Source organism: Ascaphus truei, chromosome 1 (genome assembly GCF_040206685.1).
Source record: "Ascaphus truei isolate aAscTru1 chromosome 1, aAscTru1.hap1, whole genome shotgun sequence".
Lineage (NCBI taxonomy): Eukaryota > Metazoa > Chordata > Amphibia > Anura > Ascaphidae > Ascaphus > Ascaphus truei.
Window position 1 is genome coordinate 535,316,569 of NC_134483.1, and position 72,089 is coordinate 535,388,657.

Genomic DNA, 72,089 nt, shown 5'->3' on the forward strand with positions numbered 1-72,089 from the left:
GCCAGATTTTTTGTAATTTATCGCCAGCGTTATTAACCAGGCTTGTCAATTTTTCCATCTGGCTCACAAACCAAATTCTGTTCCGAATTTTGGCCAGTAAAGGAATCTCCTTTTGTTTCCATAAGGCTGCAAGCACGCACCTCGTTGCTGTTGCAAAGTGGGAAACTGCCGGTAGTTTGTTTTCAACTCTGGCTAATACTTGTGTTGGCCTAATTAACAGAAATAGGAAGGGATCCAATGGAATATCAAGTCCCAAATCCTCTGTAGCCAATCTTTAATTTGTTCCCATAAAGGTACCAACCGAAGGCAGGACCACAGCATACAGTATGTAACAAGTCCACTGGCTCTCCACATCATTTGGGGCCCAATGGGGAGAAACCTGGAACAAACTTTGCTAACATTAGCGGAGTGAGATACCACCTCACACGGACCTTATATGTGTTCTCCTTTAACGTCTTGCTAATTGAACTCTTTGCCAGTGCCATGAAGATCACTTCCCACTCTTCCTCTTCTAGCACCTCTCCTAAATCTGCTTCTCATTGAGCCATATATTGCATTTTACGAGAGTAGTCTACGCCAGAACAGATCACTTATTTGTACATGTGAGAGGTTAGTCCCCTGTGTATGTTTCTAAAATACAGAGCTATTCAAAATTAGTCACTGGGGTACGGGGTTTGAATTTATTATTAAATGCTCGTATCTGGAGGTATCTAAAAAATTCAGAGTTGGGGATGTCTTTGTCTGACTTAATTTGTTGAAAGGTTTTAATATTATTCCTACCCTCCAGATCCCTAAGTCTACTGAGCCCTTTCTGGTTCCAAACTACAAAATCCTTGCTATTCAGGCCCGGAGCAAAGTCAGGATTATCAAATAGTGGGGTCATTAATGAGTTCACTTCACTTTCAGCCTCGGGGATCCCCTAAATCCTGAGATACAGGCCTTGTTATGGAGTCACGTGATGCGGAGGAATTAAAAATGGCGGGGATACCAGCACCACATAATGGGGCCTATATCTCAGGAAGCAGGGTGTCCCCGAGGCTAAAATCAATGCGGTTCAGCTCAGGAGACCAAAAAGGGAGAACACAATCAATTTCAAACAAGTAAAATGTATATACAAATTAAACAAGTAGGACATTTACATATAAAATTGGGTCATACTGATCCCTCCATCCCACACACCCGAGTAAGGAACAACCAAAAAGGATTGGGTCCTAGGATAACCAGGTCCTGCAGTCCCAAACAAAGACTTTGGTGGAAAAAGGATGTCTGACCGGCAAATTGTTAGAGCAGACTGTTTTTATATATGTCGTAGTTTCCCCGCTGATCACGGGAGGATATCGAGCAGCAGAAGGAAGACCACCCACATTTAGCCAGGGTTAGCCGCTAAGGTAATGAAGTTGCCTGTAAATGAAGTTTGATTGCATGGGATTCATGTCGGGGGCCTCCGGTGCTGATATTAATGGGTATCAGCTCAGGATATTCACGGCATCAATTCGATACAGGAAAAAATTTTTTTTGTTTTTCTAAGCCTCCTACTCAGCAGCTTCTCACCACCTTCCTGTCAACTTTTCCTGGTGGGAGGATTTTAAGAGGAAATCTCAATTCTAGAGTTGCGATTAGCCTCGATAAGCTAATCAGGGCAACTAGAATTGCACGAGTTTGGAAACATGCCGATAAGTGGCTTCTCGACGCTCGTTGGGCGATTTTTTTTTTTTTTTTCTCAGAAAAAAATTGCTGAAAAAAGGCTTTTATCAGCGACTTATCGAGCTCACTGAAAAGCAGTATGCCTTTTTGGTAAAAATGCCTCGATAAGTGACTTATCGGCGCCTAGTGCATAGTCCCCTGGATTGTTATTCTTAAATTATAATTTGGGCTGGTGTTGTTTTGGTATGCTAAGGGTTAAAGTAAGGCCATCAATTACACTGTCTGGAATATGCGATCCTCCTGGTGGCAAAAGTTTTTAAACTTTTCACATCAATTTCATTGAAAAAAAAACTATTTGTGACACGTTTGTACAACTGTTTTTAGCTATACTAACTTTATGCTTCTTAGTTCTTACACTCCGTTTAACAGTTCTCTAATGTGCCAATTTATTTAGTGGTTTATACATTTTTTTTCCCATTTCAGATGGACTTTCTGCAGCACAATGTGATGAATGCAGTAAGGCATTTGCAGATAAATGTTTGCCCGAGGTATTAAAAAGCCTAATGGAATGTGGCATCTTCAGAACACCACAGGAGCAGGGTCTGCTTAGTGTCAGAGCGTGTGCCAAAAAGGGCTTCATCCAAGAGCCATGAACCACAGACTTGTATGCTTGAAATTTAAAATGTCAAAGAGATTTTATGCACAAGTTCTCCACTCCATTTGACCCTTCCGGTGATGGGCAGAACAAATTTCAGTCAGTAGTTATAACACTTTGCCTCTTTAGATTTTAAATTATGGAGACATTCAAATGACACTGTCTAGTAACTGTTCCTGCTTGTGGTTTGATGGTGCCTCAAAAATGATCCTAATTGTCTTTATTAGAGATTTTATTTCCTATGTGAATTTTTTTTTTCTATGTGCATTTTTCTGAGCGATCTCGGGCATTTTATGAATGTCCCAAGCCTCTATCCGACCCCCTTTCCTGATGCACAGAAAACACACTAAAATGATTGCTGGGTGCATAAACCTTCACAGCTTTATTTAACAACACATATCGAAACACATCACATTACTGAGCCCAAGGGACTCAGCCAGTCTGCTCCGCCACTATTACAGTATAAGAGCCAGTGAGATACTTTCGACTTGTACCTACATTTCTACTAGCCAAATGGCCCCAAAAACACATCAAACTGGAAGGTTACTCCCATAGCGGCTGCCGCAGCCAAACTTGACGCCACTTTCCCCAATAACATATAACAAGAGGCTGAACAGTGCACACACTTCAAACCAAGGAGCCAAGGCTGATTGAATCTCCACCCCGGGCAACATTTCTCCCACCAGCTAAGACAATTAAGCAGACGCCGTAAATTAGTTAAGCCAAACAAACTCAATTCCACAATATATTGCAAATTTAGAATGTCAGCCCCTTTCTGACATATTTTTTCGTCTTTCTGTGATTTTCTCTTCTCTTTTTTGAATTTTCTTTATATACTGCTGCGGCCAAGTTTATTCGAGCATTTGCCCGTTCTTGGCCGCAGCAGTAGCCTGGCGCGTGCCCGAGAGTGACGGGCGCGCGCCGAAGCAGCGGAAGAGCGCCCTCCGATCGGGGCGCTCTCCCTACCGCTGCCGGGTCCGCCGGGTCCCCCGGAACCCCCTGCCGCTGTCCCGCGATCGCGGGACACCAGGGCTCCCTCGGGGAGCCCCTGGACGCGCGTGCAGGGGGCGCACGCTCCCGAAGACGCGAGACCGCGCGTCTATGACGCGCGGCACGCCGAGGGGCGGCCACTAGCAAGCCGGGAAATCTCCCGGCTTGCGGATCTGGCCGCAGTGTGATTAAGTGTGTCGGTAGTGTATAAACTCCACCGTCGACCCATATAGGTGAAAGAGGGTGGGAACGTCTACTAGAGGCTGGCTTATCCCTCTTAAATAACCTTCAGACCCCCATTCCATTCTGTCATACTGTACATGCACATTCCCTGTGGAGGGGCCCCTTAGTTCAAAGTCATGCAGCACCTCCTCTAAGAGTCTGGTAATCTGTGCAATCTGATATAGTAAGTAAGGTGACAAAACAAAATCCACCATACGAAGGTCAAAGACATGTCCTCACACTTGCTAAACTTGCCCCACTTGACATTCATCACCCAGTAATTAAAACTGCAGATAAGGATTTTGAGTTGTGACTAGAGTTGGGTGAATTATTTTGGCGGATTTGGATCCGGATCGGCCAGTTTCTTTAGTCCTCGGATTTTTGCGGATCAATCTCAAAAAGGGCGCTTCGCGTTTTGTGGATTTTTTTAATTATTATTACCAATACACTCTGCAGATTCCGCCATCCGTGGACAGATTTGCAGAATCCAATCCACGGATTCAGCGATCCGTTGGCAGATTTTTAAGAATAGGCCAACGGATTGCTGAATCCACGGATTCGATTCTACAAATCCGTCCACGGGTTGTATCCAATGGCGGGTTTTGATGAATCCACGCGGATTGAAACCGACCAAATTGGTCTGCTGATTTTACACCATGAAACAGATTTTGGGGGGAAAATTAGAGAAAATCTGGGAAAAGGATTTGAGGGTGAATTTGCCTATCTCTACTTATGACATGAAAATTAACCCACTGATGTACTGCTGCGACACACTTTATTCGAGCAAATACCCAGTATGTACCTGGCAGATACCTGGAATGCGCCGCTCCTCACCTCTGACAAGCCCCGTTGCATTTGCCTTCCCAGCCATGGTTCATGCCTGGCTGACGGGCGGCTGATCTGTTAAATGATAATGATTAGGATTTAATAGGCTGCAATGCTTCGCGTGTCTACCAGATGGCATAAATTCATGAATTGTAATGCAGTATATATATATATACTGTGCAGTATTGCAGCCAGTGGGAATAAAATGCTTCAATCCCTGCCTGGAAAATAACCCAATGCACTCGGGCAGAAAACAGTCACAAACCTCAATACACCCGGGTATACCCGAATTCGTGGGACTAGCCGAGCTCGAATAAAGTGTGTCGCCAGTGTATCACGCTTTTATTCTTAGCCATTTTGAACATAGGTTATTGCTGCATTGTAGATCTTAAGCATTGTAAAGCACAATAAGATAATGGTAGGCAAAAAAAGTAACAAAAACCCTTCTATTGGGGTATTTCTATATACACAAAAGCGGCCAAAATATCCCCATTGACTTAATTTGGAATATTCATCTGAAAACGCACTGAATGGCCGCTACAACATATACAGTATATACAATAAGGCCATACGGGTATGGTTTGTGATTTTGGAGTAATGCAGATTTGAGATATGTGACCAGACATGCAAAAACACTAGTTTCCATGTTGCCTTTTTTTTTTTTAGAGCGCATACGAGATAAAGAGCTGATTAATGATTTTATCTTGTATTTTTTTATCTAACAATTTAATTCAAGAATTGAACTCAGACAACATGATCATAATATACGTCAAGGACACACACACACACACACACACACACAAAAACAACAACAAAGAGTGCCGCAACATCCAAATATATCCTCAAGACCAAACATATTGTCAGATACCTGTTAACGTTTTCAATATTGAAATAAAAAACAAACATGACAAAATAAAACAGAAGTCCAATCAAGTGGGGTACAACAGCTTGACGGGGTTTGAATCATTCTAGATCATAACCCATCGTACCAAAGATCCAGGGGCTAAAAGTGGCTCTCCAGTTAACATTGTTTAGTTTTGTTTAATACAGTAGATGCAGCATTTGCTTATCGTTAAGGAAATTTAATTACCTAAGCTGCTGATTAGTCCGTTCTCCCATGATCGATCGGCAAAGATCCTTCTTCCCTGGGTTCACACCATGGCTTCCATTTTAAAAAGAGGAAGTCCTGTGCCTTTATAAATGGTTGCTATAGCAACCCAAGGAAGTGTAATATATTAAAATTCAATAACAAGGGCATGAATTTTGTAATACTACACAGCTGATTTTAAACAAACCACATAAAGGCTTTTGAATGTATTGCTGCTTTAATTACCATGACATTTTTATTTATTTTTTGGAAGCAGCTTTTACTTAAATGTTCTCTTGCACTATTTGAAGACTGAAAAAAACATTCTATAAATTGTAATCTGTTTATTTTAATATTTTTATTAAGTTACATCTAAGGTTTGCAGGTTCGGGGCGGGGGGGGGGGACGGCGGAGAGGCAAGGAGGTACAAGCCTGCGATATGGGGTTTGGAAATGGACTTGTGGGAATGAGAGGATAGGTATAGGTCCAGGGAAAGGTACAGTATGGGCCACGGCGTAAGGGGGAAAACAGTATTGGGAGAGGGGGAAAAGGGGTATAGGAGGGGAGTTAATTTTAGCCCCTAGATGGAGATTACCTTGAGGGCTAGAGGGGGCTTGGGATGGCCACCGCATGGGGCCCTTTGAAAACTGGAAGGGGCCTGAGAAGGCCTGTGGGGGATGCTCCCCAAAGCAGGAAAGGGGCAACAGGTGGTGGTTGTTATGGGCTGGGGGGGGGGTGGTTTTATAGGCCAGAGTTATGCCCACCGAGTCAGAGGTGATTGAAGCTTCGAGAGCTGAAACTCGGGGGTAGGGGAGCCCGCAAAACAGGCCTCCTGCTGTCCTTTCCCTGTCCGCTCGGTCTGCGGATCGCTGGGACATTTTTTAGGCTAAAATCAACTTCAATCTGGCTCTTCTCTGTGGAGCTGAACAGAGCTGCATCTGCCCAGCTCAGAGTCCTGGCCACGCCGCATTACACCTGTGTTTAATGTTGTGGTAGTTATAGAACACCTGTGTATAATGTTGTGGTAGTTATAGAACACCTGTGTATAATGTTGTGGTAGTTATAGAACACCTGTGTATAATGTTGTGGTAGTTATAGAACACCTGTGTATAATGTTGTGGTAGTTATAGAACACCTGTGTATAATGTTGTGGTAGTTATAGAAAACCTGTGTTTAATGTTGTGGTAGTTATAGAACACCTGTGTATAATGTTGTGGTAGTTATAGAACACCTGTGTTTAATGTTGTGGTAGTTATAGAACACCTGTGTATAATGTTGTGGTAGTTATAGAACACCTGTGTATAATGTTGTGGTAGTTATAGAACACCTGTGTATAATGTTGTGGTAGTTATAGAACACCTGTGTATAATGTTGTGGTAGTTATAGAACACCTGTGTATAATGTTGTGGTAGTTATAGAACACCTGTGTATAATGTTGTGGTAGTTATAGAACACCTGTGTTTAATGTTGTGGTATTTATAGAACACCTGTGTTTAATGTTGTGGTATTTATAGAACACCTGTGTATAATGTTGTGGTAGTTATAGAACACCTGTGTATAATGTTGTGGTAGTTATATTACACCTGTGTTTAATGTTGTGGTAGTTATAGAACACCTGTGTATAATGTTGTGGTAGTTATAGAACACCTGTGTATAATGTTGTGGTAGTTATAGAACACCTGTGTATAATGTTGTGGTAGTTATAGAACACCTGTGTATAATGTTGTGGTAGTTATAGAACACCTGTGTTTAATGTTGTGGTAGTTATAGAACACCTGTGTATAATGTTGTGGTAGTTACAGAACACCTGTGTTTAATGTTGTGGTATTTATAGAACACCTGTGTTTAATGTTGTGGTATTTATAGAACACCTGTGTATAATGTTGTGGTAGTTATAGAACACCTGTGTATAATGTTGTGGTAGTTATATTACACCTGTGTATAATGTTGTGGTAGTTATAGAACACCTGTGTATAATGTTGTGGTAGTTATAGAACACCTGTGTATAATGTTGTGGTAGTTATAGAACACCTGTGTATAATGTTGTGGTAGTTATATTACACCTGTGTATAATGTTGTGGTAGTTATAGAACACCTGTGTATAATGTTGTGGTAGTTATAGAACACCTGTGTATAATGTTGCGGTAGTTATAGAACACCTGTGTATAATGTTGTGGTAGTTATAGAACACCTGTGTTTAATGTTGTGGTAGTTATAGAACACCTGTGTTTAATTTTGCGGTAGTTATAGAACACCTGTGTATAATGTTGCGGTAGTTATAGAACACCTGTGTATAATGTTGTGGTAGTTATAGAACACCTGTGTATAATGTTGTGGTAGTTATAGAACACCTGTGTTTAATGTTGTGGTATTTATAGAACACCTGTGTATAATGTTGTGGTAGTTATAGAACACCTGTGTATAATGTTGTGGTAGTTATAGAACACCTGTGTTTAATGTTGCGGTAGTTATAGAACACCTGTGTATAATGTTGTGGTAGTTATAGAACACCTGTGTTTAATGTTGTGGTAGTTATAGAACACCTGTGTTTAATGTTGCGGTAGTTATAGAACACCTGTGTATAATGTTGTGGTAGTTATAGAACACCTGTGTATAATGTTGTGGTAGTTATATTACACCTGTGTTTAATGTTGTGGTAGTTATAGAACACCTGTGTATAATGTTGTGGTAGTTATAGAACACCTGTGTATAATGTTGTGGTAGTTATATTACACCTGTGTTTAATGTTGTGGTAGTTATAGAACACCTGTGTATAATGTTGTGGTAGTTATAGAACACCTGTGTATAATGTTGTGGTGGTTATAGAACACCTGTGTATAATGTTGTGGTAGTTATAGAACACCTGTGTATAATGTTGTGGTATTTATAGAACACCTGTGTTTAATGTTGTGGTATTTATAGAACACCTGTGTATAATGTTGTGGTAGTTATAGAACACCTGTGTATAATGTTGTGGTAGTTATATTACACCTGTGTATAATGTTGTGGTAGTTATAGAACACCTGTGTATAATGTTGTGGTAGTTATATTACACCGGGTTTGGTTCCGTGCTATGAGCTATGATAGGTTGCTTGGAATCTTTTAAGTCACCAACCACTGATGAGGTTTAAAATGCCATTAGTTTTACTACATTAATTATCCCTGATGAAGTAGATGTGAGCCTACGAAACGAGTGGGATTAGTGTATACTGTTTACTGTGAGACTTTGCTCCCGTTATCACTGTATTTAAGCTTTATTTGCTGTCTGCTTTTGATTTACTGATCTAGTACTTGTCGTCGCTTAATCGTGAAGTGTCCCAGTGACATAAGTGACTCTGCATTGAGGCACCAAAGCTATAGGCTTGCAGCTTAGGCTGAGAGAGCCTTAGGCCGAGTCCATAGAAGGACAGGCCGTGCTGAGGCGTGCGGACGCTCCGCGCTGAGCCCCTGCATCCTCAATGAGGATGCCTTGAGAGGGGGCTCATGCGAGCGTCCGCAGGCGTGCTGAGGCGTTGGAGGTCTCAGCCGAGCGCCAAGTTGTTTTTCAGTGCGCTGTCGGCTGAAAACCTCCAATCACAGCACAGCAGCGTCAACGTCATGGTGCCGTGACGTCGGCGCCGTGACATTGACATCAGTGCGTCGCGGGCGATTGGCCCAGCGACGTCACTGCCCCGCCTTCAACCACATCGCCCCCGGCTCCCTTCGCGCACGCTGGCTCGCCTGCAAGTTTGTGCAATCGCGCTGACTGAAGCAGGCGAGCCTCAGCGTTAGCGCGCCTCCGCTCTCCTCACCCCTCTGTGGCCCGGGCCTTAGAGCCATCAGTAAGGGAAATAATTTTCCCAGCCGTGTGCCACTAATTGGGTACTGACCCGTGGACTTTATACCGAGTGAAGGATCCTCTGGATTATAGAAGTTACTGGGTATAAAGATGTTTCTATCTGGACCGGAGGTTGATGATCGCAGCAGGTGTCCCCGAAGCAAATCATCTGTTTCTACGAGCGGTAACATGTACCCTAAACCTGCCCTGCCTGTTTAACTGATATTCCTGTACGTGCATATATATTACCAACATTTCTGTTGTATTATAATTATTTACTTATTTACACTCAGAGTCATGCGCCGTCTTTTTTCCTTTTCTATGTTCATGTGTTTGATGCTGAGCCATCCACTTTGACAAGCAGCAGACACATATTTCTTTGTTGAAGGTTATTCTATGTATTTGACACAATTTATCTTCACTATCACATTAGTAACACATTTGTGTTCTAATTGCTTTCAACACGGGTGTACTTATTTAGAGATAGATCTTGATGTGTAAGAATCTTTTCTCATTTATATTCTACAGTATGTTAAGTAACATTTCACATTTAAGAAATTAATTATTATTATCACTTTTAAACACAGTTGATGCACAGATTTTTTTCTTTTCTCAGGTAGTAGAGTGCTTTACTAAGCGTGCTACACTATTGCAATTGGCCATAAAAGAGGAAAATACTGCTTAAATGAAATATTAACAGTAGTGGTGAAAGTGTAACATTGTACTTAAAAAAGAGATACTTTAGTATACAGTAGTGGTGACTTGATACTGCAGGTAGTCGTTGACAAGGCTGAAGTAATGGAGGAATGAACGCTTTGGTTCCTTAATACTTGGTTTGGTTTTTCTTATGGTTAACTAAGAAAGCTGCGGCCACCTGAACATGGTGGGATGGTGTAAGGGAGTTTGTCTGGGTAATATTGGGGTAAGCTGAAGAGAGGGGCAAAATAGGGATAGGAAAGGTGTCAGTGAGATTCTTGGGATAAAAGAGGCTAAGATGAAGAGGTCCAGTGAATGTAAAATGATTCAAGCCACTTGAGAAGTAGCATGTCTAAAAAAAATATTGCTTGTGCTCTAGTCTTGGAAGCTGTACAGTATGACAGAAGCATCAATTAGCACAAGAATTTATTATTATTATTATTATTATTATTATTATTTTAATTATTGGTTATTTGTAAAGTGCCAACATATTCAACAGTGCGGTTCAGTGGGGGGTACAGAGTGACATCAATTACAAACAGAATGACATGCAAATATGAACAAACAAGTGCAAACAGATACAGATGGTAACGAGAGCTTACAATCTACAGCTATAGAGTCTGACCTAAAGATCTCACCATGGGCCAGTACATTTTTACCAGGACTGGATCATGCTGGGGCAGAACCTTAAAAAACACTACTCTCCCATTACTGTTCTGGACTGCTGCCAGGCATTGAAACTAAAACTGAAAATATTGTGACTCTTGCTTTAGTCTCCCAGGTTTACTTTTACGGAAAGACAATATTCTGCATTATGTAGTCATTCTGAAAATGTGTGTCAGTAAGACGTTATTATACAGTATAGATGTTCAGACAGCACTGCAACTTCTAATTGAAAAATTATCCATCTTTAAATTTAAAGGAAACAGAAGGACCCTTTATAAAGTCCTGAAGGGAATAATAAAATACATGTAGTATGGTTCTGTGATAGGGTGAATTCACTATCCCACCACTATGCTTAGGCCTGTTCTATATAGGATGCGGCCGTGCGGCCGCGCGTTCCTATGCGAACGCTCGTGCACGTGCCGCATGCTTTTCCTGCATATAGTGCCAGGAGCCGCAGGTAATGTATATATGTGTGTATGTGTGTGTATGTATGTGTGAGTATATGTGTGTGCATGGGTTGTGTGAGTGAATGTAAGTCCTAGATAGATTTTTTTTAAAGAAAAAAAAACTTTAATAAATATTTTTTTTTTACTTCTGCAGTTATTTACGCATGCACAAACACACACACACACACACACACATCCATACAAACACACATCCACGCATACATTCATACATACATACACATATACACACATATACATACATTTGAGCACAGGCAGCGGCGTGAAAAGATGAATTTCTTCATCTTTGCCGCTGTCTGTCGGCTCCCCTCTCACTGCCGTGCGCGCGCGGCCCTTCTATAGAAAGGCTGACTAACGTCAGCCAACTAAAAATCCGTGCGCACGTGCCCAGCACTATATAACGTGCCTTAGAAGATCTATGTATAGGTCTGGAGTCCAGCAGGGACATGCGAGCTTTAAGCTAAGCGCGCTCATGCTTGAGAGCGGTGACGTCACCTACTCTCTAAGCATGAGCGCTCGGCTGTCCTGCAATAATTTGAGAGCAGGAGTGGGGGGTGGGGGGTTGTGGCTATTAAGGGAGGGTGTGTGTAATTGGCTGGATCGGGTGTGTATGTGTACCTTACCAGCCTTTCCCTCCAATCCCTCCCCTCCATCCCTCTCCGACAAATCTCCATGCTGATTGGTTTCAGAACAGTCATGTGACCATTCTCAGCGCTTGTAAATCAAATTTCCAAGTCTCTCCAAGCGCTGAGCTTTGGAGAGCATACAGGCATGTGCAAAAGTGTATGAGCATGGCCGTATTGATTGGATGTAATTGAACTGAGTGCGCCAAGCGCGCTCAGCGTCAGCATGGACGAAGCCTTAGAAAAAGGCTGGGTTAATTAACCAGGTTCCAGCTGCCTCGTTAAGGGACTTGAAGAACCCAGAGCTCCCACTTGTTCCTGTCTGAACTGGAGAAACACAGTCTGAAACATTGGAGAACGACAAGCCTGCAACATGCTCTGTTACAGTGGGACACTTGTTATTTGTACTATACTTTTCTTGGATTTCAACTGCCCTTTCTGGGAAAAGGGCAAAACCCTGTTATGGACTATGTAGCTGGACTGTTCTTAGCTGGGTTTTGCTTTTGTTCCTTTACACCTATGCTGAATGAAGGGCTTTTTAGTGTTTTATGTTTTTGTGTCCGAATAAACAAGCCTGTTCAGATAACCCACATGTTGTTGCGTGTTGTCCCTGCAACATATGGTGTTTGAAGTGGGATGCTGCGCGGCCCCTGCATCTGGCCACACGAGGTACCATCTACATTTCATCAGAATCAGTCAAGGTGTCTGGCCTGTGGAGAGAGAACACACAAACAAAACAAAAAACCCATCCAAAGAGGTCACAAAGTCAAGTAGAAGTCTTCACTTCACTTGCTGTGCTCGCTCACTCATCCAATAAAAAAAATCTAAACAAAAAAGTATAATGTAAAATGTGGTAAGTAAAAAATAAGAAAAACAAATAAATACTGATAAAAAGGTGGTCAACAAATAAATACTGAAAAAAAGGTGGTCAACAAATAAATACTGATAAAAAGGTGGTCAACAAATAAATACTGATAAAAAGGTGGTCAACAAATAAATACTGATAAAAAGGTGGTCAACATTTCATTCCTTCTTTTGACCCATTCCAAAACTGTCAAGAATTGAGTGTGGTATTTCCCTTTAATCCTTATTTTCCATGAAAAACGATGTTTTAATATACAGTAACCACCAAACAAGAAAAAAGGAATGGAGTATTTGTATTAAAGACCTTATTATAATGTCTGTTGCTACAATTATTCTACCTTTTGAAGATATTCAGAACTCCTGGGTTGTTTTTCTTTGATGTCCCTGAATTCATGTGTAAAGTAGCCAGCTGAATCAATGACTGATGAATGATTCAAAACAGCATACTCTATTCCTCTGATTTCCCAATAAACGGCAAAGGATTCACACGTCTTTGCATTGCAAGACCCAGTAGTACCATTCTTAACGCTGGTTTGGTCAGGGTCACTTTGTGGAAGTTATACAGCTAAAAAATGTGGTGATTTATACCCAATGTGTACAGAAGATGAACTACTCGACCACTAATAAATTAAAGCTTTTTATCAGCATACTCAATGATGGACTACTAAAACAATTTACTGCACCACAGCTCAATGACAGAGAAAAGGCCTTTTAAAATGTAGATGCCCTTATTTTTTATTTACATTATAAAATGTTTTAGCAGGAAATATTATATTGAGAGTTACCTCTCGCTTTCAAGTATGTCCTGGGCACAGAGTTATAATGGCAAATACATGGTTACGAATACATAGTTACATTAAGTGAAAAGGGTTATACAGTACATTATATACAAGACAGTGCATGCACAGTTAAAGATTATATATTATAGGCGTATATAACTGTTACAGACCAGATTAAAATGTGAGACAGCTTTAGTTTTGAAAGAACTTACACTTGTGGCGGCTGTGAGAGTCTCCGGTAGACAGTTCCAGTGGGGTGCACGGTAAGAGAAGGAGGAGCGGCCGGATACTTTGCTGAACCTTGGGACCATGAACAGACTTTTGGAGTCAGATCTTAGATAATTATTGCTGCATGTGGTAGGGGTGAGGGGCTTGTTTTGAGGAAATACGTCACAACCTGTATGCCAAAGGTGTGTATAATTCTGGTGTATAGGGCCTCAACGTCCAGGCTGATGAGAATAGTGTCTGCGTCAATGGCGACATCATCAAGTTTACCTATGACAACCCTCGGATCCCTCAGTTATGAGGCAGTGGGAGACCACAAAGGGTCTTAACAAATTATCAATGTGGACACTAGCCTGTCTAAGGTTATCTATCCCAGATAGTATTGGGCTTCCTGGGGGAGGCTGTTTGTTTTTGTGGACTTTCGGTAGACTATCGAATGTTGCTATTTCAGGTGTTTTAATTAAGATACAATTGTACTCATTTTTTCTAAATGACTTAATGAGACAGACCAAAGTTAAGAATCTGAGAGAGTTCCTTGCTGTACTGGACCATGGGATCTTTTGTTAGTATTTAATTACATGTTGTGTCGGAAAACAGTCTCAGATTTTCTTCAATATAATCTTTAGTATTGAGGATGACTGTATTGCCCCCCTCTTCCGAGGGTTTAATTACAATGTTATTATTGTCCCTTAGGTCCATAATGATATCTATTTCTTTGGAGCTCAGATTCCCAGTCTCTCTATAGTACTGGAGTTTCTGTAGATCATTAACACCAAGTTTTGTAAAGACTAGGACATTGGCACTCTAGTGATGGCATACATTTAGATGGTGTTTTAGGTCTGTAAATGGACCTTCACCTGGAATCTTAAAGGATTCATCTAGAAGTGAGGTCAGGTCATTCAAGGCCTCAATGTCCAGTTGGTTAAATTCAACCAGGCCCTGATTTTTGAGACTAGCTAATTCACTAGCGCAAACGTAATTTCCGTCCAAAGAGGTGAGTATCAGTGATCCATTCGAATTTGCTAAAGTTTGCTGTGGGGGAGAAGGATAAGTCTCTACTAAGTACATGTAGATGGTACTCACTGAGAGTGGTATTAGAGAGATTAATAATTTGACTGATGTTACAGGCTTGGGACCCTAATAGTGTAGTTTAGTTTGAGTTCATATTCATTGAACTCTGGACATGTTTTCCAGGTCAGTACTTCCAGGAGGCATTTGTCTATATCCTCATTGATGGTTTTAAGTTTATTTCTTTCCTATTTGATTATTAGCAACAAACTAGTAGAGCAAAGGAGCACTGCTGAAAGGAATATCCTGAAGAAAAAATCCTAGGGGAAAAATAATGGGCAAAACTCCAGAATAAAACTGAGGGTATTTATTCCATAGACTCAGAGGAACATAAACACAGCCCTCGCACCAATGCGTTTCGTCCCGTGGGACTTTATCACACCTTGATAAAGTCCCACGGGATGAAACGCGTTGGTGCGTGGGCTGTGTTTATGTCCCTGTGAGTCTATGGAATAAATACCCTCAGTTTTATTCTGGAGTTTTGCCCATTATTTTTCCTCTAGGATTTTTTCTTCAGGATATTCCTTTCAGCAGTGCTCCTTTGCTCTACTCGTTTGTTGCTGTTTCTACACATCAGGATTGCACGCAGTGGAACTACCTCTTCAGATGATCTCTGGACTTCTATGTACCCCCAGGGGCAGGAAATGGGCAATAGCCCTTATATTCTTACCTTTGACCCTGCATTGGGGAAGTTTATATGTTAAGTGGGGTGTGACCATATCTGCGGAAGTCTGGCTGACTGACTGCTAGGTCTTTTATTTTGCCCCCCCTTAACCTATATCATATATATGATCTTATGGATTTATGACAAGTTCCTATTTCATTCATTTCTACAATTCTACTCTGGGTTTACACTGATATGGAGCGTCAATCTTCACATCACTCTATTTGATTATTAGTTATATTAATTCTCTAGAGAATTTCATTAGGATAGTCTCCCATGTACTAGTAAAATCTTCATCACTACTGTACCTTGAATAGAGAGTGCGAGATTGTTTCGTAAGTCCTTGGTATTAGGTCAAGTTTAATGTAGTTTTCCAGGCTGGTGACCTCCTATCATAATTTTGATTGATCTTTATGTAATGTGTCTAATGTAGAGAACTAGCCCCTATTCAACATTAGTCAAGATAGTGGATTGCCGTCAGCTGAGAAAACGTTCTGAGCCTCATTTTGCCAGGAGGCAAAGTCAAGTTTGTTAGATAGAAACCCTGCCATTGTGTAGTGACGGGACGTGCGAAGAGCCCAAAGGAAAGTGAGTGAAAACTGGCAAACTCGTACATGCGTATAAATACTGTAGGGAAGAGAGGGGAGGGGGCATGGGGAAAGGTAAGGAGTAAAGACTCCAGATATTTTTTTCGTGTCCCACCACTGTTTTATCCAGGTTATCAGTAATTTCCCGAGATTTTATTTAAATGCCTTGTGGAAGAGCGCGAGGCCTCTGCAACAACGTTGCCCCCCCCCAGAAAAATCTTGAACCTCAGTTTGCGCACCCCTGTTCAAAGTCATTAATCCCTTACCCTAAAACCCTTAACCTTAACTCCTTATCCTAACACTCCTAATCATAATATCTTACCCAAACTCATTAATTCCTTATCCTTAACCCCTAACCTTAACCCCTAATGCTAACGTTAATCTTCACCCAAAAAACCTTAACCCCTTACCCTGAAACCCCAAATCGGATCCCTTACTCTAAAATCGTGAACCTTACCCTAAAAAGCCTAACCCATTACCCTAAAACTCCTAAGGTTAACCCCTGAATAACTTACCTTAGCGGCGAGTTGCCCTCGACGGATGATCAGCGGCGGAGAGTTGTCCCATTCCAGAGGGCAATCCTATATACTTCTACCATATAATTATGTAAACATAATTATTATAAACCCTATGGCACAAAATACATGGACCTCTTTCCTGCGTGGTGGCTACCAATGCATGACCCCAAACCCCTGTGCCTACCTATGAGGCGAATAAGGCATTGCTAGTTACTAGTTAGTTTGCTTGCGTTTACTAATGCATTCACTTAGCTGAACATTTTACACATCTCTATTTGCCAGTCTCTTTTTTGTGCCTTTTTTAGATGTTGAGAAGCACCGTTAAAAATAAACCAAAGCAAAAAGGCAATACTGTATCTCATAAAACATGTCTAGCCAAAAGGCCAAGACAGACATGTCTGCCCCTGTCTTGTGTATGGGACTTGTATATTAGTGAAGAAATAAGAACCATACACACAGATGTAGCCAGACTTACTATCCCCATGTTCATGGTGGGGTGCGAGATTACACATCGTGAGCACTTTGTTGTCCGCAGTTCGGCTTTGTTCCTGCATGAAATAGACTAGTCGGCATTATTTTTTGCCATGTATTTCTTTTTGTTGCCAGTTCTGGTGTTCTGATCGAATCCCTGATTGATCTGTGACCTTCCAATATCCAGACCCCTTGCAGCCTCCTCCCAATTCGCATCTTAATTACTGTTACAATGTATTCCAAACCCCAATTAGAGTGCACATTTTCTCGGGATGTATGAAAAAAAATAGCCAATACACTCACAAGTGCAGATGATTAATAAGCTTCTTTGTTGGTATGGGATAAACTCTGCAATCCTCCAGATGTAAGAAGAGACATACAGATGTAGCAAGACTTACTGTTCCCGTGACCGCGGCCAGGTGTGAGATTACAGCAGCGTGAGCACTTTGTTCCCCGCGGTTCGTTTTGAGGATCGACAACGGTCAGGCGGCAGAATTATTTGTGGGGTTATTGATGTAATTGCAGTTCAATATGTGTGCCCAGCATATGTCGCACAGAATATCTTCGCCCATGACACTTAGCAGCTGTAAGGGAGCCGCGAATTGTAAATAAATGCTGGGGATTTACAGTACACTACGGTTCTTGTTGTTTCCCGAAAACCGTACGTCTTGCTACATCTGTACTGATTAAGTTACGGATAATTTCCTTAATCACACATTCTCATAATGTTAGTGTATAGAATTGTTGTCAAACCCCAGGTTCCCAAAGTTGCAACTATCCATGGCAGTAGTACCGCACCAGAGGTGATTATTAGGTGCAGTCTATTTACTGTATAGGTGGGAATCTTTCTTATATTATTCTATTGTAATGAAGGACATTGAACATAGACCAAAATAGAGCTGGTTTGCAGTCATATTATTCCAAGTCTCTAACGTTTAGAAATGTTCTGCAAAATCTAGTTACTCAAATTCTCTATTATTAATTAGACTTTGGGCTAGATTCACACAACTCTGTTATATCAGGACTTGTACCATGACATTACCTGAAACAGGAACAGATGTTTGGTTCCCTGGGTTAATAAAGTATTCTGAAAGCTAATTATATGCAAAAACAAAGTCTGAACTACATCTCGTTTGCATAGGCTTATTGTCACATTATTTTAGCATACCGTTGCGGTATCATCTAATAATGGGACATTATAACAATCTTGGTACCGTACTAGTTCTGTCCAGACCACAAAATAGGGCTTTGCTGAAGTAAAGAAAGGAAAATAATGACGGAAAATACCACTATGTCCTTTAAATTATACCTAACTGTGGCGTTACAGCCATCCAGACGCTGCTAAAGCCTTCTTTTAGTGTCTGAACAGGGTTAACGCCAAGTTTAGATACAGGTGTATAACTAAAATAACGTAGCGTTAACTCCTCTTAAAGCTTCAGACAAAGCAATATCCTACATGTGTGTTCTTTTAATAAATCAGTCCTCTACTATGAGAAAATAGTTGTAGCATTTTTTTTAAATAACTCCGAATGACATTTTTAATGTATTATAATGTAACAAGCATTTTTTTGTTTCTATAGCAACCATTTGCAAAGTCACATCCCCTTCCGCTTCTTAAACAGGCTCTGGCACACCCCTTTTTGAGCCCTGCCCTCTCTCTAGCAGTGCACCAATTGTATCAAGTGACTGCCTGTCACATGATCTTCCCCACAGAACTTTGCATCTTTGGTCCTTTAATGCTGCACTGACAGCCATTTAATGAACCCCCAAGCTGAATCTTTGTGCCGATCGATCACAGGAGAACGGATAGATCGGCAACTTAGCTAATTTTTTATCATTGTGTGGATTGTATTGATGCACATATTAAAGGGAAAAAAATGGGGTGGGGGAAATAAACAACAGCAGCTTTGACAGCTGCTTTAACAGACGCTTGTGGATATGTAATGTTATGATAATGCTTCATTCGCATATAATTTGCATGCTATTATCACTATGTCAGTTATTGTTTACTCTAAGGGAGAAAACATGGCTTAGTGTGATGTTATTGTCTTCTAAGGATACACCTTTAGGGTTAACGTGATGCTAAGTTACAGATGTAGCCAATATTATTGCACCCCCAGGAGCCTTTCCACGCGTACAAAAAAAATATTGCCATAAGCTAAATTGCTTTGTTGCGGCCAATACAATACAAAGCAATTCTGTAGTGTCTGGGCCCCAGGAATATTTTTGGTTGCACAATTTGGAAAAAGGGGCACACAACTGAATTCCTGCCCTGGGAATTTATAAAAAAAAAACACCTGTGAGAATTATGCAAATAAACAGCATTTAACAGAATCGCCGCATACGATAATTGCCAGTAAAAATATTCTGTATATAGAAACTGCCAAATAATTTGATAGTGAAGTATTTATTCATAATGAATTTACTAAAGGAAACAATAAATCCAGTGGGAGATAATTATCTGTATCATCAATGGAAACACTATAAATTATTTAAAATGCTGATTTCAGGATTCTGGGAGTAGACATGCATAGACAACCGATCACATTCACCTGTATGATAAATAGATCGACAAAAAAGAAGAAGCGCAAACTAAACTAGGTCTTCAAAAAAACTTAGTGCAGCCTACAAAAATGGCCAGTAGTACCATATACCGAGTAATGTGAAAAAAATGAAGGCACAAATAAGTTTAAAAAGTGAAATCCCGTGCAGTGCTATATAGGTGAAAAAAAGCACTCACAGCTGTGCGTGTTGGTTGTTAAACCAAAAATGCAGTCCTTGGTATTGACTGCACACTGTGGTCCTCCTCAAATGAAAACAGATAAGGTGAGCATAACATAATAAAGTTTAATATGAATTAAACAGAGCAGGGAACGTACAAAGTGCACTCACATTTTCCCAGTCTGTTTTGCGCAATGAGTGTCATAAGGCCACACTCCAGCCACTCGGTCATGTGATCTGCTGAATTTGCTTCTGTGTTGGGTTTAATGCACTGTGACTTGTTAAAATTGGCCATCCTGTGCGAAATCTTTTACGTGAAATAAAGGACACACGTCGAATGGCTTCGCAAACTACAGCGAAACTTGTGCACATCGCTACTCCAGTCAGAAATATTCATCTGGTTTTAACATGCTGAGTATTTCTCACTGCGTGTATATGCTTCAACTGTCTCTATAGAAAACATGTTTTTCACATGCACGTAAAAAATATATTACACGATGCTGCAAATGTATTGATTAATTAACTAGGACTCATTGTGCTTCCCTGCACGGTATGACCTAGAAAAGGATATTCCCTATTACTATACAATGCTAACTCTACTGCTCTTTTACTCTTGTATGGCACTAAATACAGTAAGTACCTAATTTTCTGAAGGTTCATGCTGCGTGACATACACGGTCAAGAGCGACTGGCATGAAAGTAAATATAGTGAGAAGAAAATAGTTGCACAAAAGCATTGCTCTGACTAGCGGGAAAAGCACTTTGAAAGGCACAGAAGAATATTATTTCCCTGAAGGCCTTACAATGTAATTGAAATAGTAGAAATTGTACGAAAACAGTGGGAGTTAACTGAAGTAACTGTGTTCTGTTTCAGCAAAACTAATTTTCTGTAATCACTTTTGTACTTGGCATTTTCAATCCTTTCAACTCTGAAGGGTCCTGTAATGCGTTGGCCAAGTTCCTCCAGCAGTTAAATTGTTAATTAACCAAATGGTAATTGCGGTGGGAAGGAATGAATTCATTTCTTCGAGCTTAATGAGTGCCTATTAAATAATTAAGCAAGCATATTGTAAACCCCATTCTCGGGGCTATTATTTTGTCATATTACCGTCAAGGTTGTTCTTTTGGTAATAAATGAAGTCTTCGTAGGCAAAAGGGCAGCCGTATTATAGTGGAGTAAATTTCCTTATCTGCCTTTGCTGAGATACTGCTGAAAGAGATAGGGAGACAAAAAACAGGTGATGTGTGGAAAATCATACAAAAGGTTTATTGATTTTTTTTTTTTTACTTGCTGTCGGAGATAAGAATCACTGAAAATTTCTGCGGATATGAGTCATCTAATTTCAAGCCTTTGCAACTCAACTTAAAAATCTAGGGGAATATGAGATTTGACAGGGCGACATTTAAAAATGCAGCCATCTCGTGAAAAATCTGAATAAGCTAGTACATAGGGAGGAAAAGAAATTCATGAGAGGCAATTTTTTTTTTTTTTTTTGTGACTCATTTATTTTTTATGATATCTTACAAAATTGAGTGTGCTTTAGAGTAAATTGCTGTCTGAACAATATATTTTTAGAAAAAAAGGAGCATCCAATATATTTGACTGCTATTTATATCTATAATATTGCTTTATTTTGTTATGCAGTGTACATGGGTTAACAAACACACAGAACCCCAGCAAGCTCTTTTTGGGAACCCCGGAGCCCCCACAAAATATATATGTATATAAGTGTCAAAAACGAGAGCTATTGAGCGTGGCAAATACAGTAGTAGTGTTAGGAAATGTGAACAGGGTCTGCCTTGTCGTGGCTCACAGGCTTACAATGCTTTGGCCATAGGGTTAAACTAAATTACCCCTTTTCAAGAGAATATATAAGTATTTTACTGTGTATTTTTGTCATATTGGATGTAGTATTGGGCTTCTCTGTCACAAGCAGTGTACATGGGGCAGAGAGTGAGCAAAGTGGGAATAGCTGTTAATTACGTTATGTTTTAACATGCAAGTAGAAGCCGCCTAGTGGTAATGTCATTGCCTTTGAAGCAGTTAAACCTGATTCAAATCCCATTGTCAGCTCCTTTTTCTGTAGAGATGGGCACATTTTTGGAATGAAAAATGAATCCGAAACAGATGGTCCGGTTCCTTTGGTCGGCAAATTTTAGTGCATCAATGTCAAAAAGGGCGATTTGCATATTGCGGATTTTTTTTTTATTACTATTATCAATACACTTCATCGATGAATTTGTAGAATCCAATCTTCGAAAATTCTTAAGAGTCCGCCAACGGATCGCTGAGTCCACAGATTGGATTCTACAAATCCGTCCATGGGTTGTATCCAATGGAGGTTGTTGATGAATCCGCCCTGATTAACACCAACCAAATCCGTTTGCGAATTTTACACCGCGAAACAGATTTGGAGTTGAAAAATGCGAGAATATCCGGGAATTCGCCCATCTCTACTTTTGGGAAAGCTTTAAGTGGCAAAGGCTTGTTCATAATAATAATAATAATAATAATAATAGCATGTTCTTGTATAGCGCTGCTAATTGTAAGCAGCGCTTTACAGAGACATTTTGCAGGCACAGGTCCCTGCCCCATAGAGCTTACAATCTGTTTTTGGTGCCTGAGGCACAGGGAGATAAAGTGGCTTGCCCAAGGTCACAAGGAGCCGACACCGGGAATTGAACCAGGCTCCCCTGCTTCACACTCAGTGCCAGTCAGTGTCTTTACTCCCTGAGCCACTCCTTCTCATGACAATTCTATATGCAGTGCCCCAATCCCAAGGGCCCCAATCGTGTGTATGGCGAAAAGCAAAACTGTTATATAAAGAGGAGGAAAAAGGGGTAAGGTTAATCATGGCCACAGCAAGAATGCAACTTATTAGACATATTTCACATCCATCCCATGTAATATATATTGTTAAGCTTTACTATACTGCATGAATATGGAACGACATGCATTTTCTTCAAATAATAAAGAGTAAAAGTGTTTTTTTTTTTCAAGTGTCTGTTATCATGGTATACAAAGTGGTGCTATATTAAAGAAGTTATTGCATATGTTAAGGTTATAGATGCTTATTGTACAGAAATGTTATTGTATTTTATGAAAAATACGCCGTACTGGGCATTTAATGCATTTAACACATTTTAAATATCTCTCTTTATATAAACTCTAAATAATCTCTCTATACACTGTATATAATAAACTGTGCAAGATATAGAAATCTTCACCCTTTTTTTTTGTGCTGTTACATCTCCCCCAATTATGTTTTGGCAAATACAGATTTGATCCGTTACATTGGCCACAGTGATAATGCCAAACAGAACCATAGAATGTCGACCGGACGCAGTGTTAATGCTGCGACAGGACATATGTTGCATTACTTCACAAAATACAATATCTTGCTAGTAGAGATATGAAACAAAAACAATTAGCAAAACAATTGCAAAGTTCGCCCCCAAACAATAGCAGGTAACATTATCAAAATGTGCATGGTACCCTGACCAACTTAAAGGTCACATTGAGGACGTAACTTTATCTTTTAATAAATATAATTATTTCGTTGAAAATTGTGCAACATTTTCCATTTTCTAAAAAAATTGAGGATGAGCATTTCTTGTCTTTACGTATTTTATCTTATTTAATTTCTATTTGAAAATATGGAGTTTGAATCTAACGGCTCTACTCGAAAAGTTTTGCAGGACACATAATCCCTGACCATTTAGTATGCTGTCAGATAAACCAATAGGTAGTAAGCAACTCTCCAAGGTCCTTAAGATACATTAATCATGGCTGCTTCATAGTTGCTGTCTATGGTACTGAAGGTATTACCTCATGCAGATTCCTTATGGTATCCCCACTCATATGGGGCATCCATGACCAGAATAACCAGATTTGGTTTGGTAACTATTATCTAATTCTTTAATAAAGTCAAGAGCATGGATGCTGTTTGCTGGTACCCGTGAGCATCCCTCTGGAACATGACCGTCCCAATCAATCAACTATTGTAATGTTCTATTTTTGCCTACAATCTAGGATATGGGATACCACAAATTCTTCCTGATCTTGCATAAGAACTAGTGGGGGTGGAAGTTCTACGGTACATACATGGGGACAGGATTGGCATTACAATTATTCAAAAGGGACATACATGTGATAAATGAGGGGGATTTTTAGAGATCCAGGTAGTCAGTTTTGATGCCACCAGATTGGCTTGTTCCAGGACTACAAATGGGTGCAAGAATCTATGATCCAATTTAGCAGATTGCTTCTGAGTAGAAACAAATTTGGTAGATAACCACACTTTGTCTACATAAGAGTAAGATGGTGCTGATCGACAACTGCTTGTACTGAAGGAAGTGTTTGCTTTATTCAGATGTCACTGCAACTCGCGCTGCAATTCCTGGAAACGGTATGCAAAAGAAAATCAGTAGCAACTGGAACAGTAAAGTCAGTTGAGTTAATTGGGTGTATTCATGGATGTTAACCATAATTAGTTTTAAAATGGGTCTTTCGAGTAGAGGAGAAAATGGAGTTGTTATATCTGCAAACTCTACAAAAGGAAGAAGGAAAACCCAATTGTTCTTTTAATGTCAGGAAACATCAAAGGTACTGTTCCAATATTTGGCTTACTTGCTCAGTTTGACCATTTGACAAGTTGTTAATATGTAGAATAGAGTGAAACATTTACCCCTGGAAGTTTAAATATTTACTTCCAGAAATATAAGACCAATTGGGAACAATTATAAGAAAAATTCAAATTGGGAAGTCCATGAATTTTGAACACATTTGAAAAACAGGGTTCTGTGGTTTGCTAAGCAGTGGGAAGAGTACTGTATGGACTGGAATAAAATTGGTCATCTTTGTGACATGGTAGACAATCACCAAACCATAATGACTTGATATATGTCTGGGATGGAGGATGATCAGTGATAAAATCCACACAAACTGTTGATCACAGTCAAGTAGCAGGGGGAGAGGTTGATGGGGGTCCATAAACATATTTTTACTAGCATAGAGGTCACAACTGGTAATCCTTCATTCCACACATTCGATCCTCTGAAATGTAGCTAGAGTACACCATTTTCTCACTCATGATGCAAATAAAATCCTTGTACATTAAATCATCTTGTCCCCCCTTAACTACTGAAGTTTTCTCCTACTGTAGCAGGCATTCCCGTGTCCCAACTCCAATACATACAAAATGCTGCTGCAAGACTTATCTACTGTATCTCACCACTCCATACTGTATCTGCTACTTCACTATGCAAATGTAAAGGACAATCAACCCTCACAGATCTAGGGATTGGTAGTCCTGAAAATGCCCCATTGTACGCACTCAGATCCTTCACTCTGGTAGTCAAGGGTTTAGGGAATAGTGCCCGGCTATGCTATAGAAATCCCTACACTGGCTTCCCATATATTCTAAAATTGAATTCAAAATCCTAGCTATGACATACAGTACAAAGCTCTCAACAATGATACCCCCCCTTAGATCTCAGTGATGATCTCCAAATTCACCCCTACTTTAAATGCCCCCTCCATTCTGCCCATGACCCCCAATGTCTTCTTCTCCCTTATTACCTCCTCTCAAGACTTCTCCCAGTGCAGCATTTAAAAATGCTTTTAAAGTACCCGCGTCACGTGACCGTTGGATTTAAATCCTGCAGGGGGATACCGGCACCCTATAACAGAGCCTGTTTCTCATGAAGTAGGGATCCCCAAGGCTGAAACCAATGCGATTCAGCTTAGGAGACCCCTGCTCATCTACACTAATATAAAACACACATATCAATAAAAAATTATTCATTACCGTAGTGACTATCCGCTATGTAATGAAGCTGCATTAATATAATTTTTATTAATAGTGTGTGTGGGAGCAGGGGGTCTCCCGAGATGAACCACATTGATTTCAGCCTCGGAGACCCCCTGCTTCCCGAGTTACAGGCCCAGATATGGGGTTTCGGTTTCTCCTCCATTATGTAAATGTTCCTCATGTGACGTGGACGCTTTAAAAATGGCGGCGACACTGGCATCCAATGTCCCATACCAGGGCCTGTAAGTCGGGAAGCAGGGGGTCCCTGAGCCAGAAATCAAAGTTGTTCATCTTTGGGAGACCCCCTGCTGTCGCACACTATTAATAAAAATTATATTAATGCAACTTCATTAACATAGCAGATAGCAGCTACGGTAATGAATCATTTTTATTGATAAGTGTGTTTCAATGGTTTGATTGGCATTTATTTATTTATTTATAAAAAATGTTTTACCAGGAAGTAATACATTGAGAGATACCTCTCGTTTTCAAGTATGTCCTGGGCACAGAGTTATAAAAAATACATGGTTACAATGAAAGAACAGGGTTATACAGTCACTTCACAGACATTTCATAGACAGATAAAGTAGGAAAATTGGGTACAGGGGATTAAGAGCTTGTGAGTTTCAGATAGAAATAGAGCAGCTTTAACATCAACTAACATCAGCGAACGGCAGCAAATGGTTCGCGCCCTTTGACTGCGCCAAAGGCTGTGCGCCTTTGGGGCAACGCAGATGTACGCTGGAGTGGGTGAGGTTGAATCTGATGCGTCTGTGAACAAAAAAGTATTTTCTTTGTGTCCCCATGACTCATTAACATTCCAGTGGGTGGGGTTGCTGATTCAACAAAGAACAAGCACATGTTAACCCTTAGCACGCTGGTCCTGTGCAGAGGGGAGCAGTTCTTGGGTGGGCCCCATCAGGCTATGCGCCTTTGGGGCAACGCAGATGTACGCTGGAGTGGGTGAGGTTAGTAATGTGTTCATTTAGCAATGTAATGTTGTTTTATTTGGGCCTGTGTTTTTTATTCCTTCAGCATTTCTTGCTATAGTGGTAAATCATTCCCATATTATATGAGCATGAGGTACCCACTGTACCAATGAGTGGGTGAAGGGTGGGGTAGTTGCCTGGGGAGGGTAGTTAGGTCTCCTGGGTGGGTAGTGGGAGAGGGTGTGTTAACCCCTTAATTACTTTAGCGTTAATAACCGATAAGGTGATTAAGGGTTAGGGGACATTAGATTGTATTTTTTAATGTACTGCATTGTTTGTGGCAACGGAGGACATGGACGGTGATGAGGATGAGCCTTCCCTATTCCTGGCAACCTTGGGTGTTAGTTGCTGAGCCTTCCTCGTTTGTGAGCCTTTCCTGTTCCTGAGCCTTCCCTGTGGCTTGCCTATCCCAGTGGCTGCCCTGTTCCGGGGCTAGTCTGTTGTTGTGGCTAGCCTGTTCATTTGGAATCCCTGTTGCTAACGCTGGACTGTGATCCGACGTCGCCACCTGCCGCTTGTCCTGACATTTTTCCAGTTGCCCGGACTTTGCATCACTGCCGCCTGTCCTGACCCTTTGCCTGTTGCCTGGAATTTGTACCACTACAACGAGCCCTGACCTCCTGTCTGCTTACCGACTACGGATATTCTAAGAGGACTCTGTCCCTGGGCTTTGGTCGGTTAAATTGCATCCCTACCTCAGCCCTCCGGGTCCGCTTCCTGATCGGAGACGAGCACCGTCACAAGTTCTTCCATTACAAAAGTTATGAGTCAGTGTTCCTGGTAGTAGACAGGTATAGAATAAAAAGGAGGGCCGGTGCACTGCAAAAGCCGATACAAAGAGCTGGACAAATAGCCGTGTAGACGTAAAAAAAACTTTTATTAAAAAAATCAGATAGTTCCAGCAGTCATCTCTGATGCATCTCACAACGCAATGGTACTTTATTCAAGAGTGACTGCAGGTAGATAAGGGGAATCCTTTTGTAGCGGTTTCCAGTAATTAATTAAATGTAGGTGAATGCAGGTAATTGCAAACATCACCTGAAACATGGCAATGTACCAGGAATTTATCAAGGAAATCCGCTACTATGAGAGATCTCCAAAATCTAATACATACATACTGTACATAGTGACATACAAAGTTACAAATGCATTGTACAGTATTCATTGCATTACACACCAGTGAATTTAAAGAAAAGGATAGATTGTTACAAACTGAAATAGATTCAATTTCAAAGGAAACTGAAACCAATAAATTGAAGAAATCTAAAAGAGACGAAGAAGATTATTTAAAAGGTGAACAAAGAAACTGGAATAAGGGGAGAAATTTCAAAAGGAATCAGGATAGATATAACAAGAAAGATAATTATCATTACAGAGGAAGAGAATAAGAAAAAGATAGAGAAAATTTCTTACAGAGAGAGAGATTAGAATCCCATGGATCACGAGAAAGGGGAGCAGCTAACTTTACCCCCATTAATCAACAAAAAAAGAGGGAAAAGAGAAGAAGAGAGATATCAGAAGAAAAAAGAAAAATCTCTGAAAGGGAGAAGGGAAGAGGAAAGGGAGAAAAGGGAGGCAAAGAGAGATGATCAGCAGGATAAATCAGAGGTTTTTTTAGGGGCAGAGGGTCCATCCACTTTGTGGGAGAACAAAAATCGTCATCTCCCACAAGTGGAAAAGGAGTCCAAGAACTTAAAAAGAGGAAGACCTTTAGAGGGAGCAGAGGCAGAAGGAAAAGAACGAGAACACAAAAAAAGTACAAGATAAATGATACATTTTTAATTTAAGTTCCACAGTTTTGACAGAACCCCAAAGGGAAGTTATATCCAAGGGGCTATCTTTTGCACCAGTAAGAGGTCACAATAATTTTGACCTCTACATTGATGCAAATAAATACTTGCGAAAACTGACCCTGAAACGATATTTCCTGGGAAGGAATGTAGAACCTAGGTTTGATGTAGGGATTCCATTAGTGGTGCAGAAAGAGAGGAATTTTGTACATACAGATTTGAAACCCAGATCATCGTTCTACCCCTAGTTCGCCAAGGGCAACAATTTGGAAGTGTTCTTCAAGATGATCACTAGTGATTTTGAGGATCTAATGAAGAGCCAAAACAAAACTAAAGATAATCTCACAAAAAGAGAAAAAGATGCATTAAGGGAACTGGTGGAGAATGATGATCTGGTTATCAAACAAGCCGACAAGGGAGGAGGCGTTGTCCTTATGGACAAAGGAGATTATGACAAAGAGTCATTACGCCTCCTCGAGGATAGAACTACCTATACGAAACTCAGGTCTGACCCATTAAAAGAATATACAGCACAACTAAAATGTATCCTTTTCTCCTTTTGTATGTGTTTTCTGATTCACCAATCACTACGCCTCTCTGTTTCTCTTTACAGCACTCATAAAATGCCTATAGAAATGTGTACATATTTCATGAAATGGATCTTACAGGTGAGCTGTAGTGTGCGGGGACAAAAAATGATGTGGGCCATTTTGACTCAGTGGTGCTATTCCATTAAACCCTTCCCAGCACCAAGACTCTTCATAGGCTATTAAAGTAAATGGGCCATAAGGTATCTTCCAACGCTAGAAGGTGTCTTATAAAAATAGCATTGCTTAGTAGGGTCATACCATTTTGAAAATGTAAAAAATTATCCATTGTAAAATGTATAATCGATCAATTGTACAAAATATGATCTTTTTTTTATTCCAATTCAAAAACAATTTTTAAAACATCTTATACTATAAAGCTGCACCACGAACCCTTCGGCTAAATCGCCATGCCTTGGCTCATTGCTGTATTTGCTGGAAGCGTTTGACAGATGTTATCATTTTTTGTTTTTCCCATATTTAAATATCTAACATTTTCTTGTAGCTTACCAAAGAGATCCATGCATCATTCGGAGACTTTAATAAGCGAGGCCTCGCTGTGTAAAGGTTTGAGTGGAACTAATGCACTACTATGCATAACATACCATTTCAAGTGTACTGATCTCTGTGGGATGGAGAGTTATTAATTGCTTCCAGAGTAATATGCTCATTCGTTAATTCTGAATCTTGCCACTCCTGATGTGAATTTGAGCATTTTTAGTGTACCTGTCTAAACTCAATTACTTTTAACTTCAGTGATATAAGGCTGCCTGTTCTTTTTTATTATGCCAACAGCACTTCACTAAAGGTTCAAAAGAAGTGCCATCTATCAGTTCTGATGAGAAATCAAGATAGGGCGCCTGTTATTTGTCATCGTCTAGTAGAAATTATAAGTGCTTTAGCCCATCAGAAGGAAAGCCGCACAGCGGTACAGTACTTCATGGAATATTGCCAGCATTATACAAGTGTCTGAAATAACTCTATCGTTGACCTTGTAACTAGTCTGGTTTCTCATAATCTTCTGTTGGAAAATAATAATTCAAAAGCAGTTCATAAAAAATATCACGCAGTATGATTAAGGGACTCTTAACATGCTGTGTACGGCTTTTTAATTACATTCTTCTAATCTGCTTCAGATGATCAATGTTTTCATTACAGCTTAATGTTGTAGTAAGTTTAAAATGCTACAATTGGTTCAATTTTCCTTCCTGTGTGCCTGGTTTCATGGCCAGGCATGTCAATGAGCTCAAGACTTATGGAACAATATAACGCAAAGCAGTTATGAATGGGTTCATAATTTGGCATTGTACACAATCAGTGAGATATTTGGCTTGCATTCAATTCTTTGTAATATTGGTAGTAGTGGTGAAGACATCGTTCACTAAACAAAATATATTCGCTTCTTTATTTCAAGTGGTGCCCTCTAGCGAAATGAATGCCACAGTTATCTTGTTACCCTGTTCTTCTCAAATGTCTTTACATTAAAAATACATTTGCAGTTGTATTATTAGCTTTCACCTCAACAAAGGTTCAATTTCAATTAAATGATAGCAATGCATACAATATAGAATAACCATAATAGTGTTTTTTTTCATGTTCAGGCATATCATTGACAGTGTAGACTTTTGCAGACTTGAGTCTCTGCCCTACAGAGCTTGCAATCTATTTTTTTTGGTGCCTGAGGCACAGGGAGATAAAGTAAATTACCCAAGGTGCCAAGGAGCGGACACTAGGATATGTATTCAGGAGTACTTGTACATGGCCATACGGTACATAAAAACCATACTTTCCACCTAAACTGTGCATTGTGTCAATGTGGTTATTTCTGTCCCCAACACAGTGTATTGGGACGACTAGTAAGTGACATAATAAAAAAAAGTCTAAACAACAAATCTGTAAAGTACTATTTTCAAAGAACCTACTGTACTCATCTCAAATAATGGCTCAAGGCAAATGGGGGGAAAGCATGTGTTTGCAAGCTGTGTCTAACAATGAATTGGCTTCCAGTGTGCTTTGTACTGTGTTCCATGTATTTAAGGCTTTCTATTCTATATTTGATAGGGTTGCAAAGGACTGAATTGTAAAAAAAATATATATTTTTTCATTCCATTGAGGGGATTCGCTCCTCTTTTTAGAGTTGTTTTCGGTCAATGTTCTGTATACAGTACTGTATATTCCAGTGAACACAACTGTATAAACAAACTTTTGGATTTGATTGCACCATTTGTTTTGTTCTATACTTATTTTGTAGTGTGCATTGTAGATACATTCTATTAATGTTATGGGTGCCAGTAACATGTCAGTTGGGTCTAGCACTTTATTGATACATTTCATGGTATGGTCATGTTTTACAGTGTTTACTGGGGTCCTTCTTTGTATGGAGATTCTGATGACTTTTTCCCCTTTTTTCTGTACTATTTTTTTTAGTGCTAGGTAAATGGAGTTTACCTTAATGTTCTTAGCGTGGTTAAATAATTTTTCGGTCAAAAGATTAACTTTTAATAACATATATATGGTAGCACCCTTTTGCAGTGCACTTATAAGATGTAATTTGAAATTTGCACAATGCAACCAAATTACTCCTTTGTAAAACTAAGACTTGGACTACAACATTTTTCATTGATTTCCTGAAACGTAACAATTCTAGTACCTTTTCAAGCTTTTAAAGTTGGAATGCACACTAACTTTTGGGTGGAAGTGCGGGGTCATCATACTGTATGATGAGACTTTTCATCAAAAGATCGAGGGACATAAGCAAGGGCAATTGGATACCAATGACATTGACTTGTGGTTACCACTGATGAGTCGAATTGCCCTTTCTGTTTAATAAAATCTAGTGCTGGTGTGTAGAGATGCACAACATTTTTCAAAATACATTTTCAAATTTTTTTTACCCAAAATTGATTCCTGGAGAACCATTTCCCCAATCAATTCACTTTCCGTCATTGAATCGCAGCTCGTTCACAATTAAAAAGTGATTCTCCAATGCGTCTATGGCAGAACCTCGATTTCAGGCTCTGGGTAGGAGTTAGAATCATTCATTGAAATGCTTGGTGAATTTCTTACTGTATCGTGACTGAGCTCTGACCGATTTGCAATTTTGTAGACCAAAATGTGCATGGTTCGCAAGCTCAATCACAGGCTGTGCCCATCTCTACAGGTGGGGAGCAGCAGAATGCAAGCTCAGGCATGAGTGCTCCTGTGTGGAGCCTCTTTTTGCTTTTTAGTAGATAGAAAGGTGTTTGTATGCAAGGCTGGTGCAAAGTGCCTTGACACTAGTGAAAGGAGACATGATGCTTCCATTGCTAGAATGGTATCTCAATAGAAAGGCAGCGGTTTTATTTTTTGGAAGCTTTTCTGAAAGTGTTAATATCTGGAAGGTTATTTGCATGAAGCTTGTTAAAGAATTAGCTTTGGGTTGTACAGGAGGCCCATTTATAGGGAAGCCCACTGGGTCTTATGAGTGTCTCCTTTAGGCATTGTTCTGGAGAAAGAGCCAGGATTGTTTTACTTGCTACAGCACCTTTCCTTTCCCTAGGGTAGGCGGTTAATGACGGTGTTGGCCAGGAGTTGTGTTCAGTTAATTATACTTTCTTGATGATGCCACAGCTGTGGTTAAATGGAGCAAACAAGGCAACGTTGAGATTTTCACAAAGCACCAGTACACTAATTTCATCTGTTAGGTTGTTTTTTTTTATTGGTTCATACTTTATTGATTGATATGTACCAATGCACTAATGTTTGTGCTTACTTTGAGTCTTTTAGTTCTTGTGGGAGTTGGCAGTGTGGGATGTAACAAGTCTGGATATAATAGTGCATTATGTGAATGATTTCCTATTCATCTGCCATGTAGCAGCTTGCTTGTATGTTTTGAGGGTATGGCACTGGGCTTTGACATTCCCTTAGCAAAGGAAAAAGTCAAGGTCACCTACACTTCTTAGTGCTCCCTTATTTTTAAGATCAATAGACAAAATGGTGTCCTGAGTGCTCTGTAAAGGGCCGTTAGTTTGTGTTATCCCAAGGCCAACTTAAGGGTGTAACCTAGCCTCAGGTAAATAACATTCTGAGCCAATGGAGTTTTGGTAAATACCCTTACTAAAAATGGTGTTTTGCCCTGTTTGGGAGCATTCCCCAGGTGGTCGTGTACTAACTGATATCTGCTGGGTGGCTTTATCCACCCCGAGCTGCAGTTGGTCACAAACTGCATCAACGATGTAGGTTTTCAGCATGTAATTGGCCAGTCTGTCTTAGTGTGGTTGGATTGTAGTTATGGCATGTCATGGGTTTAATAAATAGCTGTGGCATTCATCCAAACTTCTTGTTGTGTATTTATTTGGGTGCCTCGAGGAGCATAATTGTGTCTGTCCTAGTCAGATTGTAGCACAGCAAATATTTGTTTTTGTTTTACCGTTTGATACCTTTTTTTATGACAAGGACACTTATTCAATTGGATGATAAAAAAAGGTCTGACTTTGTCTCTTGTCCTTAGATTCAAACCAGTTTAGTCGTTGCATATGAAATCTTTCTTCTGTAGGCTACTGTAGAATGTTACAGTTTGAAATTAGTACCAGTTCATGCATAACCTAATTTCCATCTCAAATTAAACTTTTTTAAATACGTTAAATAAACTTCTCTGAGTACATATATATATATATTTATTTAGATTTGACACCTCATATTGCATATACAGTAAGAAACGTTTTCAGTCCTGTCATCCATCCTGAACTACGACAATGGAATTTAGACCAGGATCTACTCTAAACCAGGGGGCTAGTCCCCCAAACAGGTCAGATTTTCAGGATATCAGTGCTTTACCACAGGCGGCTCATTCAGTCCCTGCTTCAGCACAGGTGGCTCAATCAGTCCTGCTTTAGCACAGTTGGTTCATTCAGTCCCTGCTTCACCACAGGTCTTTGACTGAGCCTCTGATTGAGCCACCTGTGCTGATGCTGGGATATCCTGAAAATCTAACTTGTGGGGGAGGAGGAGAGGAGAGAGGACTTGAGGACTGGAGTTGAGCACCCCTGCTCAATACTGTTGCATTCAAAACTGGAACATTCTCACAAAAAAGTGCATAGGTTACAGTTCTAATAAGTTATTAGTGGGCATGCATCAAAGCATTCCACCATATTTCACAAGCAGATGTGGCGGTGTGTATTAAATTGCCACATGAACTTCTTGCTATACATTACATTATACAACTTTCTTCTTTTCTTTTTTTTTATCAAAGAAGGGATGACAGACAATGCTCTTGATAACAGAACAGTTTTCTTGAGAAACCTAATCAATGAAAAAAGTAATACTGAAAGGCTTTCATGTCATATTTAATGATATATTATGTGGCAATATGAGTTAATGTTCGCCCCCCTCTCTCCAGAAATCTAGTATAAGATACCTGTGCTCATCATTTTGCTGTTGGTCCCTATCAAGTGGCGCCAATTATATCATTTTAAGAACATCTCCATTATTCTGTAGAACAATGTAGTTCTTTTCAGTTGTGCAAGGTGTGAACATGATGTGATTCTTTAATATGAATTAATTTGAATGTCTGTCAGTCCCTGAAAACACAAAGGAATGCTATTATCCACATTTGAATGAATACTGTCATCATTTCATACGAACTGTTCAAAATATGCAAAAGTATTAAAAATAATGAAAACATCATGTTTTCTGATACTTTTCATGAATCCTTTTTAAAGTGTGACTCTTAGATTCCTTTCTTGTTGGTTCTCTTTTATATGTGAAAATTACCGTAGCATTGAAACATAATTGCTCTAGATTTATCAAATGAAAAACTCCTAATTGTTTGAATGAGGCCCCTTTTCTTCAATAAATGTAATGCTACGTATGTCTGCACTGGTTCGTGCTGTAGTTTTATAGCTGGGAGACTTTAGTAAATATATCCCTTTTTCTAGTTCTAAGTGTAACGGTGTTTCCCCCACCCAATCGCAAATAGGGCCCATTACCGTTTGTGTGGTGCATATACCTGTGGGAAACAAGAGGGCTGTGTCGTCCCCCGATGGTAGTGGGGACACAGGACTAGGCTTCTGGGGTTCATACCCCACATATCTCCTTAGCAGTGCAACGCCTCCATCTGCCGTAGGCTCTAGGAACTGAAGGTGATCTCTCACGGTAGAACTTATTACCTCTCCCCCCAGTAAGGTCACGCACAAGGCAGTAGGTACTGTATATTGCAAACAGGAACAGGTTTATTACTATACTCTGCAGTAACAGGAACAAGGCAGGTTCTGCCCAATACAGTCTCTCAGGATTCACCGGATGATGGTCCCTGGATCGCCACTACAGGCCAAGGGAACCCGCAGCTGTCCTAGCTCTTCCCCACCTCCCTAGCGGAGGCAGAGGTAAGGTACACACTCACTCTCCCCCAAGGGGAAGAGGAATAGAATAGGCCCAATATGCAGCCTCTCCAATGTGTGAACTGTCTTCCTCAAGTGGGGGAAGGCACTCCTAACTTTAGGGAGGTCCTACCTTTAAGTACAGCCAGGAGGCGGGCACCCCGTTGACCCAGCTACAACAGGATGTTGCCACCACCAGCTGTCACTCAAATGCAGTTCCAAAGGTGAGGTGGAAAACCCCATACCAACTACTGGAAACCTGATAGTACCAAGGTTTACTGCCAGCCCATTAGGCAGAATAGTAGCCAGGGTTGGCCCTGCTACATAAGCAATGTTGTAGAATACCGTAACCAGGAGAGGACAGAATATCTCTCCCTCTCTCCCCCTCCCCCTCTCTTTCTCTCTCCCCCTCCTTTCTCCCTCTCCCTCCCTCTCTCGGCGCTGGACACAGACGGGTCCTCTTCCACAGTTCTGCGGTACCCGGTTGCAGGAGAGCCGGGCAGGTATTAATCAAGTCACCAAGTGCACCACCTATACATTTCAACTTAGTGGGCAGCGCTGTCCCACACGTGGGTGGGGTTGCGGGACTCTTGGGACTTTTGGGTACAAGGACTTTGGGAATACAGTGTGGGGTTAAGGCCCTGCAAGGTGTGTGGATAGTTGTGCTTATTAGTGTTACAGGGTGACACTGATGTTATGCACTGTTGATGTCATATGGTTGATGCATGTATATTGTGTGATGTTATTATCTGCATATAGTTAACTATTATACTTATACTCCGGTGTATGTGGTTACTATATGTGGGTCCTGTGTGGGGTACATTCTACACTCCTAGAATCCTACATAGGTGAAAGCGCCGTAAGTAAGATCATTCCAGAGGATTCACCCCAGGCTCTCATTAGCAGAGGCTAAGGCCTCTTGTGAGCCTGACAGGTATAAAGCACCACACACCTGGTAACACATAGGTTCCCCCTCACATGCACTCTATCTGCGATTGGGGGTGGGGGATTACCCATTACAGCTTAATACCCCTCTTTGGCCTTGATTCATTAAAGGTCTGTAACAGTGTTTCAACCCCCTACCCCAATCGCAAATAGGGGCCATTACAGGGTGTATGTAGTGCATACCTGCTGGTAACAAGATGGCTGAGTCTTCCGCGATGACTCGGGGACACAGAAATAGGCTTCAGGGGTTCATACCCCACATAATACTTATTAGTGCAGCACCTCCATCTGCCGTAGGCTCCAGGAATTTGGAGATTATCTCCCACGGTAGAACGGTAACTCCTCCCCCAGTTAGATCACACACCAGGCAGGAGGTATATTGCAAACAGGAATGGTTTATTACTACACACATTGCAGTAACACAACAGCTACTCAGCAGTCTTCTGCCGGATACAGTCTCCTTAGATCAGCTCTCACAGGAGATGGTACCTGGTACCACTACAGCTGTCCTAGCTCTTCCCCACCTCCCCGTTGTCCCAGCTACCCAAGGATTTACAACCCCCTGCTGTCACTCAAGTGCAGTACCAAAGCTGAAGGGGAAAACCCCATACCAACCTGTAAACCGCAAACCAACCTGTTCAGGCAACCTGTAAATACCAGGGTTTACTGCCAGCCCATTGGGTAGAATAGTAGCCAGGGGGTACCCCAGTACAGGTCTATAAATGCCCCATACCATATAGGAATAGATTACAGTCCTAATAGCCAAAGTTGGCAAGTAGGGATGTCGCCTTCACCACCCTGACTCCACCACACCTAGCAACCTCTCCCAGCCATCTCCCAAGTATTAGAATGCTTTTCAATGGACAAAGTCTTATTGGGCACATTTGTCTAATAGGACTATTGCCCATTACAGTGGGTGGGGGGCAACTCTTGTTGGGGGTAGCGTGGTAGGTTATGGGGGTATTTTCCCCGGGGTGTGTGGTTAGGGTTGTCATTTAACACATTACTGTATTATAGACCACATTAATTCCTGCATCGCGATTATGGCCAAATATTACACCCGCTAAATTATTACTGCGTTTTTAATATATCAATTTTAAAATTGTTGTAGTAACAATCGTAATTTACAGGGGGATTATTCCTTTTTATCCTTGTCTGTCAATGGTTAAATAAACATTTTTCTATCTCAGCACAGTCCAGCCTTACGCAGTTTTTTGCCCTGCGGTGCCTGCTGATTTTCCTCTCTTCAGTGAGAGGTTTCCCTTGGACAGTTTGCACAGCCAGGAGCACGCTCACCCGGATGGAGTCATCAGATGCAGTCAGTGGACATTAAAGTCTCTTGTTGACGGAGTTACCCCGGGTGGATTGGCCACATATGCGGGTTTTCATTGACAGGGGTCCGGTGCCAGTCATCCCTGTCTCATTTACATCATACCGCCAGGCTATTCCCCACACTAGGGGTTAAAGTTGTTAGACTTGGCTTCGTTCCCTCATATCGTACATCTGACTCTACTATCCGGATGTATTGTCAATACTGAGACGCTACACATCTTGGGACTATATACTCTGCAGCATTCGTCATTTGGGGTGATTGTTTGCCTCATCTCCTCTCTAACACATTATTAAAGACCACATTAATTCCTGCATCACGATTTTGGCCAAATATTTCACCCGCTAAATTATTACTGTGTTTTTAATATATCAATCTTAAAATTGTTGTAGTAACAATCATAATTTTTTTTGTTTTGAGGGTGCAATTTTAACTCCACTTTAATGGAGTTTGACGTATCTGGCCCACAGTCATAAAAAATGCATATTTATTACAGTAAAGTACAGAAACATAGTGTACAGCAAATTGGTCACTGGTTTATTATAATAATTCTAAGTTTATACGATAACATAAATAACAAAGACTTCCCCCTGAAAAAATACAATCTTTCTCCACCAACATATCCGCTAGTAAGATAATCAAGGAATCGATGCATTAATTAAACGCTGATTTACTCTGTCAGAACTCTGCTGCATATGTGCTCTCTGTGTCTACGGGCAGGGCTGCTCAATCCCTACTGAGATAGGGGAGACTGTCCAGGCATTGCTGGAGTCAGAGGCAGCCACTCCGTTCAATGCTGGGATGGGATATAGGAGCCTGTAAATCCTTATTATGATAGTGGGAGGTGTTTTATTATGCATGCTAAGTTGGGAATTGCTTACTGACCAAGAACTATAGTTATATTTGAAAGTAAGCCCTCTTCAGTTTCAGAGTTGTAAATATTAACTGTATGTAACCCGGTCCCTTTTCCTTTCTACCTTGCCAGTGCACCATTTGTATTGTATCTCCAAGTATCATAAAGTGTACAGTACTTCCAGCTCGTTATTATAGCTGAGGCATACATTTCTGAATATTTCCCATCTGGTCACCAGTTCTTCCAAGATATCCCAAAACACAATGCATATGTTACCTTCATGAAGGCCAGTGGAATCAACTGGGTCAGAACACCTCATAGTAAAATACTGTATTGGGTGCTTGTACTGTTGGGAATACAGTAGTACATGATTTTGATATGTGCTTTTGTGTGTATTTCTGTTTTTCCAGCCAACAACCATATTTCTCTCACTTCTTTTAGATCCCCTAAATTTGAGCCCCAACTAATTGGTCTGGAATGCACTAAAGCATCATCAGAAAATGTGGCTCATTCAGTGGCTTAGTCGAGAACTCCACCACCTGTGCTGAAGCAAGGATATCTTTAAAACTGTCCCTTGAGGACTGGAGTTGGCTACCCCTCTGCTATTAATTTTTTTTCTTATTCCGAAACAGTGCTTTATCGTTGTGACAGCCTTTCTGGACAAATTAGTTGCCGGTTCTTCGACTGTCAGTAGAAACTACTTATTTGTTGGCTCGTATAATATCACACAATAGTGTGAGAATTAAATTGGCCTGGCATTACGGTTATTCACTGCAGTTTGACAATACTAGGACAATGTGATGACAAAATTCACGCATTGATGGTGTCAAATTTTGTTTTCCCCGTGTTTCATTCCGTGTTATGAATCTTTGTCTTATTAGGTTTACTCACTCATCCCAAACGAGGTATATAATATACAGTAGTGTTTCCTTAGAAAACATCGACCTCTTAATACATCATTGCTTTTAATGTAATCCTTTGAAACTTCTACAATAGACACTAACGGGATGTAAAGTAATGTGTAGTATGAATTCACACAATAATATGTATTATTGTATTGAATGTCAAGGGAAGCAAGTTAAAAGCTATAATGTAAGTAAAGTCATAATCGAACAGGCTGTACAATATTATATCATAGCAAATATAATTTCCCCATTTCAAATGAAAAAAAAATACTATTTTGATTTGTTTTTAGTTTATATGGAGAGCTGGGGCAGGACTTATCTGATAATAAATGAATGTGATGGCAATGTCTATTTAAGTGTGTTAGTAGTGACAGAAAATCATTAAAAACTAAAAGTGCATGATCTATGTGAAAATGGGTTTGTAGATCAAATTAAAACAGGAGAGAAAAGCCAACTGTCAAATGAGCACCTTCGAATCTATTATATCACTCCCATTGATGGAAAATGACTAGCAGTCCAGCAATGTTTCTATATATCGATGATACAATTGCATTTTTCATTATATTCTCTTATTATTAATATTGTATTCTTACAATGTAGGATAAACGTAATAGCTTCCCAGATAGAGACCATGAGGTCATTTATCAATTAAATATTGATATTAAACATAGCAAGTAAACAATCAGGATATAGTTTTCTTGACTAGATATGGGGCCAGCCTTACAATATATGTGTATGTCAAACTCACCATAGCACAATGAATGCTAATGTTAAGTCCTTATCTAACATAGCAATAAATGATGCAGAAATGACAGAAGGGACACTGACACTAATCAGGCAGGTTTCCTGTGTGTGGAAAAGGGAAGTTTAGGAATTTTGCAATACAGTACAGGTGTAGCAAGACTTTACTTGTGGCCACAGAGAAAAATGGGGAAACCCATGGTTCAAATGCGGACCTTTTTTGCGGCCACGAGGACAGCAAGTTTTAAGGATTAATGCTGCAGGGTTTAATGCTTTTGAATGGGACCCCTGTAGCGTTAGTCCTTTGCTTGAATGGGAGAGAACATACGGAAAGCTCATCTTCCAGAGGAGCTGCACAGACCTCTACTGTCGGGTCCTTGTCTCTCTACCTGGATCAGTGTCTCTGAAGCGCTGGTAAGATGCCAAGCTTATTTCCTTCACCCTGGATGCCCTTATATTGGGCTGTACATCATGAGGGAGAGGATATAGGGTCCTATTTGGTCAACTACATCATCAAAGGGGTTGGACAGGACAGGGGGACACCAAGTCTTCCTGCATCTGTATACATTTTTAATAATGATTTGGTGTGTCAGTTTTGACCTGTAGAGAGAGGCTGTTTCATCCAGCTGATGGTGTTGGTGGTCCACGACCATTAGATCTAACCCAACGGCTGGATATCTGGATATCTTGGTCTGCGTTCTCCAATTTTCGAAGCACATATGTAAGTTTTGCTACACTATCAATGTATAATTGTTTTTATCATGTTGTCCTTTACAGGACTTTCTTAACAATACAAACCATATATGTTTCAAAACTGTTCCTCAGTGTGCTTTCTTCCTTTTTGTCTGTGTGTTTCTGTGAGTTCCCTTTTGGGAGCTCACATTACATGAGACTCTGGGGTCGTCCATGGGAATGGCTGCTCGGGAATTACAGTTGTACAGGTGCGCCGACGAGTTTTCTAAATCTTGCCTTAAACTTGCCTTGGAAAATATGGGGCTATCACCAACAAGATCCAGGTACATGCTGGGTACATGCTGGGTACATTTCAGTGATATTTCTGCAGACAGAGTAATGGCCCATCGGATTAACACAGCAGGGGTCCCTGGCAGTCCCATTAAGTTTGAATGGGACTGCCAGGGACCCCCGCTGTTAATCCGATGGGCCTTTAGTCTGTCTGCAGAAATGTCACTGAAATGTTGCAGCATGTACCCAGCATGTACCTGGGTCTTGTTGGTGATTGCCCCAGATTTGTTTTAGAATACTCGTCGGCACTACAGTATATACACAATTGTGGCTCACCAATAGTGTTGATATCCTTATCTACTATATCATCTATGTAACCCGTACACTATTTTTTTCAGAATAAGTTACACTTTTAGTAGGTGTGGGGGGCAAATTAATATTAGGTCATGTGACTTAACCAATTTCTTTAACTTGCAAAACATATTGGGATTTTGTTTATTCTTTGCAAAGCAGTATGTACAGTAATATGGCTTTCTAAAGCTGTATAAATGGACTATATTATTCACCATATAATCTGTAATTTTCTCTACTTTAAGACAATGTAACACCAAATGCATTTTATGTTTTAATACGAGAAAATGGTGGTAGCTCCCAAAGTACTGTACCGTAGCATTACACAGATTTTGACGCACCACTACTTTCTCATGTAATTACAGTAACTAAACAAGGATGCACCCAGACACCACTTATATGTTCTAAAAGCAGACAGCCAGAAGTGTCCTGCAATTGATCACTTTGAAGTGTTATTCTGTACAAAGGCTGACTTTATAGATGGCTCCTTTTGTATGACAGATAAAATTAAAACTCTTAGATTCTTCTGCACCAGAGTTATGTGCATTCTCTCCCTAAATCCCAAAAGGCAGAGTTTTAGTCTTACAAATATGAGGAGATCCTACAGTAAATGGCAGAGGGCACTACCAATGTCAATCAAAGGTTACCCCACATTTATAGAAAAATACAAATGAGCCAGTAGGGTCCTGTGAAATACAAGTGTTCAAATGAAGTGCAAATGTTTAGATATTAATATTTATAAAAAAAGCTCATATGTGTATGTGTTATATATATATATATATATATATATATATATGCACAATTAAACAGACAAAAAAAACTGCGCCCCTCAGGTAACTGTCTCTCCCAACACTTAGATGGTATGTGTAATAAATGAATTTAATACATATATATAAGTGACCAATTTGATGTCAGCAGCGTTTCCAATGTCCCAGCAGCAGCCAAGGTATGAACGAGTATATTTACAGACTGTCAGTAGCTCACACTAACATTCCCTTAGGGGTGCTACTCGTTCACACCTTGGCTGCCGCTGGGACATTGGAAACGCTGCTGCGCTTTGGCGAATTGATACATCAGCCCATTCTCCTCTACGGGGTCACGTTGCCATTTCCTCCCGTCCGGAGTTGCTGTGGTGAGCGGTGAACATCCGGGTCACATCGGGAGAGGTTGTGTTACCTTCTGAGACCCCTGCTGGACGGTGGCTCAGACACACTGGGACTTCACTGAGGAAATATTTGGCGTGTGAGCAGAGAAGTGTCTCCCGGCAGTTGGCGAATGAGTATACTCATTACATGCTTATTTTTCACATATGTTTGTGAGTTTAAATTTGTTGGACTTAGTACTGGTTATTAAATGTATATTTTCATATTACACTAGGATCGGGCGCTTTCTTTCTTATCGTTATATATATATATATTTACACATATATGTATGTATGTATGTATGTATGTATATGTATATGTATATGTGTATATGTGTATATGTGTATATGTGTATATGTGTATACGTGTACGTATATACATGTACATATATACATGTACGTATATAGACATGTACATATATACATGTACATATATACGTATATATATACGTATATACATGTACATATATACGTTTATACATGTACATATATACGTATATACATGTACATATATACGTATATACATGTACATCTATACGTATATACATGTACATCTATACGTATATACATGTACATATATACGTATATACATGTACATATATACGTATATACATGTACATATATACGTATATACATGTACATATATACGTATATACATGTACATATATACGTATATACATGTACATATATACGTATATACATGTACATATATACGTATATACATGTACATATATACGTATATACATGTACATATATATACATGTACATATATACATATATATACATGTACATATATACATATATATACATGTACATATATATACATGTACATATATATACATGTACATATATATACATGTACATATATATACATGTACATATATATACATGTACATATATACATGTACATATATACATGTACATATATACATATATATATATATATATATATATGTACATATATACATATATATATATATATATACATATATATATATGTACATATATACATATATATATATATATATATATATGTACATATATATATATATATATATGTACATATATACATATATATATATATGTACATATATACATATATATATATATGTACATATATACATATATATATATATGTACATATATACATATATATATATATGTGTACATATATACATATATATATATATATATATGTACATATATACATATATATGTACATATATACATATATATATACATATATATGTACATATATACATATATATATACATATATATGTACATATATACATACATATACAATGAAGATCTGCGCCTGTGTGGAGATGTCAGAGAGTAAGGTGGATTGAATAATATAAATTATTAGTATTGATTACATGAATATATTAACCACTAACATTAATAAAACCTGACAAATAGATGTCTAGCCATATAAAATATATATACAAAAACATATATAGTGCAATTGAACCTCCTATAGGTGCACAATACAAGCTGTCCTTTTGAGTCCCAAAACAATGTCCAATTGAGGGGAACAAATAAAGCACTATCAGGAAACAGGCAGCTTCTTCAACGAGGGTGCAACGACCTCCCTCACCACCTGCATAGAAAAAAAAAAAGAGAAAAAGCCCCGATTCCTAGTGCATTACTGTGCAATAAAATATTTAATTTCCCAAAAAGGCTCATAAAATGAACTCACAAACATAGATAGATAAAAAGCATGTTATGAGATAATACTCATGCTCCAAAGGATCAGCAACCGCCGCTTCTCTGCTACACTGCTCCGTGGCTTCACCGTGTCCAAACTTGTCCTCGTGGTTCACCGTCAAACAGGAACTCACGAAATCGGGCTCACCGCAACTCCTCTCCCCGGTCACACACCAACAGATGAACTTTGGTTCCCTCCGGGGACGATAGATGTGGCGGGACTGCAAATGACGTCACCCGATCAAATTCAAAGGACAAATGGGCTAGGATTTACCAACAGATCTGCCAGCAGCATTGGAGGATCAACTGCACAACTGTCCCTACGCATTTCATCAGATTAACTGACTTCTTCGGGGTGGGCTCTGGGTCCCTTATTATGCATATATATACACCCACGAGTCCAATTGGCTAAATTGAAAGTGATCAGCAAAACCTGTGTAAACATGACTATATACTCTGACCATACTATAATCCTTTGTATGGCTAAGAGATAGTATGTGCTACTATTAACAATACCAAGTATAAAAATATTTTTACATTTAAAACCATTATGCACATAATGAAAAATAAAAATAAAAACTATCATATACTATATCCACTAGAATAAAGAAACATACTGTAGAACATGTACACATGTTAAATACCTCAAATCAACTGAATACAAAGGCAAACAATTAGATGTTAGTATCTGGCTTGAGGAGAGTAAATCAGACATATATCCTACTTAAAAATGTGAATAATAAAAGAAAATTTGTAAACGTATATATATATATATATATCAAGACATATAGTCTAATCAATGATTGTTATAAAAGCAAACAAAATGCTGATTATGAAAAAGAAAATAATAAATGAAATAATAAAAAATGAAAAAATGAAATAAAAATGAAATATAATGAAATAAAAATACAAAAAATATATGGTATTTGTGTCCATGTTATAATAACCATTTTTGTGAGTTTAAATTTGTTGGACTTAGTACTGGTTATTAAATGTATATTTTCATATTACACTAGGATCGGGCGCTTTCTTTCTTATCGTTATATATATATATATATATATATATATATATATATATATATATATATATATATATATTTTTTTTTTTAAATCGCAGGGAGGCTGGGGGAAATAATTCATTCATGGTCAGAGGGTTAAGAGGGACCATCTCAAACATAAATACTCCCACTGATCACCCCCACATGGTCCCTATCTGTAATGATGATCTAAAGAGTTATGTTCCCTGCTCATCTCCTGTAGAGAGCAGGCTTCAGGCTGCCATGGGGGTATCATTTCCTGTATGTCTGAGTGATGACATCATCACCTAGAGACAGATGCCGATGGAAGACAGCATGGAGCCCACCGCTAAGAAACAAATACATTTGGTAAGACTCAGATCCCTTTCTGCTGCAGGAGGGAAAGGGGGAGGGGGGGAACTAGAGGACGTTTAACCCTTTAGGTACCCAGGGACACAGGCACTATATCATGGGTTCTGTCCCATGACATACAGTAGTACTGTAGCTATGTCCAAATACCTGTAGCCCAGTCCTCTTGGACTACTGATTCCCTGACCCCTCCAACACTGTAAGTCCCAGTAAGGAGTGGGCAGTGTTGGGGATAAATCATGCTGGGCCTGTTATGTTGTTCTATGTGTTATGTTACCAATAGAGTTCAGGATTAGCCTGCTATTGTGAGGGGGGTCTATGACAGTGTGTAAGCCGGCTTACAAGCCACCCATCCACCCCCCACCCCCCGAGAAGGAAAGGGGTTTCTCTTTTATAGAATAGAGTAAGGGTTGAGTGGGTGAAGTTCTGGGCTGTACTTCAGAGTGTGAGGACGCAGAGAGCCTCACCCTAGAGGAAGTAGGCTGAGGCCTTGTCCCACTAGGGGGTAAGGTATCTATGAAGAGAGTAGTCTAGGCCTCAAGTCTGGGTACTGCATTCAGGGACTGTGATCTGTGTATACCATTATGCATGTACCAATAAATCCTGTTATACCTCATCTGGTGTAATGCTTCATATGATCAACTCAAAGAAGAAGTGCCCTTGGGTACATCTTTGTCAAGCCAGGATCCTCTGGGGCTGGAAGTTTTGTCACTGATGGGACCACCGTGAGCCTGTCCTCATGTCCTGTACATACCACCGCGGAGATCTCCTGCCTCCTGTTTACCAGCCAGGTATGCACGAGCACCACAGAATACACAAGTAGCGACGCTATCTCCCATAGGGTGGGGGAAAGGGTGCTACATAAACATTCTAATTGGGGTCCTGCATATTAATAGTGTTTAAGACCTTCTGGAACTAATTCAACAGTCTAATGCCCACCTATAAGAAAAAATCCTCAAATGTGTAAACATAATCAAGTTTTCACCACTTGAAGCCCCATAAAAAAGGAAATCACAAAACATGCAGTATAATAATTTAGCCCAAGGCCTAAAACATGGCCTAATCCTGAGCCTGATTTTGTACCGTAATCCCATACCACCCTGTTCCCCGACCAATCATTCTCATTGTTTATTGAAGCAAACATATCCTCAGCGGTTTGAAGACCCATCTTCTATCTTCATTTCTTTATAATCTTAATCTTTTATTCGTTCCGTCTTAATGGGAGCCATCCCCATGCAGTCTCTCCTCATCGACAACAGAGGTGGTAACGAAGGATAGGGCCCTTTTATAGGGTCTGTTGCCAGTACATACCATGTGTTTTAGGGTAACGTGGTAAATTAACCAATCATATTTCTTGCTATATCACGTGTATGCTGCCCCTAGTAAAGATGTCAGATGCCGAGGGATAGCATCATCGGTTCCTTCTATGGACGGGAACCACGTATCTCTTATGTCACGTGGGAAAATCCTTTGCGTTGCTACAATTTCCCCAATTTTTACAGCATTTCAAAAAAATTAATATGGCATAGTACAAAACCATCACCTGGCCCGTTGGCTTTTAATAAAGGGAAATCTGTTTTAAAAGCGTACCTGATTCTTAAACTTAAGTGACAAAAGTGTAGCTCTCTACCATGGACTTTATTGCATGTTTATATTTTTTATTTCGATTTTTCTACTCCGTAATTAAGTGTTACAGATTTTTATGCTGTAATAAATATATACAGTATATTTTATTCTACATACAGTGGCGGCCGCCCTGAGTCTAAAGCGGTCGCCACCGCGGGTAATTTAAAACCGCTTGCAGGCGCGTTTTTTTCTCGATGCGCGTCACTGGTGCCTCCGTTGGTGAGCCGATCACACGTGCCATGGTTCCACCGGCATCCCGAAGGCATCCGTGACGCGTTGGCTGCTGGGGATCACGCCTGTATGTGTGGGGGATCAGGGGAAGCAGAGGCGGAGCAGCCAGGGGGTCGCGACCGGAGGAAGGGAAGATGCGGCTGGTGCGCGGCCAAGTTCGGCGCCAGCCGAAAAAAGCCCTGGAAAATTACGGGCATTTGTTAGATTAAAGCTGGCCGCAGCAGTATATACATTGTGGTTGCTGTTGCAAACTGACTTATTAATTGAAGGTTGTAAAAGAGCTCACTTCACCAGCAAATAATGAACACATCTCTATTTTTTAACATCCCCATACACACACAATTCCTATTCCATTGAACAGACTGTTTTGTATTGATATACTGTAAGAGATGGTGCTACAGTAATTGTAAAGTTGTAATCATTAAGATCAAAATATCTAATACATACTGTAGTAAAGTTATGGTGAGAAAAAACTGACAGAAGCCATTTACTGTGACAGAGTGATGTTGCAGAAACAGGCGCTATAACAATACTAGTGATCACTAATGATAAAGTGAAATATTAAACAATAAATTATTGGTGACTTTTAGTGACTTAAATGGTGCCAAATAAGGAGATTATTAAAAGTTGCAACTCCCTGCTCGAAGCCATTTACTGTACATGATACGGCAAGTAGTATCAGGCACTGTGCACCAAAATTGTTATAAAGACATACTGTATCTACAGTAACTAACAATAGGTTACCGGTTGGTCCAGTCAATAGATCCACTGCCACTTAATAACTATTGTTAGATCTCCAGACACTCCAAGTTGATTTCATAATCCATAAAGAATGTATTAGATCACTTAGAAGACCAACATTTCGGCCTCTAAGGGTCTTCATCAGGGTTGTCATGAAACGGCAAGGACAAGGAAACTATCAGTGTACATGTATGTCTTCCAAACCGCCTGCATTAAACTCATTGATAGAGATGGCGACGTTTTTATTTTCAAATATTGTACTCATGAAATCACCAGAATTTGAAAATAACTGCCACTAGTATATGTATATATATTTTTAATAATTACGGGGGGGGGGGGGACACACGGAGGCAACACTAGAGCCAACGAAAATCAGCGAATATAGTTGATATGGCAAATATGGACAATTTTGTTAACATTTACCCTGAAAGTCCCCTAAAAATATTTGCAAATATCCCTTTTTTTTTTTTTTTTTTTTTAAAACAGAAAACACAAGCAAATGTCTACACATTTGCATACTGTATCTCTACTAATTCCCGTATTGCACAGGGATACAACTGCAGATGAGGATTCTGGGTAACCAAAGCAAATGAGTGCACTGAGGTTATTTGCCTGAGTATGTTATTGCTCTCATCCTAGTCTGCAGTTTACCCACTGTACAAATATTGACATGCGTCATTGCACTTGCAGAGACGCTCTGGCTCAAGCCAGAGTGCATAAGCCTCACTCCATTATCACGCGTGGCTTATGCATGTAGAATAAGGGCTGCTCCCGCTAGCGCGATATGTGTCCCGCAGCAACATGCCAGCAGGAACAAAGGCGGTTGCTGCATCTCGATGGCAAGTGACCATGGGATAATTGAAGCAGGTTTTGTAGATCTGTGGAAGACATGTAGGGACAGCAAGTGGCTCAGTGAGTAAAGACACTGACTGGCACTGAGAGTTTGAAGCAGGAGAGTCTGGTTCAATTCCCGGTGTCGACTTCTTGTAACCTTGGGCATGTCACTTTATCTCCCTGTGCCTCAGGCACCAAAAACATAGATTGTAAGCTCCACAGGGACTTGTGCCTGCAAAATGTCTCTGTAAAGTGCTACGTATAACTAGCAGCGCTATACAAGAACATTCTATTTTTATTATTATTATTATACACTCATTGTTCTTTCAATTAATTCCAAGAAATGCCATCATGTTGATCATGTCCCTTAAAAAAATATATAAGGTCAAAATCTCCACAACAGCAGCAAATAAAAAATACTACAGTATGTAATTAGCGTCAACAAGAGGGGGGAAAGGGAGTTTGTTAACAAAAATATTATTAATTAGTCAGCACACTACTGAATTATATCTTTCAGTAGTCGCGGATCTGGTCAGAGATAATCAAGGTAGATAAACAGAAACAATGGTAATTTGTATATGCAGACCTGAATGTTCCACAAAATTAACATTCAGGGGAAAGTTTTTGCCCCACAATTTACCATAACTCGTGAAAGTAAAGCCTTGTCATTCCATTGCAGATACCTAACCTGTGCTACCGGTATAATATACTGACATCTCATGGAAATATAAGCAGTACCTGACATAGCGAGGCAGATCTGAATCACCTGCAAATCCAAAAAAGGCCTTGAAGCCGTGCCAGCAAAGGACAAATGAGAATAGATAAATCTTAGGAACATTCTGGCAGAGCAAATAATTGGACACCACCGTATATTATGATTAAAGAACTCAGTAGTTAGATGCATGAAGGAACATAAGGATGGGGGGGAGGGGATAGTGAAAATAAACTGTAGAAAGTTAGAGAGTGCAAAATCTGGCAGACACATCTGATAATTAGCATACATATCGACACAAGAGCAACAGTTAACACAATATCGAAAAGGAATCTCTGCATGAGGCCATTACTAAACCATTAAGATTTTAGTGGTTAATTGTTGCTGTTTTAATAGTGACACATTGGCCAACACATGAACATTTTTAAGCAGATACTTTTGGCAGAGAAATGAAGGAACACAATTGGGGAAAGTTTCTAAATGGCAGTAAAACGAGTGTTACAAGCTATGGTATGACCACTACGCTGCCAGTTGCTAAGAAAAATCAGTACACAAAAACACTGCAATTTGAAAACTCATTTGCAATGCAAATCGTTGGCATTTCATTCTTATGAGTCTAATTTGAACAGGAAGGAATCCCTAGGAATGTTAGTGTCAGAGTGCCATGACTGCAGGTTCTAATGATCTGTAGTCAAGGATTGTGTGAGCGTGCTCAAATACGTTCAGGAAAACATCTTGAAAAAAGGATCAACTTTGAAAAAACATATTCATAGAGGCCTCCTTTTTGAGTGGGGGATAAAAATAGAATGGAATTGAAAAATGTCTTACAGACTTCTTCATACCCTAGATAGGCAATTATTTATTCCCTGAAGGTAAAGGTGTGCAGACTATACTAAAATATGCACCCCTAAATCTTCATGTGGGATACCAATAGTAAAGTTTCTTCAGTAAGAGACCAGATTGTTGTGGATAAATGTAATTCCAAACACTCACGTTTGATCTTCTTCAACCACTCATGGATTGTCCGCCTCAGCGTGACCGGCCGCAGGTACAAAACATCCAGATGCAGCAAACAAGATAGAAACAGCACACAGTCATTGGAGTCAGGATCACAACAATTGAGTATAAAAAAATCTCTTTATTATTCAGAGATGGGTAAAAGAGAGACACCAAAGGCACTCCTACGCGTATCGCACCCCAATGTTGCTTCTATCTTGTTTGCTTGATTCAAATGATCTGTAACCTGGCCCCAAAATAAAATTTTGTTAGGGAAATAAATCATAAATCATGTGCCTACAGAAGTGGAAAGCATAGGATTTAATGAAGTGAAGGCTGGTGGAGATGGGTGGATCACAAGGGAGAAATAGCATGGGAGGAAATGAAACATATATCAGTGTTCCTGGATCTGAGCAGGTGGAAACACCCTCCATGTCTCCTTAAAATAAGGGATTAAACATTATGTCCGAAGTGGTACTATAGTCTAACATGGAACCTATTGCAATCATGTGACTGTACTTCCTTTGTATATTACTTATTTCTGGATTAATGGCAATGTTTAAATTGTTACAATGTAAAATAAATTGTTGAGTGTCTGCAATCGTTTTCCCATTTTTTGTCACAGCACCAAAAGTACTGGCAAGAGGAATAGACTGCAAATCCCCCACTTCCACTTGTTGGATTGGGTCAAGTGCTGCTGCTTCCTGTGCTATATGGCACACAGGGTGTAGTGGTGTCCTCTCATGGTGGATGAGGTGAAGCTACAGTTCAGTTATAAGCAGCAGGTAGTGGTGGTATCCTTTTTATATTAGAAGATGTAGTGCTATAATTTGGTGCTGTCCTCTAAGGCTTCGTTTATAGTGACCGCGCGCGTGATATTGCGCACCATGAGAACAAATCTGTGCAAGTCAATGAGGACGGCCATAGTGCGCATGAGCATGGGAGTGATTCAGAGCGACTGCATGGCAGAATTTCAAGCTACACATTATTTCGGGTTTTTTTGCACAGCACTGCGTCACGTGCGCGGTTCAGCCAATGAGGGCGAACCACACTGGTGATGCATCCACCACGCCCCTGCCATGCTTCCCCATTGTCTCCCAAATTGCTCAAGCTCAGTTCACCCATCGGTCGGGTGAGAGCGACACCATGCACTCCGTTGTGCGCACACCTACTATAAACGCAGCCTAATAGAGGTAGAGGCAGCTCTTTTACTCAATGGCAAATAGCAGGACATGGTTGTGTCCTCTAATGGAGGGACAGACAGCCTGCTTGGTGGAAAGGTTTGGTGTTGTCCATCTAGGTAGAGGCAGTGCTACATCTCAATGGTGAATGGGGGTTTGGAGTTGTTCTCTCATGGAAGGTTGGTTTTGGAATTTGTATTGGGTGACCGAGTAGGTACGGCTGTTTGCTGGTGTACAAGTTTGTTGGAGCTCTACATAGGTATGATAAGGTCCTCTTACTTTATGGATAAAGTTAAATTGTACATTAAATAAAATGTTGTGTCCATTTTCAACTTAAATTGTGCCGTGGTCTTTCTTCTGGTATAGTTGCTTTCTTCAAGTTTCCACCGTGGTCCCTGAGTGCAGCTTGTCATCTCCATTTGTTTCTCCGAGTTTCCAAGTTGTTGATAGCGAAATAAAAGCAACTTGAACTCCTTGCTGCTTATCGGAGGGGTTTCTCCTTGTTAGCTGTGGTGGGAGTCCATCTGCGTGTCCTGCTGTCTGTGTTGTCACAGTTTGCAGCAGCCTTTTTTCCCATCTGCAGATGGATCTGGATTAAAGTTTTGGACAATTTGCACAAGCCTTAAATGAGTTAAAGGCTGAAGTTGTGGCTATTTACTGGGAGAGAGCTATGCTACTAAACTGTGTCAATAACCAACAGACACAGTTTGATTAATCTCAGGTCTAACCCTCACCACCCAGGACAGTAGGACAACAATGTAGTGAGTGTGCCTGACCACTTGTTTAAGCATCTAGCATAGAGTATAGTCAACTTCTCCCGGTAAGATTTTATTAAGACCCCAAACAATTAGCTGCCTTTGACATGCAATGTCTATTGCAGTTTTTAATGAAGCCAACAAATTATCCGACGGACCAGACTAAAGGGATTTTTGCCATTTCTAATCTGGGAGATAATGAATTGGCCTGGCCGACTCCATTGCTGTTTGAGAATAACATAAGGATTCAAAGCTATGCTCTGTCCATGCAAGAATTCAGACAAATGTTTGAAAGAAGATGGGGGCTAGATGGGGTGGGGGAAGGGGGTAGTTTCAACATGGTGGGTGGTTAGGCCTCCCGGAAGGGTTGAGCTTAGCAGTTTCTACTTCTAAGGTAATTAAGGGTTAACCCCTCCTGCTCGCAATCTGGGTGGCTTAACCACCAACCCAAAGGCATGTACCCCCTCCACCCATCCCCTCTTGCCCCAACAATCCCCCACCCCACAGGAATAGGCAAATGTCCTAGTAGCCAAATATGGCTACTAGTGCTTTTGCCCATTCAAATAGACAGTAAAATAAAATACAAATTACATTAATAAATGTTTTACTTACCCCTGCCAGGATGAACACCATTCTCCTCCTCTTCCTTTTTGTTCTCAAAAACATGGAAGAAAGGGCCGATGCCCAATCATTAAACTACATGTAGCCACTTACCTTTGCAGTTACGACCACTAAGGTAATTAAGGGGTTACTGGTGTTTTAATGGGGTGTAGTGAAGAGTGTACTGTAGTTGCCCCAGGGTGGGATTGTTAGGCCTCCTGGGAAGTTTGCAGGAGGGGTTAACCCCTTAATTACCTTAGCGGTTACTCATCTTCATTCCCGTTTAAGTCTCCAATGGCAACAACATTAAAATAAAAACTAGCTACAGACCAATAACCCTTTAATTACCATAGCGGGTAGTAACCTTATGGTAATTGAGTGGTAAACCAGGATACCCACATGGAAGGCCTAACCACACTCCCTGGGACAAATACCCCCAAATCCACCCCCTCTACCCACATCACCACACACAAATGGGTAAAAGCACTTGTAGAAAGAGAAAATTATCCCTTGGAAATGCACTCAACCTCCTCTTTATTAGGAGATTTAATCATTAACTGGAAAGAGATGAAGTGCCCTTGTGGGTAAACTCCATCTCCACTAAATGTAATAATATAAACTTTAATACATATAAACAAAAATAGTCCAGCACTCACTGTCTGTAGAAAAATAGAACAAATGACTGGGATAATGCCAAAAAGTGTGATTTAATGTGTAACACAAACAACCAATACCAGAACTGCATACCCTACATCAAAAATGATATAAAGCTATAATCAATCAATAAAAATAGGCAAAACATGGAAAATACGGGAGAGGGAGGGGGGAGGTGGTGGGTGATAGGGTAGGTGCACAGAGATACAATAAGGGACAAGACAACATACAGGTGGGTACAATAATGGGGAAGTAGCAGGGGGGCAACGTTTCGGGGGAACACCCCTTTGTCAGGCCTGTTCCCCCTCTCTCCAATGGAACATAGGAGTACTTCCTGGCCCCCCAGACCCACAACAACAGCGTCAAGTTCCAATAAAAGACTAGAACAACCCCCACACAAAAAGTAACTAAAGGCACAAATGAACAACCAAACAATTTGGTATAATAGCAAACCAGAGAAAAACCAAAAAGGAGCAGGATAAATAATATGAGGCAAGAAATGCAAACCACAGACAATCTGTATGGTACACAGCAGTCCTGCTCCTGTCAGATGCTAGGGGCGTCTGTGAAGAACTGCCTATGCCAGAGCTGTAATAAAGGTGGGGTGACGTCATCCATCTGCGCTTTGGAGTCCACTCCTAACATGCACATCAGCTGTGGGCTCTGTTCAGAACCCCGTGACGCTGATCCTCCCTTCAGCATTTTGCAGAAATCAGCTGTGAGTTGCGCAATGCGTGCGCATGCACACTAAACGCACAGAGTAAAATCCATAGAATCAGTAACGGAGAAGTCTGCGCATGCGCAGTTGACTGGAAGGTCGTGTCATAGGGTTTAATGGCTGATTAAGGCTTCAATCGGAGGGAGGATTAGCCCCACAGTCCATTTCAGCATATGCAGAGCAGTAATGTCTCCAAATGATATCAACACAGGAGGCAGCAGTAGATGGGCAGACCACACAAACAACCAGAACAAGGGGTCACTTGTGATCCCCCCGAAGAGACAAATTAAAAGTTACCTACAAATAAAATAATAAGCAAAACAAAATTAATGTAAGAGATGTGTATATACACATTAAGACAGGATAAAACATGCATGAACATAAACCCTAATAAAAACTGAAAAAACTAAAAAAACTAAGTAACTGAATATGTTTAAGGTAATAGGTAGACGAGCTGGAGAGGAGTCTCCCGTATATCAGAAAGACTAGAATTGAGAACACTAGGGGGGCTAGATTAGAGGTGAAGGAGACTCACCCCCTAGACAAAGGATGGATCACCCTGCATCAGTACCAGGACGCAGAGCCTAACCGTATAGTCACATATCTCAGAGTACGGGGCAATAGAGTAGGACCATCACCAGACCATATCGAGGTTAATACAGAGATAGTGTAAATAACGCAGATAACACACATGAGGCAGGTACCTGTGCAAAATTGACTATAAATAGCAGCCCATATTGAGATCCTTGTTCATGCCCAATGGAGTCATGGTACCAAGAGTTCTGACCACCTGGATTTCTTCTTAAACAGTGATTTCTGCAGATTGCCACCACATCTGCCCATTCTTATCCCCCCACAACAACCCCCACACAAAAAGTAACTAAAGGCACAAATGAACAACCAAACAACTTGGTATAATAGCAAACCAGAGAAAAACCAAAAAGGAGCAGGATAAATAATATGAGGCAAGAAATGCAAACCACAGACAATCTGTATGGTACACAGCAGTCCTGCTCCTGTCAGATGCTAGGGGCGTCTGTGAAGAACTGCCTATGCCAGAGCTGTAATAAAGGTGGGGTGACGTCATCCATCTGCGCTTTGGAGTCCACTCCTAACATGCACATCAGCTGTGGGCTCTGTTCAGAACCCCGTGACGCTGATCCTCCCTTCAGCATTTTGCAGAAATCAGCTGTGAGTTGCGCAATGCGTGCACATGCACACTAAACGCACAGAGTAAAATCCATAGAATCAGTAACGGAGAAGTCTGCGCATGCGCAGTTGACTGGAAGGTCGTGTCATAGGGTTTAATGGCTGATTAAGGCTTCAATCGGAGGGAGGATTAGCCCCACAGTCCATTTCAGCATATGCAGAGCAGTAATGTCTCCAAATGATATCAACACAGGAGGCAGCAGTAGATGGGCAGACCACACAAACAACCAGAACAAGGGGTCACTTGTGATCCCCCCGAAGAGACAAATTAAAAGTTACCTACAAATAAAATAATAAGCAAAACAAAATTAATGTAAGAGATGTGTATATACACATTAAGACAGGATAAAACATGCATGAACATAAACCCTAATAAAAACTGAAAAAACTAAAAAAACTAAGTAATTGAATATGTTTAAGGTAATAGGTAGACGAGCTGGAGAGGAGTCTCCCGTATAGACTTGAGAACACTAGGGGGGCTAGATTAGAGGTGAAGGAGACTCACCCCCTAGACAAAGGATGGATCACCCTGCATCAGTACCAGGACGCAGAGCCTAACCGTATAGTCACATATCTCAGAGTACGGGGCAATAGAGTAGGACCATCACCAGACCATATCGAGGTTAATACAGAGATAGTGTAAATAACGCAGATAACACACATGAGGCCATGTGCAAAATTGACTGTGCAAAATTGACTATAAATAGCAGCCCATATTGAGATCCTTGTTCATGCCCAATGGAGTCATGGTACCAAGAGTTCTGACCACCTGGATTTCTTCTTAAACAGTGATTTCTGCAGATTGCCACCACATCGGCCCATTCTTATCCCATCGATGATCTGGTACCTCAATTGACTCACGTTGTGCCCAGCCTGTGTGAAATGATGTGCTACCGGAGCTTCCGGGTCACATCTGCGTATGGCCGCTTTGTGCTGTCCAATCCTATCCTTTATTCTCTTGGTGGTCTCCCCCACATAACCCATGCCAAACGGACACTTAATGAGATATATAACGTCTTTTGACAGACACTTATAGTATTCTTTAATCGCATAGGTTATACCAGACAGGGGATGTTTGAATGTTGAACCTTCTACGATACTATTACATTGGTTGCAACTGTAGCACCTGTAACAACCAATTTTGGGGGTGCCAAGGAAGGTTTGTTTAACACTCTTACCCCCAATATCTGCCCTGACCAATCGGTTGCGCAGGTTCTTCCCTCTCTTATAGGAGAATAAGGGTGGATCTTTAAACACGGGAGCTATTAGAGGATCACTCTGAAACAATGACCAATATTGCTGTATGATATTCCTGATGTACCCACTGTTGGTATTATATGTTGATATAAAGGGCAGTGAAAACTTCTTTTTGTCAAGACCTATAGGTCCCATAGGGGCCCAATCTACTGCCTTCTGTCATTGTTTAGACAGCAAATCCCTGGGATATCCTCTCAAGTGAAATTTAGATTCTATTTTATCCATACCTTCCATAATTTTGGACGGGGTACAAATAATGCGTTTAGCACGTAAGAACTGACTGTAGGGTAAACCCATTGTGGTACCTGGGGGATGGAAGCTCGAATAGTGTAAAAGGTTGTTACGATCTGTTGGTTTAGAGAACATGTCCGATTCTAATCTACCTTTAAGTACACTGATTGTAGTATCAAGAAAATGTATTTCAATGGAATCATGAGTACACGAGAATCTAATTGTTCTGTGGGCCTGATTAAGCTCTGTAACAAAGTCTTATAGAGAAGTGGTATCACTCTGCCACACCATAAACATGACATCTATAAAACGCACCCACATACGCCCATTGTCCTGAAAGGACTGGTTGCAGTATACATAATCGTCCTCGAATTTAGACATAAAAATGTTGGCGTATGTGGGTGCGACGTTGGAGCCCATGGCTGTACCTTGAATTTGAATATAATAATTGTCTTCGAACAAAAAATAATTCTCGCATAGAATGATCTCTAAAAGATCAACAATCAGCATACCCTCCTTAGGTGTAAAGACACTACCCTGTTCGACTGCTTCCTTAACTGCGAATATACCTTCAGCATGTGGAATGGACGTATACAGACTAGTCACATCTAGAGTTGCAAGAATTAGTGGTGGGTCCAAAGTAGGTAAAGCCCTAATCTTCTCAAGAAAAAGAGTTGTGTCCTTAATATATGATCTACTATTAGTGACCAGTGGTCTCAAAAATTTATCTAAAAAAACTGAACAGGGTTGAAAGATTTCCTATTTTGCCTATTTTTATTGATTTATTATAGCTTTATATCATTTTTGATGTAGGGTATGCAGTTCTGGTATTGGTTGTTTGTGTTACACATTAAATCACACTTTTTGGTATTATCCCGGTCATTTGTTCTATTTTTCTACAGACAGTGAGTGCTGGACTATTTTTGTTTATATGTATTATTATTAGAGGAATTGGGTCCTCTTTGTCCCATGCACCCTGCATTATTTCTGCTGTTTAAGTGAGTGCTGTGTATCCATTTTTTGTTCTAATATAAACTTTAATTTAAATTTTCAATTTAATGATTTAGATAGAAACTGAAGAAAAAAATAATTAAAACCTAAATCCAAATTAGTGCTTGACAGCTCACAGCTAGGGGGCTGGGGAAATTGCCTAGTCTCCCCTATGATGTCTTATAACCTTAATTCAAATATAATAAAAAAATAAGGCGCTTTAAATAGGGTGGAACTTCATATCTTGAATGTCAACATATCAATAAGGATTAATCACTGTCAGTGAATAAATAAACACAACTAGATTTGTGGGTATATATACAACGTGAAAAAACATGAATCAGTGAATAAGTTCTGTGCAGGGTCCCCTGTTTGTGTTTGAGGACTGTGATAATACACTCACTATGTTGATAATTACAACTCTAAAACCACAGAAAATTAAACTGCTGCAGTAGTAACAAAGACAAATATCTTTAAAATTAACAACATATGTGAAAACAAATTGACAGTTTTATCCTTGTTGATAGAGACATACATGACTATGCAAATTAACCTGTAGGGTTCCCCCTTTCTACCTATGGTTACCACATAGGTCCACATCTTTTATTAGCTGGCTATGTTTATAAATCAATCAAGAGTAGCCAAATACAATATTCCCTAACCATCTTGCGGCTGTGTGTATATACATATATTGGTGGGTGAATTGTATAAAAGGTCCTCTTCCGCTGCTTCGGCGCGCGCCCGTCACCCTGCGGCGCGCGCCAGGATACTGCTGCGGCCAAGAACGGGCAAATGCTCGAATAAACTTGGCCGCAGCAGTAGGATGTCAATAACCTCTATATTAGTCCAAGGTCTGCCTATCGGCTGTGTTGTTAGTTGATTCGAAACATAGATCACCAAGTGATGCAAGACACCCAAGGGTGAAAACAATAAATGGAACATGCAGGGAAAGGGGGATGGAGGAATTGGACATTGCTATGGAATACGTGACACTGAAATAATGAAAAAACATATTACAAAAAACAGCCTAACTTCAAATCCTCATTTAGTCCATACGGTGAAATGGTCTTAAGTTCGTATATTAGTCTCGCCTCCTGTTGCAGAAGCATCTTGTTTCTGTCTCCACCTCGAGGTGGTGGTTGCACCTGTAGGATGGGCATACAACGCATAGTAGCCAAGGAGTGCCTCATTTCTTTGAAATGCCTAGCAACCGGCAGATACTTGAGCTCAGTCTGGTCGTCCGTGCTATTCAATGCTTTCCTAATTGTGGATCGATGGATCGCAATTCTCTCCTTTAGCATGCGTGTCGTTTTGCCCACGTAGCGAAGCCCACAAGGGCATGTGATCATATACACGACAAAGCGGGACTCACAATTTAGGAAATGCTTGATCTTGATTGAAGCCCCACTGTGAGGATGGGAGTAGCTGGAGCCAGTTTGCATGAAGCCGCAATTGGTACAGCCATGGCACCGGTACGATCCTGGTTTTCTATCAAGCCAGGTTTTGGGAGGTTCATATTTGTCAACTGGGTCCGCTTGCGTCAGCATATCCCCTAAGTTACGTCCCCGCTTGTAGCAGAACAGGGGCGGATCTTTACAGATTTTTCCAATTTTATTATTATTAGCTAAGATATGCCAGTTCTTGTGTACGCTACGTTTAATGCGGTTGGACGCCATGCAAAAAGTACTGACAAAATGACAACGTTGTTGAGTAGGTTTGATGTTATTCGATTGCAGCAAAGCCTCTCTGTCAAGGCTCCTTACTTTCTTCAGGGCCTCACTAATGTCCTTGTGGTCATAGCCCCTATCTTGAAAACGTACTCCCATGACTGAAAGTGCCGGTTCCAGTTCATCTGGATTTGAAATTATCCTTTTCACTCTGAGAAATTGGGAAAAGGGGAGTCCCCTCTTGAGTGGTGTTGGATATATATATATGAGAATATTATTTTATCTTAGCCTAATTGGTAGGAGCGCAGGAATCGTTCTTTTTGTTTTTCTATATGTAAGGCCTATCTTTTTACCTGTAGCAAACTTCTATAGGGAGGAGCGCGGTATTGTGTACAGCAGGCCTGCACAACTCGTAAAGTGAAAAGGGCCGAACTGCTCCAAGGAAAAAAAATTTGGGCCGCACAGGTAAAATCATCCATCAACATCATCATCATCATCATCATCACTTGCACCTCATCATCTCTCCTCCTGCACCTCTCATCCTCATTATCCTCATATACCTCCCCCAGCATCTCACATCCTCATCCTTCATCATCATCCTCATATTTTCCCCAGAACCCCTCACTATCAACCTTTGCGATACTCCCCATCTATCTCTCAAACCCCCATCTCTCCCCCTCACCCACACACATAATACTCCCCATCCACATCAAAAACACAATAACCCCCTGCACACCACACACATCCCCCCCCTGCATCTCACATCCCTCTCCCCCTGCACCTCACATAACTCTCCCCCCTGCACCTCAAATCACCCCCATGCACCTCAAATCACCTCCCCTTGCACCTCACATCACGCTCCCCCTGCACCTCACATCACTCTCCCCCCTGCACCTCAAATCACCCCCCATGCACCTCAAATCACCCCCATGCACCTCAAATCACCCCCATGCACCTCCAATCACCCCCTTGCACCTCACATCACTCTCTCCCCCTGCACCTCACATTACTCTCCCCCCTGCACCTCCAATCACCCCCGCTCCTCCAATCACCCCCTGCACCTAAAATCACCACCCCTGCACCTCCAATGACTCTCCCCTGAACCTCCAATGACCCCCTTGCACCTCCAATGACCCTCCCCTGCACCTCCAATGACCCTCTGCTGCACCTCCAATGACCCCCTTGCATCTCCAATGACCCCCCCTGCACATCCAATGACACCCCTGCACATCCAATGAACCCCCCTGCACATCCAATGACCCCCTTGCACCTCACCCCCACCTCCCCCCAGCACCTCACCTTCCCCCCCCCTCCCCAGCACCTCACCTCCCCCCTCCGCAGAACCTCACACCCCCCTCCCCAGCACCTCACACCCCCCCTCCCCAGCACCTCACCTTGTGGCACAGTAGGCAGGACAGCACGCTCGCAAGCAGCGGGCACAGGAAGTGCCACATGCATAGAGCGTGCAGTCATGAGAGCAGGAGCAGGCTCGAGGGGGAGCAGGAGCAGGCTCGAGGGGGAGGAGGAGGGGGAGAGCGGGCTCCCGAGCGCGGTGAAAGCTGACTCGTGGGGGGGAAAGCGGACTCGAGAGGGAGGAGGACAGGGAAAGCGGGCTCGGAAGGGATGACGGGGAAAGCGGGCTCGGGAGGGAGGACGACGGGGAAAGCGGGCTCGGGAGGGAGGACGACGGGGAAAGCCGCCGCGGGCTGCACAATGAGTGCAGGCGGGCCGCATGTTGTGCAGGCCTGATGTACAGTTTCTCACTAATATTAGGCAATCCTTTTCCTTGCTGCATACTCCGATAGGGCATTTTAAATTTAGTATCTCTGAAACGTCATAGGGGTAGGTTTATTGGCTCATCTGCTTTACATAGCAGTTACTGAGCCCCAACCAATTTTCCAATTAGTGCAGGTATATTACACCCCAGTGTCAGTCTGGACATCACCCTCCATTGAATGTAGGTGAATGTGTAAGGCTGACAGAGAGATGTATATGTGTAAGTTGTATTATATTCACACCAGGGAATTTGTGCACCCTGTTTACCTTTATAGCAAAGATAAGTATGATACTGGCTTTAGCCCGATTTTAATTGCACTACTCACATAAGCTCATGCTTTATTTAACCCCTTCAGGGCTTTAACACTTTTTTCACCAGTCCATAGGACAATTATTACATATATATACATTATAGTGTAGGTACCTGCATTAAACAGGTTGCCTTGACGTGGCATGCAGGCTTACAAATGCTTTGGCCAAAGGGTTTAACCAAATACCCTTTTTCATGAGACTATTATTTTATTTTAGCCTAATTGGTAGGAGCGCAGAATCGTTCTTTTTGTTTTTGTTTTTATATATAGATAGATAGATAGATATATGCACACACGCTCAGCCGCGATCGGCGCTCAGGTAAACAAAAAAACTATACTTACCTGTGCGCTCAACTACCCACAATGCCCCCCTCCCCCGCGCGCGTACAAGCAAGACACCCGGCGCCAGTGGGGACTTAGCCTAAGAAGTTCGTGTCAGAGCAAAACGTTTGTCGGGTAGTGATGACGTCCCAGTCAGCAGTCTAGTAGCGCAGCTGCAACACAGATTATTACTAAGTGTTCAAACAGAATTACGAGCTATGTTTATGTAGCACCTTTACCCCACCCTCTGTGAGATTTGGTAGCTACCAGTATGTTTCCTAGTTCTGTGCATACCTGTGAGGCAACAGGAGAACTCTGAGTTGCTCTGCGACGGTGTGGGGAGAATCAGGACATGCTTTCAGGGTGCTTATTCTCAGTTTGCAGTGCCTCCAGTCAGCGAGGATCCTGTGTCTGCACGATGTTCCATGCTGACACTTCTCTTATTCCAAGGTAGTGAATCACACACACAGATGGTTAAACGGATGTTTATTGCATATTCCAGAACTCACAGCAGTCCACATTCCCTGGTAAGTTACCTTAAGCCTTAAGGCTTGAGGCCCATCTAGGTTTCCTTCAGGTGCTCCTCCTGTATCACCTACTGGAATGCAGGGTAAATGTTATCACTCCAAAGGGGAGGAAAGAGACACACTGATTTCTGGGAGAGTGCCAGTATATACCCTGGGGGATTGGGCCTGTAACCCTGCCCCATAACAGGGCAGGTCTGATACTGACAGGCATCACATCAACTGCATGTGACCCAGCCAGTATCTTCCCCCAGGATGAAACTCTGAGGTTGTTGCTAGGTCCGCCATTGGATACACAAAACAAACCTGCCTTACCGGCCTCCACGGCTCCTCGCCCCTGCCGCCGTCACGGGATCACTCCCCTCGGCGATTCCTCTGCTCAGCGCCGGGCGCGCTCACGCCCTCCTGCACGCACACCTGCACCATCCACTGGCTCGGTTCACGCGCGTACACGAGTTACGGAGCATGCTCAGTCTGCACACTCTTCTTTCCTTCCCCCGGACCTCAGGCTCCACCCCCGCACACTGCACAGGCATACTCAGGTTATTGGATTCTCTCAGTGTTTTCACAGGTTCTGACGCGGCTTGTACGACTACCCCCTCTGGCTCTCGATCTCGGCATTCCTTGGAAAATGCTCACTCTGGTAACCCCTTGAACACGGCTTGGACAACGACCTATCTAAACTCTCCACTTCTTGACTTCGGCGAGGCATCCTTCACTCTATCTCTACAACCGGTACCAGCAAGTATTGTCTACCTTATTACACCTGGCCTGGCAACGCTTCATACCACACTCCGGACACGCTCCCTTTGCTGCGGGTGCGTGTATTACCACTTCCCCCTTCAGCTCAGGGGACGGGTCTGGTCTGCGGGCAGCACCGGCGTAACATTATGTCGAGCCCACAAGACGCAGACCAGACCGAACTACAACAGTTTCTCTCTAATCTGCTTCAGCAAAACCAGGCCATGGCGGATCAAATTGTGGCACTAACACGCCAGGTCGCAGTACTCTCAGACAGGGTACCGACCGCGACCCCGCCAGATGTAAGCCCCCACTCCGCAAGCGCAGTTAGCAGCTCCGATGTAAGGATTCCTCCCCCCAAGCCTTATGCAGGTGAACCGCAAGATTGTAGGGGTTTCCTAAACCAGTGTGAGGTGCAGTTTGAAATGGCCCCCCATCTCTACAATACTGCTCGCAAGAAGGTAGCCTACATTTATAACCTCCACACGGGTAGCGCCCTGGCTTGGGCTTCCCCGGTTTGGGAGCGACGTTCTGACCTTACCCAAGATTACCCGGCATTTAAAGCCGAGTTCCAATGAGTATTCGATTCCCCGCTCGTCAGGAGATGGTATCTGTTTCTCTTCTCCAGATCACTCAGGGATGGCGAATAGTGACACAGTATGCTGTGGAATTCCGGACTCTAGCAGCCGAGACTAACTGGGGACAACAGGCTCTCGTCTCCGTATTCTGGCAAGGCCTGGCGGATCCCATCAAGGACGAACTCTCTTGCCAATCCAGGCCGGATCAATTGGAGGTCCTCATTGATTTGGCTGTCCGAGTGGATCAACGTATCCAGGTACGTCGCTCTGAGCGTCAGCTCACTCGCTTCCATAACTTTCAAGTTCCGTTCTCCAGTACTCCCAGCAACACTCCTGCTCCCCCAAGTGCTACCATATCTCTTCGTCCTGCACTGGAGTTGCCAGAGCCAATGCAATTGGGGGTACAACGCATCCGCACACCGATACGGCAGTTCTGCCACGCCGGGGTATTGTGTTTCTACTGCGGATCCATGGAACATCTGGTTCGGGTGTGTCCACTGCGTCCGGGAAACGGGAACACCCAGTGAGTACAGAGGGGATCTCTCTGGGTGTAATGTCTCCACGTCCCCTTTCTAAAAGTGAACTCCCTAAGAAACTTACATTTCCAGTCTCCTTTTCAGGCGATAAGTTCAAGACTTCTACCGCCGCTTTCATTGACTCAGGAGCTGGAGGAAACTTCGTGGATCTTGAATTCGCCAGGTTAAACCGCATACCACGCGTTGGTGTTCCCATCGCACTCGTCGGTATCGATGGACGTCCTCTTACCCCGGCCCACATCTCCTTAGAAGCAATTGGGTTCTTCATTCCACATCTCCTTAGAGACGGCTCCCTAGCTTCTGTCCTCACATCTGCACAAGGAGATCTTAGTTCTCAATGCCATTCATGCTCCTGGGATACCCATCACCCTTGGCCTTCCTTGGCTACAGCTTAACAATCCTCTCATTGACTGGACTTCCTCTGCTCCCATTTTCTGGAGGCCGAGGTCAGGCGAGACTCATCAACTGCTGGCCAAAACCTCTATTCCCGAAGTTATTCTACCTTCCGTTTACCATCAATTCTGGGACGTTTTCAATAAGGTACAGTCAGACCTCTTGCCGCCACACAGGACTTACGATTGTCCGATCGATCTAGTTCCAGGTTACTCCCTACCCAAGTCCAAGACCTACCCCTTGTCGTTACCAGAATCTCACGCTATGGATGAATATATCCAGGAGAATCTCAAGAAAGGCTTTATTCGTTACTCCAATTCCCCAGCAGGGGCTGGGTTTTTCTTCGTCAAGAAAAAGGACGGGTCGTTGAGGCCTTGCATCGACTACAGGGGTTTAAACCACATAACTATTAAAAATCGTTACCCCCGTCCCCTTATTACCGAACTGTTCGATAAATTACAGGGGGCCAAGATATTTTCCAAGTTGGAACTACGTGGTGCCTATAACCTGGTGCGCATCAGGAAGGGGGATGAATGGAAGACGGCCTTCAACACGCGTAGTGGACACTACGAATATCTGTAATGCCTTTCGGCTTATGTAATGCTCCCGCTGTCTTCCAGGATTTCATCAACGACGTCTTTCGTAAGGTACTCAATATTTTTGCTATTGTATACTTAGATGATATCCTGATTTTTTCCAAAGATCTCCAGGACCATATACGCCACACCTCCTACGTCCTTTCCCGTCTCCGTGAACACCATTTGTACGCCAAACTGGAGAAGTGCACCTTTCATCAGACCTCTACTCCGTTCCTGGGGTACATCATTTCTGATGAGGGGTTTATGATGGACTCCGGTAAACTTCAAGCAGTCACTGAATGGCCAAGACCCAACTCTCTCAAGGCCATACAACGTTTTTTAGGGTTCGCTAATTATTATCGTAAGTGTATATGGAGTTTTTCCACCATTTTGGCACCCCTTACTGCGCTCACCAAAAAAGGAGCTGATCCTTCTGCTTGGTCATCCGAGGCGTTCTCCACGCTCCCCACACAGAGCACCCCCTTCCCGCAAGGAGCCCCTGGACACACAAAACAAACCTGCCTTACCGGCCTCCACGGCTCCTCGCCCCTGCCGCCGTCGCGGGATAACTCCCCTCGGCAATTCCTCTGCTCAGCGCCGGGCGCGCCCACGCCCTCCTGCACGCACACCTGCACCATCCACTGGCTCGGTTCACGCGCGTACACGAGTTACGGAGCACGCTCAGTCTGCACACTCTTCTTCCCGTCCCCCGGACCTCAGGCTCCGCCCCCGCACACTGCACGGGCATACTCAGGTTATCAACAAGACTCACCTGGCCTGTTATGCCTGCACCAATCTGCAGTGTTTCCCTGTATCTCTTCCTGTCCCGCCTCTGTTCCTAATTGGACCTTCCTGCTTTATCTAGCTCCTTTCTGCTCTCAGTCTTTGCTCGACATAGTCTCTGTATGGAAGTACTTCTGGATTCTCTCAGTGTTTTCACAGGTTCTGACGCGGCTTGTACGACTACCCCCTCTGGCTCTCGAGCTCGGCATTCCTTGGACAACGATCACTCTGGTAACCCCTTGAACACGTCTTGGACAACGACCTATCTCCACTCTCCACTCCTTGACTTCGGCGAGGCATCCTTCACTCTATCTCTACAACCGGTACCGGCAAGTATTGTCTACCTTATTACACCTGGCCTGGCAACGCTTCATACCGCACTCCGGACACGCTCCCTTTGCTGCGGGTGCGTGTATTACCACTTCCCCCTTCAGCTCAGGGGACGGGTCTGGAAGTTCGGAGGCAGTTGCTCGCTAAGCGGACTTATATAAAAGGTACACCAACTGTAAACGGAGACCCGCACCTCCATAGACGGTGCAAGATCAAGTCTGTCTTTCCACAAAGCACTTACGAATTCTGGACTACCATTAGAAACTCAACCCCATATATGTAGGCCTCTTCCCAATAATTTGGATCATTAACCCCGTTGCTGTGGAATTGGACCAACGTGACGTCACACAGCATCTTATTGCCATGCCAACGCAGCATTGTGGTGTCAAATCTTGGGAAGCAAGGGGTACCGGGGCTGAAATTATTGAGATTCAGCACTAATTATCCCACGTCACGTGACCGAGATATTTAAACTTGCAGGAGATACCGGCTCCTCATACCTTTGCCTTTAACTTAGGAAGCAGGGATCCATGGGGCTCAAATGAATGCAGTTCGGCTCTGGAGACCCCCTGCTTCAATACTATGTAATTACAACAAAAAAAAACATTGTGATCACCTGTTAGAGATGCACAGAGAGGGACCACTTCTGTCTGCTCTCACTGCGCAGCTCTTCCAGACTGGTGCAGCAGGAGTCCCATACAGCAGCAGGGACCCCAGTTGCGTTAATCCTGTTGGGCAATTAGTCTGGCTGTGGCAAAGCCGTGAGCAGGTAGTTGTCAAACAAAGGAAAGAGTGTACAGTGACAGAGATTGGGCCGGGGGGGGGGGGAGGCTATGACTGTAGTTAACATTATTCATTGAACTGTTTGTCCTGTCTGGTGCCTTGATCCTTGGGTTAAGTTCTGGTCTTCAGTGACAATGTACATGACCAAATACGGCATATTGCCACCTCCTCATGATGTACACCACCAAATAAGGATAGTCAACGTAATCCAGGGGAAAGGAATTCCCGTCCTGCATCTTAGCAGAACTGCAGGACGTGGATCAACGCAGAGGGACGAGGACATGGCTGCAGACAGAGAGATGGGGACATGAATGCAGACAGAGAGACGGGGATACAGCTGCAGACAAAGAGACGGGGACACAGCTGCAGACAGAGACGGGGACACAGCTGCAGACACAGAGACAGGGACACAGCTGCAGACACAGAGACGGGGATATGGCTGCAGAGACGTGGACGCGGCTACAGGCACAGAGACGGGAACATGGCTGCAGACACAGAGACGGGGACACGTCTGCAGACACAGAGACGGGGACACGTCTGCAGACACAGAGACGGGGACACAGCTACAGACACATGGACAGGGACATGGCTGCAGACACAGAGACGGGGACATGGCTGCAGACACAGAGACAGGGACACGGCTGCAGATACAGAGACAGGGACACAGCAGCAGACACAGAGACGGGGACATGAATGCAGACACAGAGACGGGGACACGGTTGCAGAGACGGGGACACGGCTGCAGACACAGAGACGGTGACACGGCTGCAGACACAGAGACGAGGACACGGTGGCAGACACAGAGACAGGGACATGAATGCAGACACAGAGACAGGGACACGGTTGCAGAGACAGGGACACAGCGCAGACACAGAGACGGGAATACGGCTGCAGACATAGAGATGGGGATAAAGCTGCAGATACAGAGACAGGGACACAGCTGCAGACAGAGACGGGGACACAGCTGCAGACACAGAGACGGGGACACAGCTGCAGACACAGAGACGGGGATATGGCTGCAGAGACGTGGACGCGGCTACAGGCACAGAGACGGGAACATGGCTGCAGACACAGAGACGGGGACACGTCTGCAGACACAGAGACGGGGACACAGCTACAGACACATGGAAGGGGACATGGCTGCAGACACAGAGACAGGGACATGGCTGCAGACACAGAGACAGGGACACGGCTGCAGATACAGAGACAGGGACACATCAGCAGACACAGAGACGGGGACATGAATGCAGACACAGAGACGGGGACACGGTTGCAGAGACGGGGACACGGCTGCAGACACAGAGACGGTGACACGGCTGCAGACACAGAGACAGGGATACGGCTCCAGACATAGAGATGGGGATAAAGCTGCAGATACAGAGACAGGGACACAGCTGCAGACACAGAGACGAGGACACGGCGGCAGACACAGAGACAAGGACATGAATGCAGACACAGAGACAGGGACACGGTTGCAGAGACAGGGACACAGCGCAGACACAGAGACGGGAATACGGCTGCAGACATAGAGATGGGGACAAAGCTGCAGACACAGACGGGGACACAGCTGCAGACACAGAGACGAGAACACGGCGGCAGACACAGAGACAGGGACACGGCTGCAGACACAGAGATGTGGACACGGCTGCAGACACAGAGATGTGGACACGGCTGCAGACACAGAGATGGGGACACGGCTGCAGATGGCTGCACAGCTCATCTGAAGGTAAATGCTGGTATTCTCTCTCCCATTCATGTGAAGGATTAATGCTGTGGGGGTCCTATTCATGTACCCCCACAATGTTAATCCTTCCAAGCTGCAAACCTTGCTGTCCTTCTGGCCATGGAGGGGCTGTGTTCAGACTGCAGGGTACCGCATTTTTCTCTGCGGTCACAAGGACTGTTAGTCTTGCTACATCTGTATGTCAGCAAAGGGATCAATTAATGTTTTTTTTATTGTATTTGCACTAAAAATTATTTTTAAAAGATGCTTTTCATACTAATGGATAGTTTGTACATAAATTTGAGACCATCTTACAGTATATTGCTTTTGATTTATTTTAATGCCAGGTATATTTCTTGTGCTAGCCATTTGATTATTAACATATTTTATCATATGTAATATATTTATCCAGAAAATAAAAGAAGCATACTAGTATAGGAGGAATGTGTCACCAGTAATCTGGCATCGTGTGCAACTTAATATATGCAGACGTAGCTGTTAATGCTACTAATGCATTGATAATTTAATTTGAAAAAGTATTTACAATGTAATTGTTTTAATTATAATATTATGCCTCATTCATTATAAAGTACTAACATATTTGCATAACATGTGTCCTACTGTATCAACATCACCAAATAAATCTTATCATGTATGTATGCATGTATGTCTGTATATCTTTATTTATATATCGCCATCCAGGTACATAGCGTTTTAAATCCACATGACATAATATTATAATACAATGGGACATAAAAGGAAAATCCGGGAAAGGTAGTCCCTGCCCCGCAGAGCTTACAATCGAAGTGATAAGAGGGAAGAACTTAGAAGACAGAAGGAGTGTGCTCTGGTAAGTGCATCTGCAAAGGAACAAGGTCAGTTCGCATGACATGTGTAGTATCAGCCAGCGGAGCTACGAATATGCTTTGATAAAGAGGTGTGTGTCCTAATGGTGGATAGAGAGGGCGCCAGTCAGATATTGAGGGGAAAGGCATTCCAGGGGTGTGGGGCAGTCAGTGAGAAAGGTTTTTGGTGTATGAGGGCTTTAGATTCAAAAGGGGTAGACAGGAGATATCCTTGAGCAGAACGTAAGAGTTGGAAGGCGATTGGCCATAAATCAGGGCTGAGATGTAAAGAGGACAGAAGACTGAGGAAAGTAGGAGAATGTTGTAAGTGATACGGGATTTACTTGGAAGCCAGGAGAGGAATTTCAGCAGGAGAGATGCTCAGACAGATTTAGGAGAGAGTAAAATTATTCCACTGTAGTAGCAGCATTTAGGATTGATGGTTGAGGAGACAGGTGAGGGGCAGGAAGGTTGGACAGTAGAAGGTTACAATAGTCGAGATGGGAGAGAAGGAAGAAATGCGTTAACATTTTAGCAATAGAGCGACAGGAAATAGTGTATCTTTACCATTTTACAGAGGAAAAATGACAGGTTTTAGCTACATTGTAGTATGAACAGAGAATGTCAGGGAGGAGTCAAATTTGACCCCTAGGCAGCACGTTTGTGATACTGTCTGTATGATAGTGCTGCCAACTAGAATATAGAAGGTGCAGTAGGGCCAGACTTTGGAGGAAGTATAAGGATCTATCTTTGACATGTTAATTTTGAGTTGGCGGAGAGCCATCCAGTATGATATAGCGGAGAGACATTGAGACTTTGGTCTGTACATCAGGTGTAAGGTCAGAGGTTGAAAAGTAAATTTCTGTGTCATCAGCAAAGAGGTGATATTTGAAGCCAAGAGATGTGATAAGGTCACCTAGAGAGAGTGTAATGAAAAAAGGGAAGGGGTCCCTGGACAGACCCCTGTGGTACCCCCACAGAGAGATGGGCAGAGGAGGTTAGCAAATGAGACACTGAAAGTACTATGAGAGAGGAAGGAGGAAATCTAGGATAGAACTTTGTTGCGGATACCAAGGGTACGGAGAATGTGAAGGAGAAGAGGGTGGAAAGAAAGGCTTAATGGAGGTCATTAGTTATTTTCGTGAAGGTGGAATGAGCAGTGCGGAAACCAGATTTTGGGGGATCTAGGAAAGAATACGTGGTGAGAAAATGGAGCAAGCGACAGATTAAAAGGCGTTCAAGGAATTCAGATAGAGTATGAGATTTCTTCCAGAGGCTTTAAGAAGAGCGAGTACGCCGGAATGGAGCATGTGTGTGTAGCAGTTTAGCCAGGGTCTGGGGTTAGAAGGGCGAGAACGACATAGAAAAAGAGGAGCATCTAGATCAAGAGAGGAGGATAAGGCAGAGTTGTATTTCATGACCAGGTTGTCAGAGTCTGTAGTGGAGCAGAGAGAAGAGAAGGAGGAGAGCAAACTGGAATAAAAAGCCGGTAGATTAATAGAGCGCAGGTCTCTGCAGAAACGAGAGTTAGAAGGAGGTGGAGAAGGGGAAACGTGAGAGAGAGAAAATGAGATGAGATGATCAGAGAGAGAATAGGGTGAAATGGAGAAATCAGAGAGAGAAAAGTTGTTTGTGAAACAGGTCCTGGTAGTGGCTGACCTTGTGGGTGCTGGCTGTAGTCCATTGGTGAAGGCAAAAGGAAGAGTTTAGAGACAGAAAGCGGGAAGCCCAAAATAGAGAAGGGTCATCAACATGGCAGTTGAAGTCCCCAAGGAGAGGAATAGGGGAGTCAGGAGGAGAGAAAGAAGAGCCAGGATTAAAATGGACAGAGGAGGATGAGAAGAGGTAGGTAGGTGATAGATGACTGGCACATGGAGAGGGAGTGGAGAAAAAAGGCTGGACTATGTGATTCTCAAAGGAAGGAAAAGAAAGAAGGAAAATAGGAAGTGTTCGGTGACGGAAGATTGAGGAGAGGATGCGCCCCATGCCTCCACCCATTCCATCAGGGCACGGAGTGTGGG